Source organism: Pelobates fuscus, chromosome 1 (genome assembly GCF_036172605.1).
Source record: "Pelobates fuscus isolate aPelFus1 chromosome 1, aPelFus1.pri, whole genome shotgun sequence".
In the NCBI taxonomy this organism is placed as follows: Eukaryota; Metazoa; Chordata; class Amphibia; order Anura; family Pelobatidae; genus Pelobates; species Pelobates fuscus.
This window is the reverse complement of record NC_086317.1, coordinates 140,987,087-141,059,175: the sequence shown is the minus strand read 5'-3', so window position 1 is coordinate 141,059,175 and position 72,089 is coordinate 140,987,087.

Here is a 72,089-nt window from a genome sequence, read left to right as displayed (position 1 = left end):
CACCATGTCGGATGGACAACATCAGCTGTATTGCAAAGTAAACCATTGAATGAAACATGTTTGATGAAACTGTTTCCAATAAATATTGTCAAAAAAAAAAAAAAAACACTCAAAGAGCACACTCTGAGTCCGCAAAGGGAGGAGGAGGCGGGGAGGGGTAATGAAGTAAGGAAGTAAGTAAGCTCTCATCTCTACATACCAAAAGAAAAAGTCAAGACAGAACGCATGTGCCTGCAAAGTGAGGGACAATACGATTAGAGCCCTTGACCTGTAGCATGTAGCTAAGACTGATGCTTCCCAGTGTTTGAAAGGGTAGCCTGAGACTTTGTCCCTGACGACACATTTTTTTTTAACACACTTTGTAACACATTAGGTAGCACTGCACTTTTTGTTTTTGAATCTTTCCTTAAGGTCCTTGGTAAAGGTGGGCACTAGCTTAGTACAGTGCTGAGGTATATTAGGGACAGATTCTTATTGGGGGTATGTTGATTTTTTCAAATTGCGGGGTACTCTAGGGGTCCTTTTCTTAGCATTTTGCACCATTTTCTAGCCCCCAGTTTGTATATTGGGTGGGCTGCTCGCTATTAGAGTGCAACTTATATTGTGGTTCCCCCTCATATTCCCATATGATTCTTTACCCTCTACCTGATACTGGTCGTTAAGCAATGGGTTTTTCCCTCAGTGGATATACATTACCCGGTTCCTATACACTATTTGTCCTACACAAGGGTCCTCTGGTGGATATAGTGGCTTAACTTGGGATTTTGTCTTTCAATCCCCTTTTCTAAGCCTGGGACTTAAATGCATGCAACACTGTAGTTTTATGCCTTTAATCTCTATTTCTTGTCTTAGATTGTTGTGTTGTATTCAGCCACCTCAGCCTGCCTCCAGATCAAAAAGGAACTCATAGACCCATTTCTTATAAAAAAAAAAAATGGAACCAGACAGGTGCAACCTTTGCTGCCATTCCTGTTTGCTCTTACCTTCATCGGATCTGCTCAAACACAGAAGCGTGAGGCATCCAGGTAGGAGCATTCCAGCATAAAATCTAAATTCCTTATGCTGATGACCTACTTTACTTTGTCCTCTTCAGCACTCTTCTTTCATGCCCTGATGGGTTAATTCCAGAATAATTAACCCAACTTGTATCATAACATAGTAGTCTAGGCTGAAAAAAAGACTTAACTACATTGATTTAAACCTTTAATACACATGTATTGGTCACTTCTAACTTGATCTGTAAATAATATAACATTTACAGGGTTATTCCTTAAAGTCCAAATGTCCACATACCAAAAGCAAACCATCCATGCTGTATGGAGTCATTCAGGATGCAAAATGTACTCATCTGCAGGAGTTTTATAAGTTATTAACCTTATGGTACTAGACACACCAGTCCCTTCATGCTAACATGCCACATATGTTCAGTCTGTTGTTGGCGGTGCTAACAACAGACTGAAGAAATGTTGCACATATGGTAGAAATGCCTTGAGATTGAGAGTTTTTGAAAGGTGGTTTATAAGGTTATCTGTAGACTTCCAGATCATTCTCCTCTCTTTGCTCATGAGGCACTATTTTTGCATCATAGCACTGTACATGCTAAAACATACAGGGATTCTGTAACATTATATCTGATAAAGGCAGCCAAAGCTTCTAAATATCATTTAAGGAACACTCCACAGCCCAAAAAATAAATGCAAATTACTGCTTAGTGATTAATGATATTCCAGATGAAAGCATGCATACATTTATTTACACGTGTTAATGCCCTGACAGCAAGGGGGTGTAACAAGGTTAATTTATAAAAAAAGAAATATATAAAAAATCAGCACTTTTTGTAAATGATAAAAGCACTTCAGTAATATTAAGGAGCCTGGAGTGTCCTTTTAAATTGGCAAAGTGGGGCTTCCTGAGGGTTATGCTGGAGGATATAAGGCAAATATGAAAAGATATCTGCCATAACACAGCACAATACTACAAGTGCAGACTCTTCTTAAAAATATGTATGTGTACAAGTCTTGTGGGGTGTTCCTGCTATGCAGTGGTACGTACCTACCAAAAGTGGTACAAAGAAGGACAACACGTGAACCGACATCAGTGTCATTGGTACCCAAGACTCATTGATTTACTTGGGGAGTGAAGGCTAGCCCCTCTGGTCCGATCATACAGAAGAGCTACCGTAGCTTAAATTGCTTAAGACCTTCATGGTGCATCATAGTTTGCTGCTTATGCGGCTGCGTAGTCGCAGACCATGATGACCCCTGTTCACCATTAATATCACCTTCAGTGGGAACATGAGCATTGAAACTAGAACATGGAGCAATGGAAGAAGGTTGTACGGTCTGATGAATCATGTTTTATTTTTCATCAGGGCATGGTCATGTGCTTGTGCGTCATTTACCTAAGGAAGAGATGGCAGCAGGATGTACTATGGAAGAAGGCACACCAGTGGAGGCAGTGTTATACTCTAGGCAATGTTCTTCTGGAAAACCTTGCGTCCTCCTGGTTTCCAGGATAGCGCCATCAAAGGGATTGTAGAAAAGCTGGGTTCAATTGCGATCCAGAGTTTTTCGGAGGGAGAGCGGGTCCACTTGATAATCCTCTGCATGTGTATTGCTTGGCTGTATTTGGTGAGGTATGGCTGGCCCAGTCCCCCTCCCTGTTTTGATTGTGTTAAGATCATGTAGCTCAGTCTCGCATGTCATCTGAAGGGTCTGAAAAAGATGCAAAAATCTGGGTAGAGCGTTCATTTTGAGGGCGCTTATTCTTACTAGCCATGTCATGTTAGGAAGTGACCACGACTGTAGATCCCTCGGAGCAAATCAGATAGCTTTGCTAACAACCATATTCCAAGGTATTTTATAGCCTCTCCACACCAGTGGAAGGGAAATACAGTTCGTAATGCCCAGACAATAGTTTGACGGCATCCTCTGTTAAGAATTTCTGATTTTGTGTAGTTTATCTTTAAGTTAGGCAGTAGATAATATGTTTCAAATTATTGCATGATCGCTTGCAGCAATGTTTGTGGGTTTCTTACGGAGAAAATAAGATCACTAACGTATGCCGATATTTTACTCTCTCCCCATGCCACTCGTACGTACCACCCGATGATTTCCCCTTATCGCATTGAGGAATGGTTCCAGGTTGACTATGAAGAGTAGGGGCGACAATGAGCATCCCTGAAAGAATTTCATTAACACCTACTCGTGCTGTAGGTTTATAATAAAGGGTCCAAAACCATGATAGCATATGGGGTTCCGAAACCTACCTGTCGGAGCATGAGAAAGTGAGGGGGATAATTGTGTCTTAGCTGCATGTACCAGATTGATCACCTTTACCATGTTGTCTCGGGTCTCCCGTCCTCTGACAAAATGTTTTGAAAATCTTGGCAGGTAGCATTAAATGTGATAATGGTAGTATGGACTACACAGTGCCTATTTGAAATAATCATGTTTAATTATACCTAATGCTTAACACCTTGAAAAAGCCCCTTTGGGTGAAACGCATTAGTGTTTTTATGTTATTGGTTTTATTATCTTTGTTTTAAATAAAACTAATTTTTTACCTTACTTGGACCTTCCTGATTTTATCCTTGAAGATTTTATCTGGAGGAGCCACACTTTCTACCTCCTTGGTGGGAAGGAAACCTGGGTAAACCTATTTTTTGCTCTCCTTTTGTGAGTATACCTCCTTTTATTTTGCTTTTATAACAACAAAACAGAGAGCCATATTTTCCTGTTTTTATTCTAATTTTATGTATTTGGTGAATATCTGCAACACTGCAATTTGGAGGAACACTCGACACTCTGACGCTTGACCCTGATCTACCATCTACGAGGAACCAAGCTGAGCGACATATCGACAGGTGGGGATCATACCGCCCAGGCGCATATATCTGGAGCTGAACATAAGCTCCAGAAAATTGTAAGTGGCATTTTTCTTATTTTACCTCACCACCTATAAACTATACTACACTATATTCCGATTTCTGTCCATGTGTTTTCCATACTGACTCACCACCAAGCGAGTTTGAAGACAACCATTGTCACTGCTTACCCATACCCTTTCCTGACCTATACCTAGTTACTGCCAGACAGAAAAGACTCTGGTTTGAAAAGTACAAGCTGCCATACCCGGATCTAACACGTGCTAGGAACCTCATCATCGCATGTATATGCTTACAATTATACCCGAGGCTGAAGTTAATTTACTTTTTAATGTGTTATGAGGATAGTAATTCCTTAAAAGTAACAAGACAAAAATGTTAGTCTTTAAGGTTAGGTGTTCTGGCATTTTAATTTTATACAATCTAACATGGTTTTAATGAACAAAAAAAAAAACGCTTTTCATTAACACATATGAGTATCTATATAGCATCTTAGAATGATGCATGCCAGACTTTGGAGTGGGTACGATTAACTCTGAATTATTAAGAATAGTGTGAAAATATGTAATTATCTTATGAATCAGTATATTGCTTCATTTCTAAACATCCATTTCATTCTCTTAATTATGTAATCCATGCATCATTTAGTTTCGGTGTAAATCCACCCTGTAGCACATTCCTAATTTAAAAGTTATTATCGTAAAGAGTAACTAAGAATGATGGGTGATCCCTACAGCCATTACATCACAGTCTGATGAAAAGGTCTTATATTTATCGCATAAAAACATGCAAGAACAAATAGCTACCATCTAAGATTAAAAATACTTTTGTTTTTAAATGTATGCCTTTGCCATTGTTCTAATTTACACACTCATCAGAATTCACAGAAATTATTATAATATATATAGGGTTATTCCCTAAACACTAGATTTTATCCAGATGGACAAAATCTAATAAAATTAACAAATTCTAACCTCAATGGCAAATCTCATACTTAATAAAGTAAAATATGGTTGAAATTCAGTTGGGCCAAGGGGATCTGCAGCAATTGCCTGGACATACCGATGTCTGGATACAAATCAGTGCTTTTGCACCCAAATCCTACACCAGGTAGAGGATTCAGAAGATTCACAAAGTAGCAATATTACTAAAATTGAGAACATAATACAAATTATTGTTCACATGCTTTTTTGCAAGTGAATAATAGTTTGAAGTATTATTTCCCAATTAGCAGCCAGTGGACAAATACTTAAAAAACCCTTGCATTGGCAAGGGTTAAATATGTAGTAGCTGTCCAGCACTTGCTAGCCATATGCCACAATAAAAAAATTATTAATAATATACTGGGGTGACTGAATGACCCTACCTCAATTCCTACCAATAGGCAGAGGGTGGGGCCTCTAATAATATTCCTGGGGTGGGACCTAATGAGCATCTAATGTGCAGTTGGGGTCTCTAATTATAATATTTAATGTGGGGTGGACATGCCATTGTCCATCCCCCCAAATATCAATTGCCATCCACCAGAGTGGCCTACTTATCTCACCCTAATAATCCATCTTCTCCCAGATAGATCCACCCCTATCCATGCAAATGAGGATTCAAAGCTTGAAAAGCCTTTATGCTTTTGATGCTTTCAATGCTTTGAATTCTAATTACATGACAAAGATCTCATCGTGAGACCGTAACGTTGTAACCCAATAAACCCAATAAAGCTTCTTGAATATTAAGCAAATGGATATGATAGGCATGGTGCATTCATCAGTTCAAAAGTACCTGGAGTTAACACAAACTTTAACTGTGAGAGTAGTTCAAAGAACCTTGATTTGGGATTTAAACCAACCCCATTTTTACATGCCTAGATTTAAGAAACACACGTGTTTCCCCAAGTGCTCCCATGGATATGCCTTCAATGATGGATGACCTAGTGGATTTGCTGAGCTTAGCATTTAAATGTGTCTTATTTGAAAACCTTCAGTGAGAAAGTGTCCCTAATAGCTGTCAGTCTGAACGCACCTAGATGTTTATATGTTCATGGGCAAATGCAAACATTGCCTTATCTCTAAAATAGAAAAAAATGCATAGAGTCTTTTTACCAAAACTACTTCATTAAAAAGTGGTTTTGTGGCTTAGAATGGCCCTTTACTATTTGTCATAACAGTATATAAAATATAAAAAAAAATACAAGAATAGATAATACCTATAAACATGGTTAGTCCTTAATTTAAGTGATGTAAAATACATTAAATATTTATACAACTGATAAAAGAGAATGCTGAAAAAGAAAACTAAATATATATGGAAATGATAACACATAAAATGCTATGTTAACTAACACTGAAAACATGAAGTATATATCAGAAATAAAACTTAATATGCCACCATTAGTAAGAATAATCACAATATAGAATATATCCACCATAATAGATCTATAGTTGACAGTGAATTAGCATTTATTTTAAACATGCATTTTAGGTAATGCTATACATTGCTTAATGGGTGTAATATATTTACTTTATGTGTAAGCTATAATTAATAAATACAAATATGTATGTATACAGAGAACGTCATAAATCAAAACCATTATTTAAACCATCAAGAATAATACATCAGTTTATTTACATCCCGTTTTTTTTTTTATATTTTTGCTTTTCTAGATTACCTGTTTATTGCTTTACATATTGCAGCAGCTGTCAAATCACTATAACCACTGTATGATTTTGAAATGGTTATGGTGCTAATGTGCTGCAGATGTTCTGTTTGGTTCTGGTTCAAAGTCTTTTTAGTGTTGTTAGAACAAAACCAGGGGTGTCTGCTTACTGCAATATTTATTTTCTTTTTCTTTTAAATTTGTTTTAAGGTAGCAGCTTTGTATAGTTTTATGTGATATTCATTTTTATTTTTATTTGTGATTTTTCATATTCCTTTAGAAGCACTGCACATCTTTAACTGCATATTGTTTTTTTTAGTTAGTAAATGTTTTTCATAAAAATGTTTCTATGAACGTGCAAATAAGATACAATAGGATTACACTACAACTATAAAACCAAATAAATCATATCATAGGGAAGTAAGCATTGTGTACAACAGAACATGTCCCCGTGCACATAAATGCTGCACTCACTGAAGGAAGTAAATGGTTCCCACCCAGTAGCTAAATCTGGATCTTCTTTACAATGCTTTCCACCATTCAATGATGTGCGGGACACAGGGCCGGTGCAAGGATTTTTGGGTACATAGGCGAAGATGTATTTTTCCGCCCCCCCCCCCCCCCCCCATTCAAAAATAACATCTTCACCTATGTGCCTCTTAACCAGCCCCTCTCCCCGTCCATTATTGGTCCCCTCCCTTCCCTGTCCCTTAGTGTTCTTCTGACAGTCACACACACTCAATGACAAACACAGAGACTCACTGATCTGACACACACACACTGATTGACACTCATTGACAGACACACTGATAGTCACACACAGACTCGATGACAAAGATACTCTCACTGATTTGACAGACACTCACAAACACACACTGACAGACACACACATACACTGACACACTCACATGCAACACTCATACAATCACTCACAGACACACATACACTCACTCACGCACACACTCACAGACACACATACACTCACTCACGCACACACTCAGTCACTCACAGACACACATACACTCACGCACACACTCACAGTCACTCACAGACACACATACACTCACTCACGCACACACTCACAGACACACATACACTCACTCACGCACACACTCAGTCACTCACAGACACATACACTCATGCACACACTCACAGACACACATACACTCACTCACGCACACACTCACAGACACACATACACTCACTCACACACACACTCACTCACAGTAACACATACATTCACTCACGCACACACACAGAGACACATACTCACAGACACTCACTCACACACACTGACACTCACACACAGACACACACTCACAGACACACACTCACAAACATTCACTCACGCAGAGACACATACACACTCAGACACACAGACACTCACTCACACACTCAGAGACACATACACACTCACAGACACACAGACACCCACTCACTCACACACACACACTCACAGACACACAGACACTCACACAGAGACACATACTCACTCACAGACACACACACAGACACTCACTCACACACACTCACACAGACACTCACACACACTCACACAGACACACACACACTCACTCACAGACACTCACACACACACACTAACACAGACACTCACACACACAGACACATCACATACATTCACAAATTATTTTAATAAATAAATAATATCCACCCAGCCTCCCTACCTGGAGAGCTGGTGTGGATCATTCCCTGGGGTCCAGTGGGGCTGCTGGGCGGCGTGCGGCAGGGCTGCGATCAGGCGCTGCGAGGGAGCTCTAACCTCTCTGCTCTGCTCCCTCGCGGGCTGTCTGCTGATGCTGCGGGAACCGGAATATGACGTCATATTCCGGCTCCCGCGGCATCACTAGACATCGCGCGAGGGAGCAGAGCAGAGAGGTTAGAGCTCCCTCGCAGCGCCTGATCGCAGCCCTGCCGCACTGGGGGCGGAGATGGTGGCCGGCAGGAGGGAGAGCTTCCCTCCTGCCGGTCACTGAAATCTTGCGCCCCCGGAGCCGGTGCGCCCTAAGGCGGCCGCCTGTGCCGCCTTATGGACGCGCCGGCCCTGGCGGGACATGCAAATGAGAGATCTGGTAGTTCTACTACATATAAAGGAACAAACAAATAGGAAAGGCTGTGCCACAAATATACACAGACCAAAAAAGATATCTATTGATACGCATAAAAAAGGCAATTAGAAAAAAAAAAAAGTTCTCACATATAGGAGTGCCCCTATGAATAGGGGGTAAGTGCAACTTTGGATTCTTGATAGAGCAGAAAGTTATTGTGCAGAAGAATATATTTCTTTCAGAGTTTTTTAGTGCAGTCCATATATATATATATATATATATATATATATACACAAATACAAGAAGCAGGAAAAACCAATAGTGCAATAAGTCAGCATGTTATTTTATTGATAATTCTAATTTGCTTTTTTATACGTGTCAATAGATATCTTTTTCGGTCTTTGTATATTTGTGGTGCAGCGCTACCCCTTTTTTTGTTTCTTTAGATCTTTTAACGGGTTTGAGAGGGATCCCCTTTTTTTGGTTGCCGTCTTTCCACTATTATACAGTTAATTAGTGCTGATCCATCTGTTTTTTCATCATTTGTATTCTGCCTCTGTTTATTAATTACCTAATCTACTAGTTAGACATTTCTCTCCATATTTTTCAGTTCGATCTGTTACTATATTCAGAACTTTACAGGCTGTAAAATCCCCTTTTCTACATTTTTCTTGTGTCTCTACTAGTGATGTACCGAACTGTTCGCTGGCAAAAAGTTCCCGGCGAACATAGCGTGTTTGCGTTCACCACGGCAGGCGAACACATACGCGGTTCGATCCGCCCCCTATTCGTCATCATTGACTAAACTTTTACCCTGTGCCTCACAGTCAGCAGACACATTCCAGCCAATCAGCAGCAGACCCTCCCTTCCAGACCCTCCCACCTCCTGTACAGCATCCATTTTAGATTCATTCTGAAGCTGCATTCTTAGATAGAGGAGGGAAAGTGTAGCTGCTGCTCATTTGATAGGGAAATGTATAGCTAGGCTAGTGTATTCAGTGTCCACTACAGTCCTGAAGGACTCATCTGATCTCTTCTGTAAGGACAGCACCCCAAAAAGCTTTTTTTAGGGCTAGAACATCAGTCTGCTTTTTTTTGTGTAATCGACGTGGAGGAAGACGTGGAGGAAGACGCGGGCGGCATCAGAGGCTGGAAGGATGCCGCTCGCCGAGCCCAGGAGGAGGAGGGGACAGCGGATGGCTGGAGGGTGAGTACCGCGAGCGGAGTGCAGCCTCCCCTCGCAGCCGCCCGTGGGATCCCGACATGCAAAATATGAAGCCTCCTGTCCTGTGATAAAATTGTAGATTATGCTAACGTAGTGTACCTATAATTTTATATTTTAAAAATGACAGGAGGCGAGTATTTTCCCTCGCTGTTTCACTCCCTCTACTCTGGGAAGTTTTGGTTTTCACAGTTTTTTCAATTTTCACAGTATATTGATAACTCATATCTAATTCCGAATATTTCTGGGAAGCGTTATCTGGTTGATGTACGTTAAATCTTTGTTTAATTGTTACAGGATGTTAGAGGTTTATACGATGCATTTCAGTATGATAATTTGATATAGATAGATATACATATGGTATAATGTGGACAACAGTTTGTTTCCGTCACCTTTCACTTGTTTCTGTTCTTTTATCTTTTTTCTTTTCTGACTATCATTGGTGGATTCGACATTGGAAAAGTTGGAATACATCACATTTCAGATCAAGTTTGTGTTCTACATGTTGTGAAGGACTTTGTTTGAATTCCCTGACATTGTATTAGACTGTTTTTCGCATCAAAGAAAGAGGAAGTCATGTGTCTGTCAGGGCTTTATATATGGATGTGATACCTGTTCCTGATTGGTTTAAAGTTTATTGATTGACTTGTGCTGCTGTAGGCATAAAGTAAAATACTCGCCTCCTGTCATTATTAAAATTAAGATTATCCGACTTCCGGCGAGCACAGTCGCATGGACTGAGAGCTCCGTCGAGCTGCCAACCTAACGAGCGACAATAATAGCGATAACTGCAAAATTTTCGACTACTTACCTTCCCAAAGAGGCAGCCTACACTAATGTCTCCTCCCAAGCAGTTGAAATTGCCCGACATGACGAAAAACAAGAAAAAAGACTGCAGACGAGAAACTCAAGATGGCGGCGATATAGCTAACTTATCTGAGGCTAACTCTGATTGCGAGTCGATCTCATCTAAACACTCCGACACCGCGGTTACAGATCGTAGCCTGCACAGAATGTTGCAAGAACTCCAGTCAACCATACGACAAGACTTTCTGAGAATTGACAGTGAATTAAGGAAAGAAATCTCAGCTCTGGGTGACAGAACTAGCCAACTAGAGAACAGATCCGACGAAATCTGCTTAGCCCACAACGAAATGGTTGAAAAATTACAGAAAATTTAGGAGGAAAACACCACGCTCAAATTCAAATTAGCTGACCTAGAAGATAGGTCGAGAAGACAGAATGTTCGATTCAGGGGTATTCCGAACAATGTGTCCCACGATGCTCTACCAGCCTTCATACTATCTATCTGCAAATCCCTAGTCCCGGAGCTACCCGACTCTGCTTGGACCTTTGACCGCATGCACAGACTACCACACCCGGCCCGCATGGCTGGAGACGTCCCTAAAGATGTCATAGTGAAGTTTCATTACTTCACACACAAAGACGCTCTGCTAAATGCGGCCCGAAAAGCAAATGTACTCCCGGACCCCTACCAGCAAACCTCCCTGTATGCTGATCTATCAGCCACCACCATGGCACGAAGAAAGGAATTCTTAACCATCACAAAGACTTTACGCAACAACAAGGTCTCTTACAAATGGGGCTATCCCACAAAGTTACTGATATGGCGACAAGGTAAAACACACATAATCAACGACCCAGATGAAGGTATGCAACTTCTCATCAAATGGGGCCTATGGACTAACTCCAACGCAATTCCGCTTAACCCTCCGTCCAAAAGCTGCTCTCCAAGACGACTTCAAAAGGAGTGGAAGATGGCGGGATCGCCAGCTCACAACACATGAACTTTCATTCTACTTCCACACTATGAGACGTGATGAGTATAATCATTAGTCTTGTGATACCATAGCACAGTATGAACTGTCGTGTATTATTTTTCTTTCCTTACTTTACTTTCCTTTACTGTTTATGCAATATCCTTCTGTCTGCCTTTTCAAAGCGGTAAACGCAAATGACCCCTATACTCTTCGAAGTTAGGCACATATCTCTGCTATAATTTTACATGTTACCACCAAGCCTAATAACCTAATCTAACAGCAATTACCTAACATCGATCACTTGAGTTATAAACAGCACCGTTCCACATAACATGACTTATCACTGCTTTGTCTACAATGGTTTGCCCATTGGTTAATAATAGAGCACAAACATGTGCTTTTCACTCTTTGCCCATATTGGCTACCGACCATTGCACCATGTTCACACTTAGTAATAAAGCACACATGCAAGGTATTACCTACGCGATTTTCGTGCTCCCTATATACAATGTGTAAAGCATGCTTCGCATGTAATGTAATTATCAGGCGTCATATAAACACCTCACAACACTCGTCACCTATGTGGCCATACTATTTTACGAAGTCCTTCCTAATACTACACATACTGCCCTAACTTTGATTATGTACAGCATCATTACCTTGCTTCAAATTTAGCTGTAATTTCATAATCACGTTGCTGGTCCCAGTGCAAATTCTTTATCAATGACAAACTAAGGTGAACACAGTTGGTAACTGCATATATTGTAAACAATTTAATGTTATGTTTCTAATATTGTTTATTAGTTATTATTTTTGGAACTATGCTTATGCTTATGGATAATGTTGTACGTATGCTACATGGTTATTACATGCGTTATTTTGTACCCATAACTCTAGGTAGAGGGTTACAATGCACCACGCTACATCTAGAGACCCCTTGAGACACTGATTTGCTATGCAATTTATCATGCCCACTAGCCAACGAAACAACCCTCCCTACTTTTCACCTAAACTTCAAATCTACTTTTAAAATTGGGAATCAACTCGCTAAGTTTCTAGTATTCAGGGTCCTTGCTGCACCAATGTTGTCAAGCTCGCACTCAATACGGGACAAACTAACTTATAATCTTGGCAAATCCGCACTCACTCGAGTATCTATGCTAAATACCACACGCAACGATTCTCTCATGCTTTATAAAAGCATTTCAAATTGACTACCCTGCAGTTATTCATAACATGACCAATCTTACCAGGTTGTAGGAGCTCTCTCACCCCCCTGGTCACCACTTGGGACACTGCCAGTGTTCTTAATATGGCCACTTCACATTTTCCATTCAGGGAAAATGATTGTGTATATAGTTACCCCGTTAATGTTGTTACCCCTTCCTTATTTCCCCTTTGCACTCCATCTATGCACCAAAACTTACCTCTTGGGAGCCACAATTTACTCCTCTATATCTACCTCCAAGCCTAAATATTGAAAGCCCTCACTATGATCAGCATAATACGAAGGTTCAGTACATTCCTATTTAATTTAGAGCGACCATATTATTACTCGCACGTCGTAACTACCTATATCGATGACTAACACACTGAAAATCCTTTCCCTCAATGTAAAAGGTTTGAATAGCCCCTATAAAAGAAGTCAGGTGTTAAGGGACATGCATAACTCTGATGCTGCTATAGTCTGCCTCCAAGAAACCCACTTTTGTAAAAATAATCCACCTCACCTAAGATCATCCAAATACCCTATAGCGTGCCATGCATACGCACCAAATAAATCCAAAGGAGTGGCAATTTTATTTCATGCAGACTGGGTGTTCACCCCCATTAGGCAATACGCTGACCCAACTGGCAGACTACTTATTTTAGTTGGTGAACTTAATGGAATCCAAGTTACGATTTCCTCCCTTTACGCTCCTAATGACGCTCAATTCTCATTTCTCAATAAGGCTATAAAAAAGATATCTACTCTAAAACAAGGTCATGTTATAATATGCGGAGACTGCAATTGCACTCTTGACCCCTCATTGGATATCCAGCGTATCAATAATCAAAAACCTAACAAACTTACTATTCATAATAGTAAACTGTTCTCAAATCTTATTTTCTCGCATGATCTCTTTGACACCTGGAGAAACTTATTCCCCACAGCTAAAGATTTTACATATTTCTCTCCGGTTCACTTAACATATACATGGATAGACTTATGTTTACTCGATAAATCAACTCTGCCCCATCTTCTGGACCAAACCATAGGTCAACGGACTTGGTCCGACCATGCCCCGATCACTATCACTATAGCAGTACCCTACCCTGCAAAAGGCCGAGGCACTTGGCGTTTAAATGAATCCATTCTAGACTCACCTGAAAGTTTACGGAAAATTGCCCTTGAAATACAAGACTATTTCACCAACAATACCACCACCGACACCTCTACAGAAACCCAATGGATAGCGCATAAAGTCGTAATTAGAGGAACATTTATAAAACTAGGTTCAACTAAAAAGAAAATAGCTCGTAATCTAAATGGCTCGCTCCACCGACAACTTGTAACATTGGAAAACTCCAACAAACTGTCCCCCTCCCATACCACAATGAAACAAATCACAATACTACGAGAACAAATATTGAACCTTAGAATTGAGGAATTCGCTAATAAGGCAGCAAAACTCCAGCAAAAATACTATAATCTGGGCAACAAGGCCGGCAAGTTTTAGCCAATCAGCTAAAATCCAAATACCTTCAAATGAAAATCCCGTACATTCTCTCCAAATCAAACACAAAATTATTCAACCCCACAGATATAGTCAACGAATTATCATCATTTTATAATGATCTTTACAATTTAGACAAAAACAATAACACATACACTCCGAGTAATCAAGACATACCGACGTTTCTGCAAAACATTTCACTTCCACAGGTTACACCACAACAAAACGATCAACTGACCACTCCATTTACAGAACACGAAGTGGCCACAGCCATTAGGTCCCTACCGAAGCATAAAGCCCCTGGTCCAGATGGACTCTCCAATTATTATTATATTAAGATCGAATCACAACTTACACCGCATATCACAAAACTCTTTAACACAATACAAAAAGTAGGCAGCTTCCCGAGGGAAATGTTGGAAGCATACATTATCACCCTGCCTAAACCAAACAAACCACCCACATCCTGTGGTAATCTACGCCCAATATCTCTGCTAAACGCAGATGTGAAATTATATGCAAAACTTATAGATAATAGATTGAAACATATGTTACCAAATTTGGTCTCTGAAGAACAAGCGGGCTTCGTGCCAGGCAAACAGGTGGGTGATAACACCAGATTCTGCATGGATTTAATAGATTGGGCAACTCGCCATCGTCAATCCGGGGTCCTAATGGCCCTTGACGCAGAAAAGGCCTTTGATCGCCTGAATTGGTCTTACATGAAGGCCACCCTAAAGGCCTTTGGTTTCTTTTTCTCACTAGCATAATGGCCCTTCACTCCATGCCTTCAGCAAAAGTTTTCAATGCAGGTTTCTCATCCACTAGCTTTAATATTTCTAATGGAACAAGACATGGATGTCCCTTATCCCCCTTAATATTTATTCTTTGCCTGGAGCCTCTTATTCGCTTAATCAAAAACGATCCTTTACTTCCGGGCCTTAACACCCCTGCAGGAGAGAAAAAGCTTGCTATATTTGCGGACGATATCATAATCTTTCTGAGACACCGGTCTTCTTCCATACCCCACCTCCTAAGAATTCTTAAATCATATGGCATGGTCTCATTTTACAAAAACAACATCAATAAAACTCAAATACTTCCATTGAATTTAAACCCTCACACCATAGATATTCTAAAATCGCAATTCCCCTTCGATTGGCGCAAAACCTCCATAACCTACTTGGGAATTAAATTAACCCAATCCAAATCACAAACCATAAAAGAAAACCACGAAGCGGTCCTGCATAAAATCTCAACTCAATTGAGATCGTGGGATAATTTGAATACCTCTTGGATAGGCAGAATAAATTCGGTCAAAATGATGGCACTACCTCATATACTCTACCTATTCCGTATGCTTCCCATCACCATCCCGAACTCCATCCTTACCAAATTTCAAACCGTGATAAATGCACACATTTGGAGGAGAAAACCCCCAAGAGTTGCACTCCGTTCCTTATGGCGCCCCATCCATCAAGGAGGTCTAGGTGTCCCCAATGTTAGCAACTATTACAGGGCCTCTTCATTGGCACAAAGCTTGGACATCATGACAAGGAAAACTAATCCAATTTGGCTTAAACTGGAACAAGCTTGTGGTAATATCCTATCCCTGTCTAACGTACTGTGGTCCAAAGGAAATCATGCCTCCTCGTCCCTACTGCCTAGCACAAAGTTTCTCTTACGTTCTTGGAATTCATGGAGCACAACACTATGTCCCAAAGAAGAACTACTCTACCTAGCTCCACTAAGAGCTCTTACTTCGATCTCACCAGACCTATCCATACATCACTGGCCATTACACGGTCTAACTCATGTATAATCTCTATTTGATTCCACAGGCCTTCGAACCTTTCCTGACTTACAGACCTCTCATAATCTACCGCATCGAGATATTTTCCTATATTTAAGAGTAAAACATCTAATAAACACTGCTGCTCTCACACATTTAGATCTGTCGTCACTAAGCATGATAGGCCACAATTGCTACATGTCTACCAGATCTCGTCTCCCACAGAAATTCCTCAAACTATGCTACTTAGCACATTCAGCAGATCATACCTCTGCTAAGCTTCCCTATATGATAAGATGGGAACAAGACTTGGGCAAAGAATTTCACATAAAAGATTGGCTTTCGGCCATATCATTCACCAAAAAATCCACTAAATGCGCCACTCTATGGGAAGCATATTTCAAAGTTTTAATGAGGTGGTACCTAGTTCCTAGTAGATTAAATAAAATCTACCCTAACACCATCTCCACATGTTGGAGATGCAACAAGGGAATAGGCTCAATCTTACACATTTTTGGGGATTGCCCGAAACTTCAAACCTTTTGGTACTATGTGAAAAATGTTATACGCTCAATATATGGCATGCAACTATCTCTAACCAGCAGGTTGTTTACTCCACTTATTACCTGAATTACTATGTACCCCTTTAAAAGTAGCGATTATTAAACCCTTAACGCCCTTACGGCGTTCTATGCCGTCGCGGCTTTAAAGGGCTTTAAAGCCGTTGCGGCGGCATAGAACGCCGTAACGGCTGAAGCCCCCAGGAGGTAAGCTATACTTACCTCCGCTGCGATCCTCTTCTGGGGGGCTGCCTGAGAGCCCAGGCAGCCCCCCTCGGGCAAATGAGGCCCCCGGGGGCCATGTGATTGCTCTCAAAGAGCGATCACATGGCCCCCTATAGCTGGCTATGGATCTGCCAGCAGGGGGACTGTCTAAAATATTAGACAGTCCCCCTGCTGGTAGGAAAGTATAAAAAAAATTAAATACACATGTTAAAATAAAAGTATTTATATATATATAATATATGTATATATATTATATATATAATATATATATATATACATATTCTATATATGTAACGTCATACGTAATGTATTTTAATATTAATATTAGTATATATATTAGTATTAAAATACACTTAGAATGACGTTACATATATATAATATGTATATATATTATATATATAATAGATCTACAAATATATATTATATATATATACGTATAATTACAATAATAACTAAATAAAATAAATAAATAAATAAAATATTGAAACAAAATTTAAAATAAATTATATATTCATATGTAATTTCATTCTAACTGTATTTTGTTATTAATATATATATATTGGAAACAGAATACACTTAGAATGACATTCTATATATATATCTATCTATATATAAAATACAAATAACCGCATATATATATATAGATAAATACATATAATTACATAAAAGATTACATTAGTATACACGTAGAATTTAAATACCTATAAATGCATATATATTAAAATTCTACGTGTATATTTAAGTAATTTTTTAACGTAATTATGTCATTTGATTAAATAAAATTTGATTGACATGCCTGACAACACAGGGAGAAAGTGCAGAGAATTTAATTCGCAAGCACTATATTTGACCCTGTAACTCTCCAAGACACCATAAAACCTGTATATAGGGGGTACTGTTTTACTCGGGAGACTTCGCTGAACTCAAATATTAGTGTTTAAAACTGGTAAATTGTATTACAACGATGATATTTTAAGTAAAAGTGAAGTTTTTTGCATTTTTTACAAACAAACGGCACTTTTATGGACTATATTATTGTTGTAATATGTTTTACTGTTTTAAAACACTAATATTTGTGTTTAGTGAAATCTCCCGAGAATAACAGTACCCCCCATGTACAGGTTTTATGGTGTTTTGGAAAGTTAGAGAGTCACATATAAGGCTTGCATTTCATTTTTTTGACATTGAAATTTGCCAGATTAGTTATGTTGCCTTTGAGACCGTATGGTAGCCCAGGAATAAGAATTACCCCCATGATGGCATACCATTTGCAAAAGTAGACAATCCAAGGTATTGCAAATGGGGTATGTCCAGTCATTTTTAGTAGCCACTTAGTCACAAACTCTGGCCAAATATTTGTTTTTTGCTTTTTTCACACAAAAACAAATATGAACGCTAACTTTGGCCAGTGTTTGTGACTAAGTGGCTACTAAAAAAGACTAAACATACCCCACGTTCAATACCTTGGGTTGTCTACTTTTTCAAATGGTATGCCATTATGGGGGTAATTCTCATTCCTGGGCTACCACACCGTCTCAAAGGTAACATTACTAATCTGGCAAATTTCAATTTGAAAATGGAACATTCTATATTTGACCCTGTAACTTTCCAAAACACCATAAAACCTGTTAATGTGGGATACTGTTGTACTCGTGAGACATCGCTGATTACAAATATGTGCATTTTGTTGCAGTAAAACCTAACAGTATTATGACATTTACAGCTAAAATTTGAGGCGGAACTACAAATTAAAAAAAAATATTAAAATTTCTCACAGTTTTTTTAATTTTATTCATAATAAATTGTTTTATATATAAATATTTTATATGAAATGAAAGCCCTGTTTCTCCTGAACAAAATGATATATAATAAGTGTGGGTGCATTTAATATGAAAGAGGTGAATTACGGTTGAACAGACATATAGCGCAAATTCCAGTTTTTGTTTACGTTTTGTTTTGATCAGAACGTGCACTATTGACTCCGTCCTGAAGGGGTTAATATCTTAATAGCTGCAAAAATCTGTATTGCGACTCATTGGAAAAGCAACAATATTCCCTCTCTGCAAGAATTAATCAACAGAGTTAACACTGTTTACTGTTATGAGAAGGAATGGGCTAAGAGAGGTAACATGTCCAAATTCAATGAACAATGGAAAAACTGGAATTCTACTTATAAACAATTTATTAAACTGATTTGATGCTCTACAATACATAAATTATCTCTTACATCTGAATGTCAAAATATTGGTGGCTTCCTAACCTACTCTTCTCTTCCCTCCAAATAACACCATGTACTCCTTTACCCTTACTACCTTATCTATCCCCCTACCTTCACATAACCGAAGATGCCTGAAGCCCTGCAATTCACTGCGATTGTAATCCGCTAAATATTGGAATCGGCTCACATCCATACCGTAAATGATAAGTCACTTTAACATCCATCAGAGCCTACCCCAAGTTGGCCGCTCCCCTACTAAACTCTTTACAAACTAATGAGTGGCCTATCTATACTAGGGCTACGAGTGTATAGCATATCCACCCGCGTATATCACAAAGGATAACCCACCCATTTAGGACTACCATAACCTCTGGACTTAAGGTCCCACACTATAACTCTGACACATAAGTTGTCAAAGGTGTTGCCACCCACACCTCATTTCCGTTTGGGGTACTGGTACGATTTCTCATAGGACGCACGCACCAAAAGGCCGCACAAGCATGGACACATTATGCTACACACCTTACATTGGTAATTATATATAACAGGTTATTGTAATCTATGATTGTTGTTATGCTACCCACAGAAGACACACATGTATGAAACAACAACAATATATCTTGAATACATTTGTATATAGTCTGTACAACTAAAAAGGATTACAGTCTTATCTATAATGCATTAATGAGCATGGCTTGCCAAGTATCTTATATGAATGATACTCCAATATTTCCAGCTGGCGCTAACACTTGCTTCCATATGTATAGTTAATGTACCTTACTATGTACTATGCATGCTGTTGCAGTGCGACCACAACATGTCTTTAAGTTCATTTGTAATTATTCTGTACAATTGTAAGATGATATTGTCCGATATCCATATATATATACATATTGCATCTTCATCCCAATCCCTTCTTCCTTTCTGTACCCCCAATGTCCGTTATTATGGAAAATGTTCAATAAAAAATCAAACATTGAAAAAAAAAAAAAAAATTACGATTATCGGTACACTATGTTAGCATAATCTACAATTGCAATTGCTACATTTAGTTTCCCATTAATTTATTTGTATTGTTACTTTTGTATAATTCAAGTATTTGTTTTTTCTTGTTAAATTATGTCATGCATTATGGATTTTTTTTTCCAATTTCGATAGTAGATTGCAGATTGAAAAAAAAAAGTTGTTCTTTATTCAAGATATTGATGTTTTTTGTCACAATTTGTATTATTTTTTACTATTGGACTGGTATTCACTTCTGATTAATGTGAGGGAGGTAATTAGGGTCATAATTTGGAAGGTGGCTAGGAACTTGGAGAACTTTATCCACAAATGTTTCACTTATAAATGGACCTATAGGACCTATAAAACAGGGCATCTCCTGGGTCATTGAAGAGACTCATGTACATATTATAAAAGGATCTAGGAAACTGGAAATTACCGGGGCACTTAACATTCCACATATTTATTTTATACAGGGCCTAGGAGACTGGGATCTCCTGAACCCACTGAAACAATTTATTCCAAATAAATATTGGTAATCTATTAATCTATTCATATAATTCTTCACTCTATTTCCCATTTTTGGGGTACTCTTAGGGACCCTACAAATTTATTTTATGAATTATTTGTATTTGTAATTTTTATTAATGAAGAGAATCGATCAACTTTTGAAGCCCTTAAAATAACAATGCGACTTATTGAATACCAGATGCATTGCAATTTATATAGTTTCCTATCAAGCACTAGCACTGGAACCTTTTGCTAACTGGCATCTCAGCACAGTTATGTAAGTTATTAAGTCTCAATTTTGGTTTACCGCTGCTGCAATGTCAATTAAAAGTCCTATGCAAGTTAGTGAATCGAATTGAATGGTCTATAATTTTTCTTTAATTTGTCCACTAACTAAACAGTCTGCATATTAAAACGTTCTCACACAAACACTCATATGAGCATACACAACACGTATATATTCTATTAATGTAAGAAATATCTGTGAACCAAGTCTATGGAAATTTAATATATGCTATATCAGGGGTAGGCAACCTTTGGTACTCCAGATTTTGTGACCTAGTTCTCCCCAAATGTGTTGCCAGATTATGGCAAATGGGACGCCCGAGTGGGCGTTTGGGGGGGCATTTTGCCATTATTAGTTTGCCTTGGTCTAAATACACCCCTGATTGTGATTGTAAGAGCATTATGGGAGATGTAGTCCAAAAAATCTGGAGTGCCAATGGTTGCCTACCATTGTACTAGATATTTACTTTTTGCTTTGAGGGTAATGAGTATATTCTGCTTTAGCTAAAACCTGTAATAAATGCCTGGTTTATACACATTAGAGCAAGTCATGTTATACCCGATAAATTCTGCTTTTGACATGGAAAAATATCTAAATTATTATAGTTATCATTCCTAAACTACAGCATGAAAAATCTGTCTGAACTGTTGATAATTATTTGACCTTTCCATTAATTAGTTGTTCTCAGCTTCACATGATTATGCATGTAGTTATTCTTCTGGGAATATAGTTTTTATTATTTTAATCTTGTGAAAGATGGACTTTTATTACAATTGACATTATGAATATGCAATATAAAATTTAGCATTTTCTATAACTTTGACTGATAATGCCACCACTGTGGAGTTGGACAAGACACAATCATTTGTTAACTAAGTGATTTTATTTAAAAACAATACATTATGTTAAATTATAAACAGTGAAAATAAGGGCATGCTTTCACAAACCACCATATTTTTATTACTCCCCTTTATTCCACAACTTTATTTAAAGTCTACAATACAACGGTGCCACCTCTATTCCAGAATCTATCCAACTGATCAACAGCTAATAATTTCATCAGATGCAAGATCTCTAAGCTAGCAGGTGTGACTTTAAGGTTTAACTAGACTAGAATTTCAAGTACATTATTCTAATAGAATGTAAGCTGATGTATTTTCTGAAATAGCAAAAAGTTGTGATCGCAATTGGAAAACAAGGATTAATTTATATTCTTCAATGCAATAACAAGTAGGTGTACATGCAGTGGCGTACACATGACCCATGGGGCCCCGGTGCGAAAATTGATCCATGGGCCCCCTCCCCCCCGCTTACTCTGCGCAAGCCAGGGGCCCCAACACATGGCGGCAGGCACATGGTCGCAGGGGTTGTAGGGCTGCGACCACTGCGACCGCAGTATGTACGCCAGTGCATGCAAATGCACACACTTAAAGGACCACTACAGGCACCCAGATCACATCAGCTCAATGAAGTTTCACTGAGGGTTAATTCAGCCTCTAGTGGCTGTCTCATTGACAGTCGCTAGAGGAGCTTACGCGATTCTCACTGTGAAAATCACAGTGAGAAGACACTGAACGTCCATAGGAAAGCATTGAGTAATGCTTTCCTATGGGCGGTTTGAATGTGCGTGCGGCTCTTGCCGCGCATGCACGATCGGAGCTGAGAGGTGGAAGGATCCCCAGCGCCAAGGGAGTCCGGCGCTGGAGAAAGGTAAGTGCTGAAGACACACACACACAGTCACGAACAGACGCATACACACTAGCTAACAGACACACACATTTACTGACAGAGACACACTCAGCGACAGACATACATACACACTCACTTACAAAACATACACTCTCACTGACAAACACTCACAAACAGACACACACAAACACACTCAGTAACAGACACACACAGTAACACACTAACTGACACTCATTAGCAGACACGCACTCAATAACAGACACACTCACTGACACTCACTAGCAGACACACACTCTAACACACACACACTAACACTAACACACACACACTCTAACACATACACACACTAACACTAACACACACACACTAACACACACGCACATTAACACACATACACTAACACTAACACACACACTAACACTAACACACACACACTAACACACACACTCTAACACACACACTAACACACACACACACTAACACTAACACACACAATAACACTAACACTAACACACACACACCCATGTTTTTTTTTTAATTTAATCACCCCAGCCTCCTTACCTTTGGGAGAGCTGGGGGATTCCCTGGGGTCCAGTGCTGTCACCGGGCGGCCGGTCCTGCAGGCGCGCATGGGAGCACTCTCCCCTGTGTGCTCCTTCTTCAGCTCACTCGCGCACCGCCCTGATACCGGAGCCAGAAGATTACGTCATCTTCCGGCTCTGGTATCAGTGCGGTGCGCGAGGGAGCTGAAGAGGGAGCACACAGGGGAGAGTGCTCCCTCGCGCGCCCGCAGGACCGGCCGCCCCGTGACAGCAGGGCCAGCCTCAGTTTTCGACAACACTACAGTTCACAGGCATCAATTCTACGATGCTCAACCTTCTTTATAGTCCAGCACTAACGTGCTCCCTGGTTAAACTTATATACATATATGTCTGTTTTCTGTTTGTCTGTCTATCTATCTGTATTTCTGTCTGCCCAGTTAATAGTCACCTTAATCACAGTTAATAGGCCACCTCAGGGCCCCCCCAGGAGAAGAGACTAGCCCAGTGGCATACATACCGGGTCGCAGGGGCAGCCGGGCCCCCGGTCGCAGCCGCAACCCCTGCGACCCTGGTATGTACGCCACTGTGTACATGTATAACTAAAAAAAAGTGACTATTAACTGGGCAGACAGAAATACAGATAGATAGACAGACAAACAGAAAACAGACATATATGTATATAAGTTTATCCAGGGAGCACGTTAGAGCTGGACTATAAAGAAGGCTGAGCATCGTAGAATTGATGCCTGTGAACTGTAATGTTGGCGAAAACTGCTTAGAATCCCTTGAATTGCAAGAAGATCCAATAAGTCCATACTACAGAAAATCAGGACAAACTGTTAACTGGAAGCTATGATCATGAGGCTAAAGCTCAAACATTTGGGCCATATAATGAGAAGGCAGGATTCTCTAGAGAGATGCTGGGAAAGATTGAAGGCACACGAAGAAGAGGACGACAGAGATGGAGATGGATAGATGAGGTCACTGAAGCCACGAACATGAAGTTGTTGGAACTCAGTGACTGACAGATGTACCTGGCATGCTATGGTCCATATGGTCACAGAGAGAGTCAGACACAACTGAACGACTAGACCAAAAACAACAACAATATATTTTCAGGAACCTTTCCTAAAAAGAAAAAAAGATTAAAGACCTAGAGAGTTCCACATGCTGTATCCAGAGGATTAAGGAATGTGTCTATCTATGTAAGTCAAAATTGTGTCAGAAGTGACCTTTAGCTGTAATAAAATATTGCTGCCTTCTAGCGTATGAAACTCAGGGACTAGACTTATGTTATGGTATTTAAATGTATTGTGTCACTTCATAGATACCCATTATGTTCAATAATAATACCCGTTATGCTCAATGATAATAATGGAAAAAAGCCAACAAATGATATTCTATAACCACTATTATTACAAAATTCAGAATGTGTATATCATTATCATTACTCAAAATTTCAAGTTGTACACTACACCTAAAAACATACCTGAGCAGTGTTTTTGATGTATGGTATGGCGTATAAGTGTGTGTCAATACATATATTTGGATTGTTGATGCATATGAGAATGTAGGGATTTATTTTTGGAGTGTTTATTAATTCAATGCCTTAACATGTATTCATGATTGTACATGTGTAGTGTCTGAGTGCGTGTGTGAATAGAGGGGAAGGGTGTATCTACGTGTGTGGAAAATGTGTGCACATGTGTGTTGATGGAGGAGTATACAGGCATTTCTCACTTTATGAACTCCCGCTTGATAATTTGATTAAGGTTTTTCATATGGTATGTATTCCTTTAAAATTCATACAACATACATGTATTTGCTATGCTTTCACTTTGTATTTGTACTTAATAATTTAGGTTTTCAATGGTAAAATTAGTTGGTCAGGAACGGAACCTGTGTTTATTACATTGTGTCTTTGGGAAATTAGTTCTCACTTTATTAACTCTCACTTTATGAACCAGGCTTTGGAACCAATTAGTTCATAAAGTTGGGAACTGCCTGTATATGTACCCCATTCCCATGTCACTTTTACTAGTTCCCATTGCAAAGCCACTTTCCATTTCTTAACCATCTCACTTTTATCACATCCACCTTCCCATTATTCGTCATGCCTCTTCCTTTCTTCGTCAAAACCATTTCCATACCTTAAGCTATGTAAGCCTCCTTTATCCTCCTGCTCTTGTCCTTCCAATTCCCCTAACTGCCCCTTTTCACATGCCCTTTAATGTTGTGTGTCTTATCCATGCCACTTTTCTATTTATTTCCGTTCTTAATTTATTTTAGACATTTTATTTATTTATTTATTTAAAAATAAATAAATAAATAAACCATTTCTAGGTTCTCGCTCAATGTCCAGCAATCAAGATCCAGATAGACAAGCAAGTGCTGGCCAGACAGACAAGCAATTGCTGGCCAACCAACCCGAAATCGTGGTGGTACACAAGGAACGGAAGACTGCAGTTGTGGTGGATGTGGCAATTCCTAGTGACTATAACAACATGAAGAAGGAACATGAGAAATACCAAGGACTGAAAGAAGAATTAGAAAGGAAGTGGAAAGTGAAGACAGTAGTAGACCCAGTTGTGATAGGGCACTCAGTGCTGTGACTCCCAAGTTGGGAGAGTGGCTTCAACAGATTTCAGGTGGGACATCTGAGGTCACTGTCCAGAAGAGTGTAGTTCTAGGAACAGCTAAGAAACTGTGCAGAACCTTCAAACTCCCATTCCTCTGATAGAGGACCAGAGAACGAGGAATAAAAACATACCACCCAGGAGGGGTGAGAAAATCTATTTATTTTTTTAATATATATAATAATATGGCCCACTTAAATTGCAGAGAATTTTGGATTCATGCACTAGGCTGTTAGAATAGGACCTGACAAAATGAGGTACATTGCCATTGTTGTAGGCTTAGACAATGCATGAGCATATACTGTAACTGAATCCCCATTGGTATTAGTGTGTGTGTATAAATATATATATATATATATATATATGGATATGATAGAAACATTTAAATACATAAAGTGAATCAACACAGTAAAGGAGGAGACTATATTTAAAAGAAGAAAAACTGCCACAACAAGAGGACATAGTCTTAAATTAGAGTGGCAAAGGTTTAAAAATAATATCAGGAAGTATTACTTTACTGAGAGGGTAGTGGATGCAGGGAATAGCCTTCTAGCTGAAGTAGTAGAGGTTAACACAGTGAAGGAGTTTAAGTATGCGTGGGATAGGCATAAGGCTTTCCTAGCTCAAAAATAAGGCCAGTGACTAATTAAAGTATGTAGAAAATTAGGCAGACTAGATGGGCCAAAAAAATGTCAAGAGGCATCTGGATTTCTCTTTAGCTATCAGAAACTTGGTTTCACAAAATTCAGACAAAAGTGAAAATAAAACAGGGCTCAACATTTCCACTTGCTAAAAGTGAACATTTAACCTTGTCAAAAATAAATTTACTCCAGGTGAGTGTGATATCACCATTAGTGTTGTCGCGAACCCGAAATTTTCGGTTCGCCAACGGCGAACGCGAACTTCCGCAAATGTTTGCAAACCGGCGAACCGCCATTGACTTCAATGGGCAGGCAAATTTTAAAACCAACAGGGACTCTTTCTGGCCACAAAAGTGATGGAAAAGTTGTTTCAAGGGGACTAACACCTGGACTGTGGCATGCCGGAGGGGGATCCATGGCAAAACTCCCATGGAAAATTACACAGTTGATGCAGAGTCTGCTTTTAATCCATAAAGGGCAGAAATCACCTAACATTGACACCTGTCCTCAAAGCCCCTGATACACACTGACACAGAGCAGAATAGAGACTGTTCCCCCTACATAGGGTCACTTGGCAGGTATGGATTGACATTTGACACCTGTCCTCAAAGCCCCTGATACACACTGACACAGAGCAGAATAGAGACTGTTCCCCCTACATAGGGTCACTTGGCAGGTATGGATTGACACCTGTCCTCAAAACCCCTGATACACACTGACACAGAGCAGAATAGAGACCGGGGGTCTAGTAGCGTGAACACCCAGCACAGGTCGTTCTCCTTCAGCCTTTTTATACGAGGGTCCCTCAACAAGCACGACAGCATGAAAGACCCCATTTGCACAAGGTTGGATGCCGAGCTACTCATTTCCCGTTCCTCCTCCTCACACAGAGCAGAATAGGGACTGTTCCCCCTACATAGGGTCACTTGGCAGATATGGATTGACACCTGTCCTCAAAGCCCCTGATACACACTGACACAGAGCAGAATTGAGACTGTTCACTGTCCACAGAGACCATGATACACACTGACACAGAACAGAATAGAGACTGTTCCCCCTACATAGGGTCACTTGGCAGATATGGATTGACACCTGTCCTCAAAACCCCTGATACACACTGACACAGAGCAGAATAGGGACTGTTCCTCCTACATAGGGTCACTTGGCAGATATGGATTGACACCTGTCCTCAAAACCCCTGATACACACTGACATAGAGCAGAATAGAGACTGTTCCCTGTCCACAGAGACCATGATACACACTGACACAGAGCAGAATAGAGACTGTTCCCCGTCCTCAGAGACCATGATACACACTGACACAGAGCAGAATAGAGACTGTTACCCCTACATAGGGTCACTTGGCAGATATGGCGGGGTAGTGGGAGGGGGAGGATGACTTTCACCTCTTCCCCTGTTAGATTCCCGTTGTGCTGTGACATCACCCTTATACGCTGTGTAAAGCATACTTTTTAATTTGATCAGCATGGCCACTTGAGTTTTTATAGTTTTCACGCTGCTTGTAGTTTATATATGGTTCACAAAAATCAAACAAACGATAAAGTAAACATGTAAGGATTCAGAATATTCTTTCAAACCCTTACACATTGTGTGTACGTATTTTTTGTCTTAAGTTTGTGGCTTTAAAGAGGTTCACGTTGTTTCTATGATGTGCATAACATGTTCTTGTAAATGTTTGTTACATTTTTCCTGGAATTGTAATTTTTGAATCTGAATAAAGATAGTCAAATCCCTGATACACACTGACACAGAGCAGAATAGGGACTGTTCCCCCTACATAGGGTCACTTGGCAGATATGGATTGACACCTATCCTAATGATCCCTGATACACACTGACACAGAGCAGAATAGAGACTGTTCCCCCTACATAGGGTCACTTGGAAGATATGGATTGACACCTGTCCTCAAAACCCCTGATTCACACTGACACAGAGCAGAATAGAGACTGTTCCCTGTCCACAGAGACCATGATACACACTGACACAGAGCAGAATAGAGACTGTTCCCTGTCCACAGAGACCATGATACACACTGACACAGAGCAGAATAGAGACTGTTCCCCCTACATAGGGTCACTTGGCAGATATGGATTGACACCTGTCCTCAAAACCCCTGATACACACTGACACAGAGCAGAATAGAGACTGTTCCCTGTCCACAGAGACCATGATACACACTGACACAGAGCAGAATAGAGACTGTTCCCCCTACATAGGGTCACTTGGCAGGTATGGATTGACACCTGTCCTCAAAGCCCATGATACACACTGGGGGGAGCTACTGTCCTCCCCAACCACTGCGCGGTGGGTGGGGGCCATAAATCACAATGGGGGGACCTACTGTCCTCCCCCCTCGGCCCCCACCCCTGCGCGGTGGGTGGGGGCCATAAATCACAATGGGGGGGCCTACTTTCCTCCTCCCGGCCCCCATCCCTGCGCGGTGGGTGGGGGGCATAAATCACAATGGGACGGACCTACTGATAGGAGTGGAGTATTGTTCATATCAGTTTAATACCTTCCGCGTCTCCTATCAGTGGACGTGTATATGGCAGCCATTTTAGGAACCGCACACCTGGGACCCGAGCAAGGTCACCTTGTTCAAGCTGCTCTGGTTCCTTGATGAGCCAGCTGCCCGTGAGTTAACATGTCCCGTAGAGAGGCACTCTGTCCTGTAAAGCCTCACCACAAAAAAATTAAATAAATAACAGCACTCGGAGTGGTGAGTTTAGTAAATGTTCATATCAGTTTAATACCTTCCGCGTCTCCTATCAGTGGACATGTATATGGCAGCCATTTTAGGAACCGCACACCTGGGACCCGAGCAAGGTCACCTCTTTCAACAGGCGACATGATTTGGCCCTGTAAAACTATCCTGGATATTCTCTACAATTTCTATGGATATGGCATTGATTTATGTAACAGGGAGATGGAAGAAGATGCTTGGTCGGTCCTCTTACTTTAAATTTGGGGCACTGCGCGGGCAAGCTAATGTGCCACCAGATAGGAGTGGTGAGTTTAGTATTGTTCATATCAGTTTAATACCTTCTGCGTCTCCTATCAGTGGACGTGTATATGGCAGCGATTTTTAATTGTGGAATCACCTCCCCTTTTTAGGCCAAGGTGGGAAGATGCTTAGACCACTGGTATATTGGTGCCATCTTGGAGGATTTCAATCAATTGGTTGGAGCCGGGGGTGGGCTGAACTTCACTGGTGGTAAAGTGAAACCATAGTAATTTTTCCCCTTTTAGAAAATGAGGGTGGTGAATTGTATGACTTAATTTACTTTAAAATATAGAGACGGCTACAGTTCTGCGTCTGTTTATTCAGTGTTTTTTGAGTGGTGGTGCTAATGTAACTTGTGAGTTTGCATGTTTCCTCCATCTGCAGTTTTGCCTCGTTGACTTGGGTCAGATTACCATACACACCAGGTTTCTAGAATCGAACAAGGGTTTTTTTTGTTTTTTTTTGGTGGGATCTCCTTCTCTAAAACATGGTTAATACTGAAATCCTTAGCTTTAATTAGCCATTTGTCCCCTGCTTGTGATTTATTTTTTCACTAATTTTTACTAAAGGTATTACAGCATTTTGTCAAATACATCTCTTCTGGAAGGATATCCTGCTGCAAAGCAATCTGATGTTATTATAACATTTAACAGGTTTTTAAATGCAAGCTATTGGGACACCGTTCAAGCTGCTCGTTAAAGCTGCTCTGGTTCCTTGATGAGCCAGCTGCCCGCGAGTTAACATGTCCCGTGGAGAAGCACTCTGTCCTGTAAAGCCTCACCACAAAAAAATTAAATAAATAACAGCACTCGGAGTGGTGAGTTTAGTAAATGTTCATATCAGTTTAATACCTTCCGCGTCTCCTATCAGTGGACGTGTATATGGCAGCCATTTTAGGAACCGCACACCTGGGACCCGAGCAAGGTTACCTCTTTCAACAGGCGACAAGATTTGGCCCTGTAAAACTCTCCTGGATATTATGTACAATTTCTATGAATATGGCATTGATTTATGTAACAGGGAGATGGAAGAAGATGCTTGGTCGGTCCTCTTACTTGAAATTTGGGGCACTGCGCGGGCAAGCTAATGTGCCACCAGATAGGAGTGGTGAGTTTAGTATTGTTCATATAAGTTTAATACCTTCCGCGTCTCCTATCAGTGGACGTGTAAATGGCAGCGATTTTTAATTGTGGAATCACCTCCCCTTTTTAGGCCAAGGTGGGAAGGATTGGAGGATTTTTTTTTGGTTTGGTTTTTGAAGCCACAGTGCTGCACCAGTGGTCCTAAAAATTAGGCATGTACACATGCCTGAAAAATTTGGTATTGTTGCAGCTGCTGCTGTAGCAGCGGCCAGAAAAAATGATGTTTGTTTCACAGGCAGAAAGTGCCCTAAAACATGGCGGCTTGAACCCTAGTTGGTGGCGGATAAGTCACGCAAGTCAAACGTCATTCAGAGCTATATTAGGAAAAGGAAGATGGCTATAGAGCTAGAAAGGTCCAGCTCTAGAGCCAAGGCAAGGACTAAATGGGCAACAACTAACGGGCTTACCCCAACGCAATAAGTATTAGAAAATAGAATAAATCCCAAGAATTGAGGTGTTCGGAGAGGAAAGCAAAATCCATCTACCAGAACACACTCGACTGAGGGTGTGCCCACAATAGGGTATTCACTCCCTTGGTGTGCAGAGTAATAGATGTACAGAGTAAGGAAAATAATAAATCTTTAATAGAAAAACATACAGTGACTAAAAAAAAATCATGGGGTATAGGAGTGGGGGTTGGTCCATATGGCTGTACTGACGATGGGGGGGGGGGGTACTGGACAGATCACTGTACTGTACCACAACCCCTAGAGGCTATTTGCTCATACTAGCATACGGTAAAAGAGTATCTACCTAAATGTATAAAGCACCAGAACACAGATCAACCCTATAGTGTCAGAGTGTCTGCATAAAATGTAGCCCAAATGTATATTCTGGGGGGGATACCCCAGACCCCAGGGTGTCCTTCCCTGGAGTATATGGTAAACCGTGGGGATGCTGACTGCACTGGTGAGATAAATCGGGATCAAAGGCATACAGTGTGGGGGAAAAAACAATGAAGTCATAATAGAATTGGAAAACTTCCCCCTGTATGTAAAGATACCCAAGTAGGTCGATTTAACTGAGTAGTAGTCAGCCCCAAAATACAAAGGTAGTGGATTGCTTATACAAAAATAATGTAGACAAAGTAGCTGGGACGATCTGTTAGTGCTTATTGATAGAACGCTAAGGTCCCAGAGTAGTGCTATTAGGGAAAGATACAAAGTTACAATAGTATGAAGTTGCTAGTTTGTGAGCTTTCCCCAGAGACACAGGAGCTGCCCCTGTCTCTCAGATGCAGGAAATGTCTCCCATCCAGCCAGGACTCAGATGCCCACTTATTCCCAACCCCTTGTATTGTAAAAACAAAACAAAATACGAGCTCAGCCTAAGTCTAGGTATTGGTAGAAAAGTGGATGCCTAACTAGGCTGGAAAACTTCGCGAAATAAAAGTGGAAATCAAAAGTTCTATCCCAGCCTAAGTCTAGCTTCTAAGTAACAAAGTAGCAACCTGACTAAGCTAAGCGTCTTCTCATTCAGAGCTAAAATACAGCAGCGTGTGGACCATTTTTAGCCCAAGGCAGCTCATCTCATCAGGCCTTTTTTAATCGAATGTATCGCCCAGTGTCAGTCCCTTCGGGATCCATCCCTCATTCATCTTAATAAAGGTGAGGTAATCTAGACTTTTTTGACCTAGGCGACTTCTCTTCTCAGTGACAATACCTCCTGCTGCACTGAAGGTCCTTTCTGACAGGACACTTGAAGCGGGGCAGGCCAGAAGTTCTATCGCAAATTGGGATAGCTCAGGCCACAGGTCAATCCTGCACACCCAGTAGTCAAGGGGTTCATCGCTCCTCAGAGTGTCGATATCTGCAGTTAAGGCGAGGTAGTCTGCTACCCCGTCGAGTCGCTCTCTGAGGGTGGATCCCGAAGGGCTGTGGCGATGCGTAGGACTTAAAAAGGTCCGCATGTCCTCCATAACAACACGTCTTTAAAGCGTCCTGTCCTTGCCGGCGTGGTCGTGGGAGGAGGAGGATGACTTCCACCTCTCCCCCTGTTAGATTCCCGTTGTGCTGTGACATCACCCTTATACGCTGTGTAAAGCATACTTTTTAATTTATTTTGCAAATGCTGCATCCTTTCCGACTTGTTGTAATTCGGTAACATTTCCGCCACTTTCTGCTTATACCGGGGGTCTAGTAGCGTGGACACCCAGTACAGGTCGTTCTCCTTCAGCCTTTTTATACGAGGGTCCCTCAACAGGCAGGACAGCATGAAAGACCCCATTTGCACAAGGTTGGATGCCGAGCTACTCATTTCCCGTTCCTCCTCCTCAATGATGTAATTGAAGGTATGTTCTTCCCCCCAGCCACGTACAACACCACGGGTACCAGATAGGTGACAACGAGCACCCTGGGATGCCTGTTGTGTTTGGTCTTGCTCCTCCTCCTCCTCCTCAAAGCTACAATCCTCCTCTGACTCCTCTTCCTCACAATCCTCTTCCAGCGTTGCCGCAGGTCCAGCAAGCGATGCTGATAAGGCTGTTTCTGGTGGTGATGGTGACCACAACTCTTCCTCTTCCTCTTCACGCTCATCTACAGCCTGATCCAGCACTCTTCGCAGGGCACGCTCCAGGAAGAAAACAAATGGTATGATGTCGCTGATGGTGCCTTCGTTGCGACTTACTAGGTTTGTCACCTCCTCAAAAGGACGCATGAGCCTACAGGCATTGCGCATGAGCGTCCAGTAACGTGGCAAAAAAATTCCCAGCTCCCCAGAGGCTGTCCTAGCACCCCGGTCATACAAATATTCATTAACAGCTTTTTCTTGTTGGAGCAGGCGTCGAACATTAGGAGTGTTGAATTCCAACGTGTAGGGCATGTTGTTTCGCCGCTGGATATCGGCAAAGTGAGCCATGGCCGTGTAGGAACGCCTGAAATGGCCACACACCTTCCTTGCCTGCTTCAGGATGTCCTGTAAGGCTGTGTACTTATGCACAAAGCGTTGTACGATCAGATTACACACATGTGCCATGCACGGCACATGTGTCAACTTGCCCACCTTCAATGCCGCTATCAAATTTTTTCCGTTGTCACACACCACTTTGCCGATATCCAGTTGCTGCGGAGTCAGCCACTTTTCCACCTGTGCGTTCAGGGCGGACAGGAGTGCTTGTCCGGTGTGACTCTCTGCTTTCAAGCAAGTCAAACCCAAGACGGCGTGACACTGCCGTATCCGGGATGTGGAATAGTACCTGGGGAGCTGGGGGGGTGCCATTGATGTGGAGCAAGACGCAGCAGCACAAGAGGACTCAGCCGAGGAGGTTATGGAAGAGGATGGAGTAGGAGGAGTAGAGAAGGTGGCAGCAGGACTGCCTGCAATTCGTGGCGGTGTCACCAACTCCTCTGCAATGCCACGCATTCCTTGCTTGTCAGCCGTCAGCAGGTTTACCCAATGCGCAGTGTAGGTGATATACCTGCCCTGACCATGATTTGCAGACCAGGTATCAGTGGTCAGATGGACCCTTGCCCCAACACTGTGTGCCAGACATGCCATGACTTCCTTTTGCACAATCGAGTACAAGTTGGGGATTGCCTTTTGTGAAAAGAAATTCCGGCCGGGTACCTTCCACTGCGGTGTCCCAATAGCTACAAATTTTTTGAACGCCTCAGACTCAACCAGATTGTATGGTAAAAGCTGGCGGGCTAATAGTTCGGACAAGCCAGCTGTCAGACGCTGGGCAAGGGGGTGACTTGGTGACATTGGCTTCTTACGCTCAAACATGTCCTTGACAGACACATGACTGTGGGCAGATGAGCGGGAACTGCTCAAGGCGGGAGACGGAGTGGCGGATGGTTGAGAGGGGGCAAGGAGGACAGCAGTGGTTGACGTGGCTGAAGATGCTGGACCAGGAGGAGGATGGCGGCTTAGAGTAGGCGTGCTGCTTGTACTCATGTGTTGATCCCATAGGCGTTTGTGATGTGAGATCATGTGCCTACGCAAAGCAGTTGTACCTAGGTGGGTGTTGGACCTCCCACGACTCCCACGAGTTTCCTTTGGCACAGGTTGCAAATGGCATCACTGTTGTCAGAGTGTCAGGATCGGGACAGGGATCTAACACGCAGACTACAAACAGTAGCCAGATACGTATACCGGATCTTAGAATGGCCGGACTAACGTAAGTAGTACAGTAGAGAATGGTCAAAGGCAAGCCGAGGTCGAGGGTAACAGAAGACAGGTAAGCGAGAGACAAGCCGAATCAAGGGTAACAGAGATAAGCAGAGTAGAGCAAACAAGCCGGGTCAAAACCAAAAGGGATAACTAGAATACACGAGCACTGAGTGACTAGAACAAGCTAGAACCACGACAGGGCAATGAGCTAATGAAAGAAGCACTGTTAAATGCCCTGTTCAGATAAGTAAACACGCCTCCGAGGCGTCCTGATTGGTCCTGAAGCAATAGAGTGACAGGTCGTTCCGGGTTGGCGTCCTGCGTCGACTTCCGGACGTCATGCTATAAAAGGGAGTCACTCCCTCGCGGCCGGCTTTGCATGACCGGATAGACCGCGAGGAAGGGGGAAATCAGACCGTCCGGATGGATGAACGGCTAAGTCTCTACCTCTTTCGGAGGTAGAGACCTCAGGTACCCTGACAGTACCCCCCCTCTCAGATACGCCCACCCGGCGGAAGGCACCAGGACGAGAAGGGAAGCGAGAGTGAAATGCCCTGCGGAGACGGGGAGCATGAACCTCCTCCTGAGGTACCCAACTTCTCTCCTCAGGACCATATCCTTTCCAATCGACCAGATATTGTACTCTCCCCCGGGAGATTCGAGAATCGACAATGGAATTGACTTCATACTCCTCCTGACCCTCCACCTGAACAGAGCGAGGAGGGGCGATCGTGGAGGAGAATCTGTTACATACTAGTGGTTTTAGCAAGGAAACATGAAATGAGTTAGGAATGCGTAAGGCATTAGGCAAAGCTAGACGATACGCAACAGGGTTAATTTGAGTCAGTACCCTGTAAGGTCCAATATACCGAGGAGCGAACTTCATGGAAGGCACTTTTAACCGAATGTTTCTAGTACTTAACCATACTCTATCGCCTGGAACAAACACCGCTGCTGCCCTTCTACGTTTGTCAGTGTGTTTTTTAACCAGCATAGAATTGTGCAGAAGAATTTGTCGAGTCTGGTCCCATAACTTCCTTAAATTGGCAACATGGACATCCACCGACGGTACCCCTTGGGAAGAGGGCTCCGAAGGAAGAATGAAAGGATGAAAGCCATAATTCATGAAGAAGGGGCTAGAATGCGTAGAATCACAGACGAGATTGTTGTGTGCAAACTCCGCCCAAGGAATCAAACCGACCCAATCGTCCTGGTGTTCAGAAACGAAACAACGTAAATATTGTTCAACCTTTTGGTTGGTGCGTTCAGCAGCTCCATTGGACTGAGGATGGTAGGCAGAAGAGAAATTCAATTTGATGCCTAGTTGAGAGCAGAAGGATTTCCAAAAACGGGAAACAAATTGGGAACCTCTGTCAGATACAATTTGGGAAGGTATCCCATGTAAACGGAAAATCTCCCTAGCGAATATCTCCGCTAATTCGGGCGAAGATGGGAGTTTAGGTAAGGGAATGAAGTGAGCCATCTTAGTAAATCTGTCCACCACAGTGAGGATAACAGTCTGCTTTTTAGAGATAGGCAAATCAACAATGAAGTCCATAGCCAAACAGGACCATGGCTTTTCAGGAACCTCTAAAGGGTGCAGAAATCCGCATGGAAGCGAATGGGGTTGCTTGGTCTTGGTACAAACCTCACATGCCCCGATGAATTCTTTAATATCTTTACGTAACTCAGGCCACCAGAAATCTTTAGAGATCAGAGCATACGTCTTGCGAATGCCAGGATGTCCAGCCACCTTGCTGTTGTGGAAACAGCGTAACACTTCTAGTTGGAGAGTGGCAGGAACGAAGTGTCGATCCCCAGGAGTCTGTTTGGGCGCAAGATGCTGAAATTTCATGATCTCGGCAAGCAACGGAGAGTGAATCCTGAGATTCGTGTTAGCGATGATATTACCCTTAGGAACTATGGAGGAAAGGACTGGCTCAGTTATAGTGAACGGTTCATATTGACGAGACAAAGCATCGGTTTTAGAGTTCTTAGAACCAGGTCTATAAGTAAGTACATAATTAAAGTGAGTGAGGAACAAGGACCAACGAGCCTGCCTGGCGGATAAGCGCTTAGCCTCCCCAATATAAGACAAGTTCTTATGATCCGTTAAAATAGTAACAGGGTGTAATGTCCCTTCTAGTAAATGTCTCCACTCCTTTAAAGCCTTAATGACCGCTAACAGTTCCCTGTCGCCGATGTCATATCTGCTTTCAGGCCCAGATAATTTCTTAGAGAAGAACCCACAAGGGTGTAACGCTTTGTCCACCCCTAACCTTTGAGACAGAACAGCCCCAACTCCCGTCTCAGAAGCATCGACCTCGAGTAAGAACGGCAGAGTCGTATCAGGGTGGACTAGAATGGGGGCAGAAGCAAAAAGTTCTTTGAGAGTCTTGAAAGCAACAAGAGCCTCCGTAGACCAGGTCTTAGTATCAGCCCCTTGTTTGGTCATATTGGTAATAGGCTCAATGATAGAAGAGTATCCCTTAATGAAGCGCCTATAGTAGTTGGAAAAACCAATAAACCTCTGAATAGCCTTGAGTCCTTTGGGCAAAGGCCAATCTAAAATAGATTGGAGTTTGTCAGGATCCATTTTAAAACCTTCCCCAGAAATCACGTAACCAAGAAAGTCTATCTGAGACTGGTCAAAGCTGTATTTCTCCAATTTACAGTATAGGCCATGTTGCAGAAGTTTGTGTAATACCTTTCTGACTTGTCTATGGTGAGTCTCAATCTCCCTAGAGTGTATCAGTATGTCGTCCAGGTAGACAATAACACAATCATGTTGAAACTCCCTAAGTACTTCATTAATCAAATCTTGAAATACTGCAGGAGCATTGCAAAGTCCAAACGGCATAACTGTGTATTCATAGTGGCCATACCGGGTATTGAACGCCGTCATCCACTCGTGTCCATGCTGGATTCTCACCAAATTATATGCCCCTCTGAGATCTAACTTGGTGAAGATTTTGGAGCCCTTAAGACGATCAAACAACTCGGTAATCAATGGGATAGGATAAGCATTTCTGATAGTTATTTTATTCAAGCCTCGGTAATCAATACAAGGTCTCAGCGTGCCATCCTTTTTCTTAACGAAAAAGAACCCAGCCCCGGCAGGAGAAGAAGACCTCCTAATGAATCCTTTCTCTAAATTCTCACGAATATATTCCTCTAGAACAGAGTTCTCCTGAACAGATAAAGGATATACATTACCCCTCGGGGGCATAGTCCCAGGTAGAAGCTTAATTTTACAAACAAATGACCTGTGTGGAGGTAAAGAATCGGCATTCTTCTTGTCGAATACTGCCTTTAAGTCTTGGTACAGGAACGGTATCTGTTTTTCTGTGGACTGAGTAGGACTACTAGGTGTGTTAATATTAGCCAATGGAGAAACCTTGCGTAAACACCTCTCCTGGCAGCTCTGACCCCACGAGAGTATCTCCCCTAATTCCCAATCGATAATAGGGTTATGTCTCTTCAACCATGGATACCCCAGAACTATGGGAACAGAAGGGGACGAAATGAGCATAAGAGATAAATTCTCCACATGTAGGATACCAACATTTAAGTTAATGGGTATGGTCTCACGAAAGATAACAGGGTCCAGTAGTGGTCTACCATCTATGGCCTCAACGGCCAAGGGTGTCTCCCTTAACTGGGATGGGAAATTGTGTTTAGTGGCAAAGGCTTGGTCGATAAAATTCTCAGCAGCTCCGGAATCTATCAACGCCATAGCCTTTACTACTTCCTTCTCCCAAGTTAAGGAAACTGGTAGCAGAAGCCTGTGATCTTTATAATTAGGAGTAGAGGACAAAATAGAAACACCCAAGGCCTGTCGTCTAGAGAAACTTAGGTGCGAGCGTTTCCCGGGCGGTTAGAACAGTTCGAGAGTAAATGACCTCTGGCTCCACAATACATACATAACCCCTCCCTTCTCCTGTGCTGTCTCTCCTCCTCAGAGAGGCGGGTATAGCCTATCTGCATAGGTTCAGGAAGCAGAGAGACCGTGGAGTCAGGGCTTGGAAATGCGGGGGCTAACCTAAAGGAAGGTCTCCGGTTCCTCTCTCGAGTGTTCTGTCTCTCTCTTAAACGTTCATCTATACGAGAAATGAATGAAATTAAATCCTCTAAATTTTCAGGAAGTTCTCTAGTAGCAACCTCGTCAAGGATTACATCTGATAGCCCATTCAAAAATACTTCCATATACGCCTGCTCATTCCACTTGACTTCTGACGCCAGAGACCTGAACTCTAGTGCATAATCCACAAGTGTTCGGTTCTCCTGTCTCAGGCGCAACAGTGATCTGGCTGCATTAACCTTTCTACCTGGAGGGTCAAACGTTCTTCTAAAAGCAGCTACAAATGCGTTATAGTTATATACTAACGGGTTATCGTTCTCCCATAGTGGGTTGGCCCATCTCAGAGCCTTCTCAATGAGTAAGGTGATAATAAATCCTACCTTTGCCCTATCTGTAGGATAGGAGCGAGGTTGCAATTCAAAGTGGATACTAATTTGGTTTAAAAAACCACGACATTTCTCAGGAGCCCCACCATAACGTACTGGTGGGGTAATGCGAGAAGAAGCACCTACTGTGGCTACCTCTAGGCCTGAACTTACAGGAGAGATAGGAGTAGTACGTATCTCCTCTGGTGGGTTATTGGCACGAGATAATAACGCCTGTAGCGCTAGCGCCATCTGATCCATTCTGTGATCCATGGCTTCAAACCTAGGGTCAGGAGAAGCAAGCTGACTGTTTGTACTTGCAGGATCCATTGGCCCTGTCGTAATGTCAGGATCGGGACAGGGATCAAACACGCAGAGTACAAACAGTAGCCAGATACGTATACCGGACCTTAGAATGGCCGGACTAACGTAAGTAGTACAGTAGAGAATGGTCAAAGACAAGCCGAGGTCGAGGGTAACAGAAGACAGGTAAGCGAGAGACAAGCCGAATCAAGGGTAACAGAGATAAGCAGAGTAGAGCAAACAAGCCGGGTCAAAACCAAAAGGGATAACTAGAATACACGAGCACTGAGTGACTAGAACAAGCTAGAACCACGACAGGGCAATGAGCTAATGAAAGAAGCACTGTTAAATGCCCTGTTCAGATAAGTAAACACGCCTCCGAGGCGTCCTGATTGGTCCTGAAGCAATAAAGTGACAGGTCGTTCCGGGTTGGCATCCTGACGTCGACTTCCGGACGTCATGCTATAAAAGGGAGTCACTCCCTCGCGGCCGGCTTTGCATGACCGGATAGACCGCGAGGAAGGGGGAAATCAGACCGTCCGGATGGATGAACGGCTAAGTCTCTACCTCTTTCGGAGGTAGAGACCTCAGGTACCCTGACACAGAGGCAGACACACAAAAAAAATGCCACACTGCTGAGCTCTGCAATGACGGCATTCTGGTGGTGGACACAGCATGCGTTTATTGGCGTGCTGTCGGGCTGACCCCGGGTGCCGATGCATGCTGTCTGACTGTGCCACTAGCTCCTTGCGACGACACCCCCTGCTTCCAACTCGTCTCCTCCTCCTCTCTGTCTCCCCATCTGAACTTTCGCCCTGTTCTTCTTCTTGCCGAGCGGGCACCCACGTGACATCCATGGACGCATCGTCATCATCAACCGCTTCGCTTGTATCTGACAACTCAGAAAAGGAAGCAGCAGCGGGTACAACATCATCATCATCACACCGTACCTCCATGTGTTTAATGCTGCCTGCCTGAGACATATCCCTGTTATCTACATCCTCTAGCAATAATGGTTGCGCATCACTCATTTCTTCAAACGGGTGTGTGAATAACTCCTCTGACATACCAAGTAAAGCGGCTGTGGTGCTAGTTTTGGTGGTGGCGGCAGGCGGGTGAGTGGTATCTTGAGAGGTGCCCGAAGCTAAGCTGGAGGAGGATGGTGCGTCAAGGTTCCGAGCGGAGGCTGTACAAGATTGGGTGTCCTGTGTTAGCCAGTAAACTATGTCCTCGGAACTTTTCAAGTTCAGGGTACGTGGCTTCTGAAAACTGGGCATTATTCTAGGGCAAAAGGGAATCACAGCACCACGACCACGACGGCCCCTGCGGGGTGGCCTGCCTCTGCCTGTCATTTTTTTGGGGATTAGTGGTACTATGCGTGCAAGCTACTGTGAGACCAGATATGATTGGCAATGTGAACTGTAACAGTTCTGCAGAGCACACACTGTAGGCCTGACACACCCGCTTGAAGACAAGTAACTGCTATTCAATCTATAACAGTGAAAAAAAAATGTTGGTTTTAAAAGCACGCTATAGAGACACCAGATATGATTGGCAATGTGCACTGCAACAGTTCTGGAGAGCACACGCTGAAGGAAGGACTGACAGAGCCGCTTGAAGGACACTGACTGGCTGCTATTAGCTTACACTAGAAACCTTTTTTCTTTGTAAAAGCACACTATAGAGACACCAGATATGATTGGCAATGTGCACTTGAACAGTTCTGCAGAGCACACACTGTAGGCCTGACACACCTGCTTGAAGACAAGTAACTGCTATTCAATCTATAACAGTGAAAAACAAATTTTGGTTTTAAAAGCACGCTATAGAGACACCAGATATGATTGGCAATGTGCACTGGAACAGTTCTGGAGAGCACACGCTGAAGGAAGGACTGACAGAGCCGCTTGAAGGACACTGACTGGCTGCTATTAGCTTACACTAGAAACCTTTTTTCTTTGTAAAAGCACGCTATAGAGACACCAGATATGATTGGCAATGTGCACTTGAACAGTTCTGGAGAGCACACGCTGAAGGAAGAACTGACAGAGCCGCTTGAAGGACACTGACTGGCTGCTATTAGCTTACACTAGAAACCTTTTTTCTTTGTAAAAGCACGCTAAAGAGACACCAGATATGATTGGCAATGTGCACTTGAACAGTTCTGCAGAGCACACACTGCAGGACTGACAAACCCGCTTGAAGACAAGTAACTGCTATTCAATCTATAACAGTGAAAAACAAATTTTGGTTTTAAAAGCACGCTATAGAGACACCAGATATAATTGGCAATGTGCACTGGAACAGTTCCGGAGAGCACACGCTGAAGGAAGGACTGACAGAGCCGCTTGAAGGACACTGACTGGCTGCTATTAGCTCACAATGGAAACCTTTTTTCTTTGTAAAAGCACGCTAAAGAGACACCAGATATGATTGGCAACTGTCAAAGCACGCTGGCACAGGTTTGCAGAGCACACGCTGAAGGAGGCCTGACACCCAGACGCTTGCAGACAACTAACTGCTCTTCTATTACAGTGAAAAAAAAATATTTATTTTAAATCTAAAGCTTAAGCTATTGTAAAAACAGATACGAGTGGTGGCACTGGGCAAGACGGCACAGTATCCACTGTGAACCTCACACAGAAGCTGGCAGGCAGGCAACTGCTCTTCTATTACAGTGGAAACAAAATTTTGGTTTTAAAAACACGCTATAGAGACACCATATATGATTGGCAAAGTGCACTTGAACAGTTCTGGAGAGCACACACTGTAGGCCTGACAGAGCCACTTGAAGGACACTGACTGGCTGCTATTAGCTTACACTGGAAACCTTTTTTCTTTGTAAAAGCACGTTATAGAGACACCAGATATGAGTGGCAACTGTCAAAGTACACTGGCAGGGTTGTGCAGGGCACACGCTGAAGGAAGGCCTGACAAAGCCGCTTGAAGGACACTGACTGGCTGCTATTAGCTTACACTGGAAACCTTTTTTCTTTGTAAAAGCACGCTATAGAGACACCAGATATGAGTGGCAACTGTCAAAGTACGCTGGCAGGGTTGTGCAGGGCACACGCTGAAGGAAGGCCTGACAGAGCCGCTTGAAGGACACTGACTGGCTGCTATTAGCTTACACTGGAAACCTTTTTTCTTTGTAAAAGCACGCTATAGAGACACCAGATATGATTGGCAACTGTCAAAGCACGCTGGCACAGGTCTGCAGAGCACACGCTGAAGGAGGCCTGACACCCAGACGCTTGCAGACAACTAACTGCTCTTCTATTACAGTGAAAAAAAAATATTTATTTTAAATCTAAAGCTTAAGCTATTGTAAAAACAGATACGAGTGGTGGCACTGGGCAAGAGGGCACAGTATCCACTGTGAAACTCACACAGAAGCTGGCAGGCAGGCAACTGCTCTTCTATTACAGTGAAGAAAAATTATTTCTTTTAAATCTAAAGCTTAACCTATTGTAAAAACGGATATGAGTGGTGGCACTGGGCAAGTGGGCACAGTATCCACTGTGAACCTCACACAGAAGCTGGCAGGCAGGCAACTGCTCTTCTATTACAGTTAAAAAAAATATTTCTTTTAAATCTAAAGCTTAACCTATTGTAAAAAACAGGTATGAGTGGTGGCACTGGGCAAGAGGGCACAGTATCCACTGTGAACCTCACACAGAAGCTGGCAGGCAGGCAACTGCTCTTCTATTACAGTGGAAACAAAATTTTGGTTTTAAAAACACGCTATAGAGACACCAGATATGATTGGCAATGTGCACTTGAACAGTTCTGGAGAGCACACACTGTAGGCCTGACAGAGCCACTTGAAGGACACTGACTGGCTGCTATTAGCTTACACTGGAAACCTTTTTTCTTTGTAAAAGCACGTTATAGAGACACCAGATATGAGTGGCAACTGTCAAAGTACGCTGGCAGGGTTGTGCAGGGCACACGCTGAAGGAAGGCCTGACAGAGCCGTTTGAAGGACACTGACTGGCTGCTATTAGCTTACACTGGAAACCTTTTTTCTTTGTAAAAGCACGCTATAGAGACACCAGATATGAGTGGCAACTGTCAAAGTACGCTGGCAGGGTTGTGCAGGGCACACGCTGAAGGAAGGCCTGACAGAGCCGCTTGAAGGACACTGACTGGCTGCTATTAGCTTACACTGGAAACCTTTTTTCTTTGTAAAAGCACGCTATAGAGACACCAGATATGATTGGCAACTGTCAAAGCACGCTGGCACAGGTCTGCAGAGCACACGCTGAAGGAGGCCTGACACCCAGACGCTTGCAGACAACTAACTGCTCTTCTATTACAGTGAAAAAATAAAATTTATTTTAAATCTAAAGCTTAAGCTATTGTAAAAACAGATACAAGTGGTGGCACTGGGCAAGAGGGCACAGTATCCACTGTGAACCTCACACAGAAGCTGGCAGGCAGGCAACTGCTCTTCTATTACAGTGGAAACAAAATTTTGGTTTTAAAATAACGCTATAGAGACACCAGATATGATTGGCAATGTGCATTTGAACAGTTCTGGAGAGCACACACTGTAGGCCTGACAGAGCCACTTGAAGGACACTGACTGGCTGCTATTAGCTTACACTGGAAACCTTTTTTCTTTGTAAAAGCACGTTATAGAGACACCAGATATGATTGGCAACTGTCAAAGCACGCTGGCACAGTCTGCAGAGCACACGCTGAAGGAGGCCTGACACCCAGACGCTTGCAGACAACTAACTGCTCTACTATTACAGTGAAAAAAAATTATTTCTTTTAAATCTAAAGCTTAAGCTATTGTAAAAACAGATACGAGTTGTGGCACTGGACAAGAGGGCACAGTATCCACTGTGAAACTCACACAGAAGCTGGCAGGCAGGCAACTGCTCTTCTATTACAGTGAAAAAAAATTATTTATTTTAAATCTAAAGCTTAACCTATTGTAAAAACAGATATGAGTGGTGGCACTGGGCAAGTGGGCACAGTATCCAATGTGAACCTCACACAGAAGCTGGCAGGCAGGCAACTGCTCTTCTATTACAGTGAAAAAAAATATTTCTTTTAAATCTAAAGCTTAACCTATTGTAAAAACAGATATGAGTGGTGGCACTGGGCAAGTGGGCACAGTATCCAATGTGAAGCTCACACAGAAGCTGGCAGGCAGGCAACTGCTCTTCTATTACAGTGAAAAAAAAAATATTTTTTTTTAATCTAAAGCTTAAGCTATTGTAAAAACAGATATGAGTGGTGGCACTGACTGTGCAAATGGGCAAGGCATCCAGCCTGACACAGAAGCTGGCAGGCAGGCAACTGCTCTTCTATTACAGTGAAAAAAAATATTTATTTTAAATCTAAAGCTTAACCTATTGTAAAAACAGATATGAGTGGTGGCACTGGGCAAGTAGGCACAGTATCCAATGTGAACCTCACACAGAAGCTGGCAGGCAGGCACCTGCAATTACATTACACAGGAAAAAAAAAAGCAGCCTGATGTTATAGCCCTAAAAAGGGCTTTTTGGGGTGCTGTCCTTACAGCAGAGATCAGATGAGTCCTTCAGGATTGTAGTGGACACTGAATAACCTAGCCTAGCTATCAATTTCCCTATCTAATCAGCAGCAGCTAAACTTTCCCTCCTCTCACTAAGCATGCAGCTTCAGAATGAATCGAAAATGGATGCTGGGAGGGAGGTTGGAGGGTGTGGAAGGGAGGGAGTGCTGCTGATTGGCTGGAATATGTCTGCTGACCGAGAGGCACAGGGTCAAAGTTTGCCCAATGATGACGAATAGGGGGCGGATCGAACTGCGCATGTGTCCGCCCGCCGCGGCGAACGCGAACACGAACACGCTAAGTTCGCCGGGAACTGTTCGCCGGCGGACAGTTCGGTACATCACTAATCACCATGATGTAGTCTCACTTCTCAATTCTCTGTTAGCTGTTAAATCACTTTTGTTTCTGACCATGCAGCCCTAGTGACTGCTCCCCTGGCTGTGACTGACACAGCCTGCATGAAGAAAATGGTTTCATTTTCAATCACATCTTAGCTTACTTTCCAATTATTTCAGTAAATGAAACTGTAATCACGGAAGTCTCTGCCTGCTCTAGCAGGCCATTAACAGAGAAGAAGATAAGAAATTCTTAATTAAACACACTGTGTAATAAAGGAAGTGTAAACAGTCTCTTTACAGAAGGTGCTTAGGAATGCTGTGTTAGTCACATGCAAGGAGGTGTGACTAGGCTGCATAAACAAAGTGATTTAACTATATGGCAGAGAATTGAGCAGTGAGACTGCAGGGGCGTGATCTATATACATTACTATAGTATCCATTTAAAGCAAGCAGGATGCCCATTCATTGGGATGATTTAAAAATAGCACATTTAACGAAACACTTGCAAGAAAGACTAAAGACATATAAGAGGATTGTATAAAGTTGAATAACGATTAAACAAAAGTTAGCCCTCATGCTGAATAAACTTATGTTTTAAATTTTAAATAGCAGCAAATGTTTAAGAAAGACAATAAATCACGTAAACATCAGTATTACAGAGCAACATGCAAAATACTCTACTGTATTTTGTCTTGAGACTTGAATTTGCTCATGTTTACTCATGGTTAGAAAACAGAACACATGGGGGAAACAGGATGTAAGATGTAATTTCAGGAAAATAGCTTTTTCTTTTCCAGCTGTATTGGTTATTTTTTATTTAAAATTTTTTTTTAGCTTGTTCCTTATATAAAGAAATCTCTCATAAATGAGAAACAATAAAAAATAAAAATAAATGAGAATTTCTCTATTACTCAACCTGCAACATTAAGGGTCACCTGTTGTTTTAGGAACTCGATGCTTCTTTGGTAGTGGTGGAAGTCATCTATATTCTTCTCATATCCTTTCTGAGTATGAAAACAATCTCTACATACATAGAGGATAAAATGAGGTCAAATAGGCAGTTCTCGGAGGCAGCTTCAGTAGCAAGAATACACAGTCTGTGATTACTGCATAAAGCTTCAATCGAAGAAGCACAGAGAAGAATATTTGAATGGTGTGCAAAATTCACAGTTTGCAAAGATGCATTGAAACTGAAATATGGTATTATAATATCACAAAGCCATTTGTGAATATTGCTTTATCATTACAGAAAACTATAATTCACAATGTATAATTGGGAGGTATAATTGACATTGGAATCAGGTTTACGAAAAAATGTGCCATCCGTATCCAAACAGTAAATATTTTTATTAATATGTCTGGCAATTCTGGCATAATTAAAGAATGCACTTAGGCTAGTGTTTGAGTATATTATTAAGATTAATAATAGTCAAGAATTACTCTTGCAATTCCACTGATGTGTTTGTAATCATATTCTTCAGTTACGTTTTATCTGTGAACCTATATTGGGCTGTACCATATACCCAACTTGTAGGTGGCTTACAATTCATTTTTTATAGAACATTAACTAGCTCCCAGGACTCTCAGCTACCAAGGCAAGCTATAGCCTTATGCAGAGTCTGGGTCCCAAACAGAACATTAACTAACTCCTAGGACTCTCAGCTACCAAGACAAGCTACAGCCTTATGCAGAAGTAGCTCTTTTTGATGGTCTACCTAAGAATACCTGCACCACTTATTTTATTTAATTCTTCTATTTCTTAGTTTCTCTTTTTACTTCTCTCCCCTACATTATTACTGCTTAATTGTTAACTTTGTACCTTATATGCTCAACCCTTGTTTTGATAATTGTTTTGTTTTGCTAGTATTGTGCTAATAGTCTTGTTAATTTATGTCCACTATTTATGACCTACCCCTATTTTTGTAAGTTTAGAGCTATTGTGCTGATAGTCATGTTAATTTATGTTAACCATTAATGACCTACCCTTATATCTTTAAATCTCAAATACTTGTTCCTCTGTTCTTTATTTTATTTTCCTCATTAACTGCCATTTCTTACCTCAATATCTGTATCTTCCCCACCCTTATTTGTTATTTGATCTAACCCAGATCCTTTCTTGCAGCCTGGGTCCCAAGCAGAACATTAACTAGCTCCCATAACTCTCAGCTACCAAGACAAGCTACAGCCTTATGCAGAGGTAGCTCTTTTGGATGGTTTCCCACCACAAGAAACTCACTACATTTATAGTTAGCACAAATTACCCGACTTTCCAAACACACTAAGTATGTCTCTCAAACCCTCATCACCTGCTCAACTATCACACTCCCTACCTGCAACCCCTGACCACGCTCATCTCTCATGTGACTTTAAGATCCCACCTCATCTAATTTTGCATAAAGAAAAATCAGAATTTTCCTTCTTTTTTATGTAAACTCCTTTTATTCTCCTTAGAGAATGCACTCCCTTATATTTTACTTCCACTCTCACCTCTTTAGCTAAATCTCTTTATCCCTCTGCTCACCTGTCCCTGCTGACACCATTTTCATTGCTCTCACTTTACTTCCCTCCCCTCTCTTTTCATCCCATGCACTCTACTTATACATCTCCACCAACCCTTTCTAAAACCTCTAAGTACAAACCTTCTCACAAAACTTTTAAATCCTACTCCCACCTTTGCTTACTCTCTATCCTTCTGTTCCTAGCAGCTGGTGATATATCTCCAAATCCCGGTCCCACCTCTGCAAGCTCACCATTTGCTAAATCCAGGAATCACAATAATCTCGTACCCATCTCATGTCACTCCTCCTTCCACACTGGCCTCTGGAATTCACGCTCTGCTTGCAGTGTTACTAAATCCACTGCTGTGCATGAACTTTTCATCTCTCATTCCCTAGAGGCCTAGACTTACTAGCCTTAAGAGAAACATGGCTCTCTCCCTATGACACCGCTACCTCTGCCTCTCTATCCTTTGGTGGTCTTCAATATTCCCACAACCCAAGACACTCTGAAAGCAAAGGTGGTGGTGTAGGGTTTATGATCTCGCCTCACTGCTTCTTCAAACCTCTACCCACCCCTTCTTCCCTTTCTTTCTCCTCATTTGAATTTCATTCAATTCGCCTTTTCAAACCCATCTCTGCTTACATTGCCGTTATCTATCCTCCCCCTGGTTCCCCTCTCCTCTTCCTTGACCACTTTGCTGCTTGGCTTACCTACTTCCTCTCCTCTAATATCCCATCCCTAATTCTTGGGGACTTCAACATTCCCATTAACCTATACTTGTCCTCAGTAGCCTCAAAACTGCTTTCAATAACCTCCTCCCTTGGCTATCACAGTGGGCTAAGTACCATGTAACTGGCAATACCCTTGATCTTATTTTCTCTCATGAATGTACAATCTCTAATCTGTGCAACACTGAACTCCCTCTGTCAGATCACCACCTCTTATCATTTGCTCTCAATAGCCCCATTCCCATCATCCTCAACATAACCCCTTACAACTAAGAAGACATCTGAATTATATTGACCTCCAGCAGCTATCAGTTTATATTAATTCCCAACTTCTATCCATCCCTACTTTCTCCTGTCTCTCACTGGCTATCTCCTCATATAACACTACCTTCACCTGGACGCTGCATCCCCACTCCAAACATGCACCTTGAGGAGAACACGTCCCCAACTGTGGCACACTAAATCAACACGCTACCTACAGAGATGCTCCCATTCTGCTGGACTTCCTCTAATACAAATTCATGTTGCGTTCATACAGCACAGCCCTTGCCAAACAGTCATACTTTTCCTACCTCATTAGCTCATGCTCCCGCAATCCAAAGCATCGTTTTAATGCATTTAACTCCCTTCTTTGCCCTGCTATGGCCACCCTCCAAACTAACCTTACAGCTGATAGCATTACATGCTACTTTACTGACAAGATTGAACAGAATTCTCACCACCTTGCCCCTCTCTTACTCAACCACACCTAGGTCATGCCTTTCCTACCCTTCAGACTTTCTCCCAGGGAACTGAACAAGAGGTGGCTGCGCTTCTACTTTCCTCTCGACCCACCACTTGCCTGCTTGATCTTGACCCGTCTCACCTTATCAGATCTCTCTCCTCTTGTCTTGAGCCTTCCTTAACACACATCTTCAAATGCTCTCTCTCTTCTGGTTTTGTCCCTGCTGCTCTTAAACATGCTACTGTAGTACCCATCTTAAAAAAAAATATTTCTTGACCCGTTAGTCAGGTATAGTGCCCTTTGGATTTAGAGGCGATTAGGTCATTAGTGACTTTAATAAGAGCAGTCTTAGTAGAGTGGAGGGGGCGGAAGCCAGACTGAAGAGGGTCAAGGAGAGAGTTGAAATTGAGGAAGCAAGTCAGACAGGTACAGACAAGTCTTTCCAGAAGCTTTGAGGAAAAAAACGAGCAGGGATATGGGACGGTAGTTAGAACACTGCATTAATATATCCCCTCCTCACAGTGCAAATTAAAAGTTACAAATGTTAAATATGTTAGACCTATTCTTGCTTCTTTTTGCAAAATAGCATTTGTCTTTAGTACATACCATAATGAAATACGGTTGGTCACCTAACGAACTAATATCACACTTTATTGTTGTGTTCTTCAGATGATAAAAGAGAACATTTGTATGTTAGTTCTTATAGATGCATGCACAGTGAAGCTATAACATATACTACTACTACTACTACTACTACTACTACTACTAATAATAATAATAATAATAATAATAATATATCACACTTAATTTGTAGAGAATTTTGAATTAGTGCAGTAGGTTGTTAGAATAGGACCTGACAAAATGAGGTACATTGCCATTGTTGTAGGCTCAGACAATGCATGAGCATATACTGTAACTGAATCCCCATTGGTATTTGTTTTAACCTGTTTTTTTTTTTTTTTAACAAATTAGTGGTCCTTAAAATTAGACTGAAATTGAGAGTGCTTTATTTTTAGCACAATTATAAAATGTACGATGGTTAGTTTATATTTTTAAGTAAATGCAAAGTTTCACTTTACATATTATAATGTTTGACCAAACTCTGATTTACATCCTTACTGTCCCATGAGTCCCTTGCAATGCAGAGACACCTGTGTGGGTAGATATCCCATGTAGATATCCCATCTTATAATCGCATGTTTTAGGTTGTTAGGAGAGGATCTGCCAAAAATTAAGCGCTCAATAGTTTGCATTAGTCAGATATTTTGTTTATTAATTTGTAGTCCTTAACCCCTTAAGGAAACATGACATGTGTGACATGTCATGATTCCATTTTATTCCAGAAGTTTGTTCCTTAAGGGGTTAAATTTAGTCTGAGGTTATGTGTGCAGCACACACACACACACACACACGCACACACACACACACACACACACACACACAATCCAGCGTACTCGATTATTAACTAAACAATGATTTCAAATCTTAGAGATTGTAATAGTTTTATTTAAAAACACGTCATGTTCAGGTGAGTGCAGCCCTCTTGGTTTCTTTTATATATATATATATATATATATATATTTACAGTGCTACAGAATTTGCTGTCACTATATGAATAATAAAATAATAATATATATATTTTTTTTTCCTAAACATGAATAGGATTTCTAAATGCGTTTATTTTGTAACAAATCAGCTCTATTTAAGGTCCACTAGCTCCGCATCGCAGTGTTTTAAATAAACTCTGAAGTATGTCTAGTCCCATAAGTATGAAATAACCAAGTCGTGCAAATAATAGATTATTATCAAATCACCATCCTTAAGAGGATTTTAAAGTAACAATGCATTTAATTGAATGACATACCAGTGGAATAAAGCACTTTTCCAAAACCTGTCTGCAAAAGGTAAAAGAGACCAATTTTAGTAATGCAGTATCTAAAAAGATTATGATTTAAAAAGCTTTCTGTGGGATAATGAAATCCACATGACAAGAAGAAAAAACCTTTGTTAGGAAACATGGGGGGGGTCATTCCTACTGTTCTCTTTCTAGAGCATATCTGCTATTTGCAAACCTTAGAGGTTTACCTTCCTTGCTGTAAAAACCTCTATTAGACACGTACCACAGAGGCGATTCTTTGTCAGTTCTTGAGATTTAGCAACCTTAGTCCCAAGACACAGCAAAGTTCAGCCAGCCTGTGTGATAATCTCTGTGCTGTAAACCCATTTTTTCTGATGCTTTTATATTTTAAACTAACAATATGTTCTGATGTTCTGTAGTAACGGAAAAACTCTTACATATAAGGTCATTTTTTGTATTATTATTATTATTATTATTATTATTATTATTATTAAGAAATAGCCATTAGTTTTTCTTTATATTTGGTGAAGGGAAAAACATGATTAAATTTAATATATTAATATATTAAAATATGCAATTAAAAAATAGAACCTAAATTAAAAAAAAACTATATATTATGTAAAGATGTAAAGCCTTTTCTTGACTTTAATGCTAAGTCCACGCAGAGTCCTCCAGTCAGTTGAAATGTAGGATGAGTGGGTGAAGATATAATTATTTATTTTTTAGTAGCATAGCTTTTATTATTCTGATGGGTTTAGTTTTTGAGACTAGTGGTTTATTGTTTTCATGCAGTCACGTCAGGATATTATGGTATTTTTCAGACCATTTTGAAGAAGATAGAAACTCTTTCAATAGATAAATATTGTTACAGAGAAATATTGCTGTTTGCAGCTATAATTTACAGACTTACATCTGTAATTTTACCAGCACTGGGAATATAGATCCACTGGCTCAAAAGCCAGCCTGCAAGCTAGGATAGTGAATATCATGGACCATTGAATCTGATTTCCGAGCATCATTGATTTCAGCAGCTTAAAGCTGCTTAGTAAACGGATGTGTTTGAGTCCAACACTACATAAAATATTATTGCTTTTACAGCTACCTATTGGAAAACCATTTTATTTATTTAATATATTTATGCATGTCATATATAATTCAGTATAATTCTACAGAACTATGCTAGTTTCAAAGGAGCTACATTGTTAAGACTTACATTTGAATCTTAATGTCTTGCAGCATTCCTCAAGGGCCGGATCCACCTATTCAGGGGCTAAAGTATTCAAAAAATGGCTGAGTGCTTTCAACCAATCCTCTTTGGTCGACATGGTGTCTTTATCGCTCCTTATATGGCCCTGGCTGGTGATAAGAAGCTTACAAGACATTATGCTTTTAGAAAGAGCATCAACTCTTTTTTTTTCTTCATTATTACACAGATCCAGTTTTGAGGTTGTTTGAGCTCAGGGGTAATCAGTGGCATATTGACTTCTGTCTTATTTATCTACAATGTTTTGAATATTGTGTGGTTTTAAACATGTCATATGTTTTTTCTTGGTAAAGGAATTGGTTTCTGGGTTATCAGCAGCTGGGTGACCATCACTGTGCAAACCAATCATCAGAGTGCATTTGTTACAGTTAATAGAACTGCCACTGAAATGTTACTCTACGTGGGCAGTTTTGGTGATTGGGGTTGTATTTCTTAGTATATTTTGCTGCCTTGTGGTTGAGTAAGTTATTGGAACCATTGAGAAAAACAGTTGGTGCTTGCTTGTGTAGCTAATATGGCTAATGGAGTGCCATAGTCTCTGTGGCTTTGTGTCGATTCTGGACAGTGTTGGCCCTGGCAATATAGAGACTGCTTTGGGAACCCTCAGTAGTATGCCAAGACTTCTTTCATATTTGGGCGGTGATGGAAGTTGCAACTGATAGAGTGATCATGGATACAGACAGATACGCCTGAACTCATCATAAAAGTTTTCCTTTATTGATTTTTCCAAATCAAACATAAACATCTCCAAGTGAAGTCAACATTTTAGTTCTATATCAAAACTTAAATTAAGGACAAGGTTGACTTAATTTTGAGATTTTTATGTATTAATTGGAAAATCAATAAAGGAAAGCTTTTATGATGAGCCTTGGAGTGCTGGTCTTTACCGTATATGTATGTTTTGATGGAACGCAAACTCTAAGCTGGAAATATATTTATATTCCCAGTTTAGGATTTTCGTTCCACCATCGGTGAATAAGAATCCGTTTGTGAGTAAAGATCCTGACCCGTGGTCAATCTCTTCTGGTTCTCTTATTTTTGATATTGTACATTCGACCTAGGTTCGATCACGCTACATATTTACTGTGGCTCAGTACATTTTGCCTACATTAGGCATGCTACATAGTCACTATGGTTCAGTAGATTCGGCCTATGTTCTGTCATGCTACATATTCAGTTTTGGTCAGTACATTTAGCCTACATTCAGCCATGCTCAATTTTTATTTTGGTTTTCCATTTTTGTTTTGTTCAGCCATGCTACATTTTCACTTTGGTTCAGTACAGTCAGCTTACATTCCACAACACTACTTAGTCAATGTGGTTCAGTACATTCAGCATAAGTTCAGCCTCACTACATTTTACATTTGGGTAAGTACATTCCGCCTACGTTTGGCCGTGCCACGTTTTAAACTATGTTTCTCAGGCTAGCATATTTGGTTTACTATTTGACTTCACAGTTGAGTGAACTTCATTTTCAAACATGTAGCAGGAGGTTGGGATCCAGTTGACACAGTTAATTATTAATATTTTAAGTAGCTCTTTATGACACCTCTACTAAATTGGGTATTATGTGTGACTATTGATAACTGCTGACTAAGTTACGCCTCAGGTTCATTAATAACTCATATTCTTTAGGACTGCAGTTTAAGCTTCTACTGTATGTTTTCAGGCCATAAAGTGGCATGATACTATAATGCATACAGCACATTTTATCAGCTGCTTTATTGTGCATGATTTTAAGTTTTGTGACTATGGAGCTCTATGGCTTGCTGGAGCTTACTGCAAACTACTGGGATGTTTTGCTACTGTAGAGCAGGCTTCCCCAAACTCTGGCCCTCCAGATGTTGCTGAACTACAACTCCCATGATTCTATGAAGGAAATAGAAAGGCTGAGAATCATGGGAGTTGTAGTTCAGCAACATCTGGAGGGCCGGAGTTTGGGGAAGCCTGCTGTAGAGCTTTGCAGAACAGGCAGTTTCACTTCTGGTTGCTTGGGGGCGGTGTTGAAGGAAGCACTGTCATACTCAGGGTCACTGCTTAATTCTGGGGTTTTGCCACTGAACTCTGTGGTGCACACATGTAGTGTGCATTGTTCATAGCTTTTCTGTGAGGAAAAAAAAAATGCAAACCAGTATAAATGAATCTCAGGCAAAGATCACTTGTATCATATGGTTTTAGTAGCATGCTGTAATCATTCCTTGCTTCTTAGCATATGATTTTTCTTTTCATGCAGTATCCAGCTCAGAAGTGTACTTACTTTATATTTATCTCCAGAGTCGGACAGCATATTTGGCCAGCATGATTTATATATGTTTTTTTTTTATTGGTATTAATAGTATATAGTTGTATGATAATATGGTTATTTGTCACATAATTGGTACACAGTATGTAGCGGAGGCCTGGTATTCCACAGGTTAACTCCACTATAGATCCCAGTGAAGCTCAGGAACAAGTAGTAAAAACACCATGAAGCAATAATTCCAGCAAACAAGTAATCCACGAATATCCACATACAGATCCCAATGACTGGACGACACACAGCATCAGGAGCAGAACTGACTTTTAATCCACACAGTCTCCTTATAAAGCATTCCCCCATGCAAGGGAGGGATTCACATTAATCAGTACAGTATCCAATAGTGTAACCGTTACCTCCCACACATCTCCTCCCCAGTATGACACTTAATCCCATTCTACATACTGCAGTTTTCCCCGAGTTCTGAATGTACCCCAAAACAGGCAGTTACAATAATACTGTGGGTACCCACTGGTAGCCCTGATCTGGGTGACTAACATATCCAAAAATCACCCAGATCGGACCAGGGGTTTGGGAGTTAGGTGGAGGGTGTAATTTGACCGACTGCACACGAGGTGGTATCCGAAAAGAGTTCCATGGGTTTTGGCCCTGCGGTCAGTCTTCATTCAGGAGGTAAAACACACATCAAATACTGCCATCCACGATTAATCTTGTATTCGTATGAATTCCCTTGTTCGGTACTTTGAACCTACCGAACGGGAGGCTGATTAGCCTTCCCGTTCGGGAGTTACGGAGCCATGGAGGTCTCAGCGGTGTTCGGGTAATTGAGTGTCCGATTTGAGTTCCAGACACTTGATGACCAAACACCGCTGAGGTTTTCGTGCATAAGATGGCCGCCGCCACGTGTTCGTGTACGGAACGGTGGCCACCCAGATACATCACTAAAGTACCGACTAACCGGCGGTTAGATTTTATCAATCTTCCAGGTGTATATCTATTTAGTAAAATTAGATTTTCATTGTTTTCACATTCACATTTTTCAGGCTACCATGCAAGACTTTTCCTAAACTACCTCCTTCCTTACAAAAACAACTCTACAGAATGCTATTTTAGCTTGGTCAGGCTGTTGGGGTACATTAGTTGGCCATAGGTAGTATTTTGGCTTCTCATGCAATTAACTAGCTGCCCCATGAAACCAACTCCCATCCTCACCTAAGGAGGTATTTTGCTCCTCGGCCCAAATCCTAGTTAGTACCTCACATCTTACACTCATAGATAGAGTCTATAATCACCATTTGGCACTAGATAAGTCTCCCATGTAACCCATCTTAGCTTAATTGCTTTGTCGCATTGGATAAGATGACATAAGATACAGTGCTTTGCAAAAGTATTCACCCCCTTGACTTTTTACCTATTTTGTTACATTACAACCTTAAGTTCAATGTTTTATTAATCTGAATTTTATGTGATGGATCAGAACACAATACTCTAAGTTGGTAAAGTGAAATGAGAAAAATATATACATAGAACTATTTTTTAGAAATAAAAAACAGAAAATTGGCATGTGCGTATGTATTCACCCCTTTGTTATAAAGCCCATAAAAAGCTCTGGTACAACCAATTACCTTCAGAAGTCATATAATTAGTGAAATTATGTCCACCTGTGTGCAATCTAAGTGTCACATGATCTGTCATTACATATACACACCTTTTTTGAAAGGCCCCCAGAGGCTGCAACACCTAAGCAAGAGACACCACTAACCAAACATTGCCATGAAGACCAAGGTACTCTCCAAACAAGTAAAGGACAATGTTGTTGAGAATTACAAGTCAGGGTTAGGTTATAAAAAAATATCCAAATCGTTGATGATCCCCAGGAGCACCATCAAATCTATCATAACCAAATGTAAAGAACATGGCACAACAGCAAACCTGCCAAGAGACGGACGCACACCAAAACTCATGGACCTGGCAAGGAGGGCATTAATCAGAGAGGCAGCACAGAGACCTAAGGTAACCCTGGAGGAGCTGCAGAGTTCAACAGCAGAGACTGGAGTATTTGTACATAGGACGACAATAAGCCATACACTCAATAGAGTTGGGCTTTATGGCAGAGTGGCCAAAAGAAAGCAATTACTTTCAGCAAAAAACAAAATGGCATGTTTTGAGTTTGCGAAAAGGCATGTGGGAGACTCCCAAAATGTATGGAGGAAGGTGCTCTGGTCTGATGAAACGAAAATTAAACTTTTCAGCCATCAAAGAAAATGCTATGTCTGGCGCACACCCAACACATCACATCACCCAAAGAACACCATCCCCAGCAGCCATGACTGGGAAACTGGTCAGAGTTGAGGGAAAGATGGATGGTGCTAAATACAGGGATATTCTTGAGCAAAACCTGTACTACTCTGTGCGTGATTTGAGGCTAGGACGGAGGTTCACCTTCCAGTAGGACACACTGCTAAAGCAACACTTGAGTGGTTTAAGGGGAAACATGTAAATGTGTTGGAATGGCCTTGTCAGAGCCCAGACCTCAATCCAATAGAAAATCTGTGGTCAGACTTAAAGATTGCTGTTCACAGGCATAAACCATCCAACTTGAAGGAGCTGGAGCAGTTTTACAAGGAGGAATGATCAAAATCCAGTGGTAAGATGTGGCAAGCTCATAGAGACTTATCCAAAGCGACTTGGAGCTGTGATGGCTGCAAAAGGTGGCTCTACAAAGTATTGACTTTAAGGGGGTGAATAGTTATGCACATTGACTTTTTCTGTTAAATTGTCCTATTTGTTGTTTGCTTCACAATAATAATAAAAAAGAACATCTTCAAAGTTGTGGGCATGTTTTGTTTATGCAAATCCTCAAACAATCCATGTTAATTCCAGGTTGTGAGGCAACAAAACACGAAAAAGGCCAAGGGGGATGAATAATTTTGCAAGGCACTGTAGGTCAGTCAGTTCTTGGGTGTTACACAATTTCTCCCTTTAACCATAGCAGGGTTCAATAAAATCTTTCAGTATAACAATTTTCTTCTGATTCAGGTATAGTTATAACTGTTGCTACAATTGTAGGATGACAGAGTGGAAGAGACAAAGAAGAGGGGGTTAGGGGCTAATAAGCATTGTAACAATTTGCTTTCAGGTTCAGTTTTGGATTTTGCACCAAGAAAGAGCAGTTGGGAAGAGACAGTATTTCTTTATAGCAGCTAGTTAGGACATTATCTTTCAACCAGTGGGTTGTGATTTCATTTTTGCCCATACGTATTCATTAATTAGATCACTAGATCCTTCATGCATATCTTCCAAGCAACCTGGTAAGTTTTCAGCGATATGTAACAGATGGTATGGTAGGGATTGGGATGGTAGGGAACACTTTGTTAATTATTTCTGTTCTGAGATTAGGTGGTATTCATATTTTTTGCCCTCTTATTCAGGACTACCCATTCATCAGTTTTGGCACTCTACAACCTACTTGCTCTAACTGGTTTACCTCAAACCCTCGTCCTTTGACCCCGACCACATTTGTAAAGATTTACTGAATTATACATAATATAAATTGTGAATATATGCATATTTTACTCAAAGTGATTATCTAGTATAAGAATACTGACAGAAAAAAAATTAAAATCTGTTAAGTTTGTAAATATAATGTAAATATTTTGCCATTTATTTGAGTTTGATTTGGTTTGTACAGATTATCTCACTTTTTGTCAAACAGGAAAAAAATAAATTATGCTTTCCTTATTGAGTTAGTTTCAGAGTAAAAAATAAAATGTCAATCACTTCATTCTCCCCCTAACTAAACACCATTATCGTCATCCAAATGAAGCAGAAATAATTTCTTTTCTAGAGATATCTTAATCAGGATTTCAGAGCAGAAAGAGGACAAAGACCTGCAGGCCTAAGGTAGTGAATGATAATATAGGACAATTAAACGCCAGAATAATCAACATTATATACTATTCTAAGAATGGGAAAGATGTGAATAAAGATAATGTAGCCTCAAGATTGAAATCCCCCCCTCAGGAGTTCACTCTGGGACCTGGAATTTTGATTTTCAAAGAATGATTATACATTTTTTTGTAGATAGAAAAAAAATTCAATTTTCAAGACTATCAATCTCTTCATCTGTATGAAAGAAATAATTTTAAAATAACAGAACTGAATTGAGAATAGAAGTAGCTGCATTTATTAAATGGTTCAGTCAGTCCAAGCTCCTTGGTGATCTAGATTTATGCTGTTAAAGTCATCCTAATAATAACATACTATATAGAGGTTTTCCCTTAGCTGGACTCAAAGTAGTTCAGAATTATATATCACAGCACAAGTTCAAAATAGAGAAGAAACTGACTGATGGGTGTTATGGAAATGCTTGAATAAGGATGTGGGTCTTTTAGATGATTAAAGAATGGCTATGACTGTAGAGTACTAAGGACACTTTCAAGTACCTGTGGCCCTTGGTGTGTTGAGGACACTTCATAAACTATACACAAAATGACCTAGAAACTGATATTTGAGAAAATTCAATAAAGTTATTCTTGATTTAAAAACAAACAAATTGCCTATTGTGGGAGTCAAATGGTATTTTGACATGTAATTCCATGCTTGAACAAGCAATTAGCAATCAAGAATGGAAGCATCTAAATCAATGGTGGCCACAGGCTGACCCTTAGTTATTGAAGAACTATACAGCACATGATACATTCCAAGGGAGTTGTCTGACCTGGGCTGACCTGGGCTAGAGCCCTGAGTTGGGACCTGCAGTGGCCCAAGGATGATTTTGGCACTCTTCCATTGTTAGCCCTGAGTCATCTGCAATATTGAGAGAGAAATAACGCCTCCAAATACATAGCTTTGTAAATGAACCACTTTAGTGGACCATATTTGGTGTTAAACAAATGTTAGAAAAGGATAAAATAAATATATAACTTAAATACTTGTATAAAAATAGAACTAAAGCTTAAATAGAAAGTTTAACCTTAGGAAGATGGAGAATAACCCCATATAACTTATTTTCTACTCAAAAGTCATCTTGGTACACAGAAATTGAAGTTTTGAATGTGAATATTGTAAAGCTTGCTCCTTTATATATCCATCCAAGTCTTTTTGACAACACAAACTGGTATTGTTTATACCATAGACTTCTTCATGAATTGCACATCTAAGAATATTGTCCTTAACATAGAAGAAACCATAACTCTCTAGACATTCAGCAACTGTCCTACAAGCAAACATAGGTTAGACGCTTGCTATAATCGATAAAAGCAGACAGCAGTGACCAAGGCAAGGATTCTCAAAACATTGCTAAAGAATAAAAAAAGAACAACAGGTAAGGTAACCGCGCCTCATATAAGTGGTGGATAGAAATTGCTTAACAACCTTTTAGTGCAGTATATAGAGTTTAAGTACATATATATGTATAATAAGACTTCTTGTAATTTACATCAGCAGTGCAGTGATATAGCTAAATATAAAAGTGCAAATAAAGTGCATAGGAGAATACACTCACACTTCCAAGAGCTACCAATAGCGTTGCTGAGGTCAACATGGACAGTGCAATCCCTGTCTAAGGATACATGTTGGTCAGAAGTCCCCCCTCCCCCCACCCAGCAATAATGGAAATATGTAAAAAAAAAAAAAACAGAGGATCCAATATCAGAATAGATAAATATAACAGTAGTAGTGGAATTCTACTTACATGAGCAAAAAAGCTGCTCTGGTGATAATGAGCAATGGTGGTATAATCCCCAACTAGGATATGTAGAACTGGCATATAAAAGATGGGTTCCTCCAAAATTAAGTATAGAAATTAACTTTATTAAATAAAAACAACTAGGAAACACAATTAATAAAACAACTAGGAAACAAAATTGTCCCAAATTGGAACAGTAAACACTTAACACATTGTACTCATGGCTTCTTCAGAAGTGTATAGGGTCCATCGAGAAGTCCAAGGGACTAAATTAGTAGCCCATTTTACATGCCCATTATGACAAGATACTGGTCCTGTCACATAACAAAAAGATTGAGGCCCCTGTCAAGAGCCCTGGGCAACATTTTCACAAACTAATTATGAAAGAAAACTGGAGGCAATAATAGCTGATATGGAAAAATTCTCAAACTCTGCTATGGTCATCATTTTTGCCTCAGTTTTGTAACTTGGTTTTATTTTGCAATAATTTAGAGTATTGTGAATTATTGTGAATTGTGAATTAGGTGTGTGCTTGCTGTGTGTCATCTGTGTGTTGTGTGTCGTGAAAAGTAGTTGGCTGCGGCTTCTACTCCTACCTTTCTGTGAGCCACCAATGAGCTTGTCCTGTTAAGGTGTTTACAGATGAGTCAGTCCAGCTCTCCTCTTGCTGGACATGCACTCTCTGCCCAGCACTAACCATCCCCACAGGGCATCCCAGCCAATTGCCCAGGGTAGAGCTAAAAGCATAAACAAATCTTCCTTCCCAGCACCTGAAACTATAGGCAATATAAATAACATATCCCTGTTGGTGAAAATAGCAAAGTCAGATAACAAGGTATACAAGAGCAACATGCCAAGCAGAGTCAAGGGATCAGGATAATCAAACATGCCAAGTCAGTAAACCAGAGTAACATACTGAACAATGGATGCTTTATTGGGAATTACAGAGTAACCTCAACAAGGCAAAGATATTGATCAGTGCAGAACCTTTTAAAGGTATGGGACCTGTAGTCAGCTCCACATCACATTTATGCACCCAAAATGTGTGTGTGCATCAGTGTCGTGATAGCATAGGGTTGTCAGCATCAAAATTGACACAAGTTTAATGCGCTTCTGGATTTGGTTCTGCTTGGTGTCAACAATGAAATGGTTATGGCAAGGATTTGGTCAGTGGCAATCTTGTTGCAACTATGACATGAATCGAGACTTAATTTAAAAACTATTTTTTTTAAGTATATTGCAGATCAGGATATGAACATATATCGGCACCAGCAATGATGAGACTATGCCATTACTGAGGACTTAGATCATTAAAAGTGATGTGATTATGATGCTTGGAGGAACGGACCTTGCACTTTAATTCTATCCTAAATGGTCTCTCCAGAAACCATAATGTTTCTCTGCAGTCCATAATGAATGTTGCTGTCAAGCTGACTTTTCCCTCCCATGCATCTCCTCTCTGGCTTGTTTAAAGAACACTGTAGCTACTATGACCATTTCATCTCTTTTAATTGATTATAGTGCATGGAGTCCCCTGGCACTGTCCCTACATTCAGTGTTTAACCGCTTTAGAGCAGGTTAACACTAAATTAGTATGTGTAGCATTACAAAAAAAAAAGAAAAAGAAAGAGCATACCAAATTCAAATATTAATAACATAGGTGCCTAAAAGAATCACCAATTTACTTGAATTTCCATCCGTCTATGTCTGTCTTAAGTAACAAATCAATTTTTCTCTTTATCAGTGACTGTGCCATCAAAGCATTGTATATGAACAAATCATTGGTCATAAAGCTAAAACAAATAGTGTGTGTAGGTGTGGCTAATAGAGATGTCCCAAATAGTTCACTGGCGAATAGTTCCTGGTGAACATAGCTTGTTTGCTTTCGCCACGGCGGGCGAACCTATGCGATGTTCGGTCCGCCCCCTATTCGTCATCATTGAGTAAACTTTGACCCTGTACCTCACAGTCAGCAGACACATTCCAGCCAATCAGCAGCAGACCCTCCCTCCCAGACTCTCCCACCTCCTGAACAGCATCCATTTTAGATTCATTCGGAAGCTGCAATCTTAGTGAGAGGAGGGACAGTGTAGCTGCTGCTGATTTAATAGGGAAATCGACAGCTAGGCTAGTGTATTCAGTGTCCACTACAGTCCTGAAGGACTCATCTGATCTCTGCTGTAAGGACAGCACCCCAAAAAGCCCTTTTTAGGGCTAGAACATCAGTCTGCTTTTTTTTTTTCCTGTGTAATCTAATTGCAGTTGCCTGCCTGCCAGCATGTGTGTCAGGCTCACAGCGTATACTGTGCCCACTTGCCCAGTGCCACCACTCATATCTGGTGTTACAATAGCTTGCATTTAAAAAAAAAAAGAAAAACTTTTTTGACTGTAATATAATAGCAGTCAGTTTCCTTCACACGTGTGCGTTTCAGGGCCTGCCAGGGCATAGTGTCACACCAGTGCAACTCATATCTGGTGTAACAGTAGTGTACATTAAAAAAAAAAACTAGAAATTTGACTGTGAAATAATAGCAGTCAGTTTCCTTCACACGTGTGCGTTTCAGGGCCTGCCAGGGCACAGTGTCACAGCAGTGCAACTCATTTCTGGTGTAACAGTAGTGTACATTAAAAAAAAGAAAACTAGAAATTTGACTGTAATATAATAGCAGTCAGTTTCCTTCACACGTGTGCGTTTCAGGGCCTGCCAGGGCATAGTGTCACACCAGTGCAACTCATATCTGGTGTAACAGTAGTGTACATTAAAAAAAACCCTAGATATTTGACTGTGAAATAATAGCAGTAAGTTTCCTTCACACGTGTGCGTTTCAGGGCCTGCCAGGGCACAGTGTCACACCAGTGCAACTCATATCTGATGTAACAGTAGTGTACATTTAAAAAAAAAAAAAAATTTGACTGTAATAGATTGAATAGCAGTTAGTTGTCTGCAAGCGTGTGTGTCAGGTCTACAGCGTCTACTCTTCCAACTTCTGCCAGTGCACAGTGCCACTCATATCTGTTGTCACAGTAGCTTGCACGCATAGTACCACTAATCGAAAAAAAAAATGACAGGCAGAGGCAGGCAACCCGCAGGGGCCGTCGTGGTCATGGTGCTGTGATTCCCTTTGGCCCTAGAATAATGCCCAGTGTTCAGAGGCCACATACCCTGAACTCGAAAAGTTCTGAGGACATAGTTGACTGGCTAACACAGGACACCCAATCTTCTACAGCTTCCGCTCGGAATCTTGACGCACCATCCTCCTCCAGCTTAGCTTCAGGCACCTCTCAAGTTACCACTCGCCCGCCTGCCACCACCACCAACACTAGCACCACAGCCGCTTCACTTGATCTGTCAGAGGAGTTATTTACACATCAGTTGGAAGAAATGAGTGATGCGCAACCATTATTGCCAGAGGATGTAGATAACAGGGATATGTCTCGGTCAGGCAGCATTACACACATGGACGTACGGTGTGATGATGATGATGTTGTACCCACTGCTGCTTCCTTTGCTGAGTTGTCAGATACAAGTGAAGCGGTTGATGATGGTGATGCGTCCGTGGATGTCACGTGGGTGCCCGCTAGAAGAGAAGAAGAACAGGGGGAAAGTTCAGATGGGGAGACAGAGTTGGAAGCACAGGGAGGTCGTCGCAAGGAGCTAGTGGCACAGTCAGACAGCATGCATCGGCACCTGGGGTCAGGCAGACAGCACGCCAATCAACGCATGCTGTTGCCACCACCAGAATGCCGTCATTGCAGAGCTCAGCAGTGAGGCATTTTTTTGGTGTGTCTGCCTCTGACAACAGCGATGCCATTTGCAACCTGTGCCAAAAGAAACTGATTTGTGGGAAGTCCAACACTCACCTAGGTACAACTGCTTTGCGAAGGCACATGATTGAACATAACAAACACCTATGGGATCAACACATGAGTACAAGCAGCACACAAACTCAAAGCCGCCATCCTCCTCCTGGTCCAGCATCTTCAGCCACGTCAAACACTGCTGTCCTCCTTGCCCCCTCTCAATAATCCGCCACTCTGTCTCTCGCCTTGAGCAGTTCCTGCTCATCTGCCCACAGTCAGGTGTCTGTCAAGGACATGTTTGAGCGTAAGAAGCCAATGTCACCAAGTCACCCCCTTCCCCGGCATCTGACAGCTGGCTTTTCTGAACTCTTAGCCCGCCAGCTTTTACCATACAAGCTGGTGGCGTCTGAGGCGTTCAAAAAATTTGTAGCTATTGGGACACCGCAGTGGAAGGTACCCGGCTGAAATTCATTTGCACAAAAGGCAATCCCCAACCTGTATTCGATTGTGCAAAAGGAAATAATGGCATGTCTGGCACACAGTGTTGGAGCAAGGGTCCATCTGACCACTGATACCTGATCTGCAAAGCATGGTCAGGACAGGTATATCACCTACACTGCACATTGGGTAAACCTGCTGACGGCTGCCAAGCATGGAATGCGTGGCTCTGCAGAGGAGTTGGTGACACCGCCATGACTTGCAGGCAGGCCTGCTGCCACCTCCTCTACTCCTCCTACTCCATCTTCTTCCATAACCTCCTCGGCTGAGTCCTCTTCTGCTGCTGTGTCTTGATCCACATCAATGGCACCCCCCCCAGCTCCCAAGGTACTATTCCACATCCCGGATACGGCAGTGTCACACCGTCTTGGGGTTGACTTGCCTGAAAGCAGAGAATCACACCAGACCAGCACTCCTGTCCGCCCTGAACGCACAGGTGGATCAGTGGCTGACTCTGCACCAATTGGAGATCGGCAAAGTGGTTTGTGACAACGGAAGAAATTTGTTGGTGGCATTGAATTTGGGCAAGTTGACACATGTGCCGTGCATGGCACATGTGTGTAATCTGATCTTACAACGCTTTGTGCATAAGTACCCATGCTTACAGGACGTCCTGAAGCAGGCCAGGAAGGTGTGTGGCCATTTCAGGCGTTCCTACACTGCCATGGCGTACTTTTTAGATATCCAGTGGCGAAACAACATGCCAGTGAGGCGCTTGATTTGCGACAGCCCGACACGTTGGAATTCAATACTCCTAATGTTCGACCACCTGCTCCAACAAGAAAAAGCAGTTAACGACTATTTGTATGACCAGGGTGCTAGGACAGCCTCTGCAGAGCTGGGATTTTTTTTGCCACGTTACTGGACGCTCATGCGCAATGCCTAGTCAGTCGCACCAAAGGCACCATCAGCGACATCATACCATTTGTTTTCTTCCTGGAGCATGCCCTGCGAAGAGTGCTTGGTCAGGCCATAGATGAGCGTGAAGAGGAAGAGGAAGAGTTGTGGTCACCATCACCACCAAAAAAAGCCTTATCAGCATCGCCTGCTGGACCTGCGGCAACGCTGGAAGAGGATTGTGAGGAAGAGGAGTCAGAGGAGGAATGTGGCTTTGAGGAGGAGGAGGAAGACTAACCACAATATGCATCCCAGGGTGCTCATTGTCACCTATTTGGTACCCGTGGTGTTGTACGTGGCTGGGGGGGAAGAACATACCTTCAGTGAGATCACTGAGAACGAGGAACGGGACATGAGTAGCTCGGCATCCAACCTTGTGCAAATGGGGTATTTCATGCTGTCATGCCTGTTGAGGGACCCTCGTATAAAAAGGCTGAAGGAGAACGACCTGTACTGGGTGTCCACGCTACTAGACCCCCGGTATAAGCAGAAAGTGCCTGAAATGTTACCAAATTACCGCAAGTCGGAAAGGATGCAGCAGTTCCAAAATAAATTAAAAAGTATGCTTTACACAACGTATAAGGGTGATGTCACAGCACAACGGGAATCTAACAGGGGAAGAGGTGAAAGTAATCCTCCTCCTTCCACGACCACGCTGGCAAGGACAGGACGCTTTAAAGACGTGTTGTTGATGGAGGACAAGCGGAGCTTTTTAAGTCCTACGCATCGCCACAGCTCTCGGGGTCCACCCTCAGAGAACGACTCGACCGACAGGTAGCAGACTACCTCGCCTTAACTGCAGATATCGACACTCTGAGGAGCGATGAACCCCTTGACTACTGGGTGTGCAGGCTTGACCTGTGGCCTGAGCTATCCCAATTTGCGATAGAACTTCAGGCCTGCCCCGCTTCAAGTGTCCTGTCAGAAAGGACCTTCAGTGCAGCAGGAGGTATTGTCACTGAGTAGAGAAGTTGCCTAGGTCAAAAAAGTCTAGATTACCTCACCTTTATTAAGATGAATGAGTGATGGATTCCGAAGGGACTGACAGTGGGCGATAGGCCTGATGAGGGGGACGTAACAGGGATTTAACTGATAAGAATAGTACTACTTAACACACCTTATAATAATGCAGAGAGAGGCAACGCAGAGAGAGGAGTCTGAAGAAGAAGAGTCCGAGGAGGAAGGTGGCTTTGAGGAGGTGGAAGACCAAACACAGCAGGCGTCCCAGGGGGCTTGTTGTCACCTTTCGGGGACCCTTGGTGTTGTACGTGGCTGGGTGGAGGAAGAGACCTTCAATGACATCAGTGAGGACAAGGAACGGGACATGGCTAGCTTGGTATCCAACCTTGTGCAAATGGGGAGTTTGCGTTTGTGCAAATGGACTGTTTGCGGTGCGTTAAACGGGGAGTTTGGTCTGTCACTGTGAAGCGGACATAACCCTTACACTACCTGATCGATACAACATCATAACTGATGTTTTAAAGCACGTTATTCCAAACAATTTAGGAATGTTAGGTGATTTATGCCCTTTATGGATTAAAACCAGACTCTGCATCAACTATGTAATTTTCCATGGGAGTTTTGCCATGGATCCCCCTCTGGCATGCCACAGTCCAGGTGTTAGTCCCCTTGAAACAACTTTTCCATCCCTATTGTGGCCAGAAAGAGTCCCTGTGGGTTTTAAAATTCGCCTGCCTATTGAAGTCTATGGCGATTCGCCCGGTTCGCCCATTCGAAAGATTTGCGGAAGTTCACGTTCGCTGTTCGCGAACGGAAAATTTTATGTTCGCGATATCTCTAGTGGCTAAGGCAGAGATCACACACTTCCTTGTAGTCATAGCCATTCATACCATTAGTTGGAGTGCTGATAGGCTAAAAACAGTCAGCTACTACTCCCAGCCAATCAAAACTGCCCATTGCTGCAAAGGCCAATACTTCCTCATTAGTCAAAGCAGCACAGCTTGGGACTCTCATTTAACATTAAAAAATAAAACCCTGCTCTAGCCTTATAACTCTACTTTCCAATTCTGTCACTTAAATGAGCACTATATGGTCACGAACACAAACATGTATTCCTGACCCTATAGGGTTAAAACCACCATCTAGCCACTCTGGTCCCCTCAAGCTCCCTAAATATAGTAAAATCTTACTTGTATTCAAGTCTGAAGCTGATTAATTTGTCCCTGTTTCCTTTAGACCTGCCCACTGCCTGCTGACATCATCAGAAGTGGTAGCCTGATCTAATCACAATGCTTCCCCATAGGATTGGCTGAGACTGACAAAGAGGCAGATAAGGGGCAGAGCCAGCACAATTCAAACATAGCCCTGACCAATCAGCATCTCCTTAAAGAGATGCATTGAATCAATGCATCTCTATGAGGAAAGGTCAGTGTCTGCATGCAGAGGGAGGAGACACTGAATGTTTGGTGGCATTTTAAGCAGCAATGACCCATGAAGGTTCTCTAACAGCCATCTGAGGAGTGGCCAGTGAAGTTATCACTAGGATATAAAGTAAACACTGCATTTTCTCTGAAACAAGCAGTGTTTACAGCAAAAAGCCTGAAGGTAATGATTCTACTAACCAGATCAAAGTCAATAATCTGTAGTTGTCCTGGTGACTATAGTGTCCCTTTAAACCCTTACCAAAACTTCTGGAATAAAAGGGAATCATGACATGTCACAATAACTATCCCTAATACTGCTCTTGCTATTGTGTTCATGTTAACATTTGTAATAGTTAATCTCATTTGCTGTTAAATCCCCCCTTTCTAACATTGTAATGTTCTGTAGACTTAATAGCACTATATACATGTCAATAATAATAATAACACATAGTTTGGGCTTTTACTGTTTTGTGGAGACCTATCAATTAAAAATGAGAATGCTCCAAAATGTGAATTTGGTTTTAAAAAAAAAAAATGCTAAAACATAAATTGATAGACACATAAAATCAAATCACTATGGGACCCCTTAAACATCTCAGATTCCATGTCTTGGTAAATTTCACCCAGAAAAGGGGACTAACTAATAATAAGTCTTTAAGAAAACATGAATCTACATCGATCTACAACATGGTAACATTGAGGGTAAAGACCGACATCCTGCGCAAGCTACCACCCGATATTGGTCCTGGATGTGGATGTCAAGCTCCTGGCAAGCGTGCTGGCCAACCGCTTGGCACCACTACTCCCGGACCTGGTCAACCCAGACCAGACGGGGTTCATTCCAGGAAGAGAGGTCTGAGACAACACCATATGGGCACTGAACCTGATCTCCGTAGCTGTGCAGTCCAACCAACAGACTCTGATCCTCTCCACTGAATCCAAAAAGGCTTTTGATAGGGTAAACTGGGAATTCCTCTTCGAAACCCTCCGGAGCCTGGGCATCGGCCCCAAAAACATACAATGGGTTGAGGCGCTCTACAGTGAACTGACGGCTAGACTCAGCATCAACGGGGCCCTCACGGACCCGTTCCACATACGCAACAGAACACGCCAGGGATGCCCAATATCCCCCCTGCTCTTTGCACTAACCCTAGAGCCATTCCCTTAATAACATCAGAGGCAATGAGGCAATCTGCAGACTCAGTATAGGCTGATCACAACACAAAGTCCTGGCATATGCAGATGACCTTCTCTTCATTGTACAACACCCGGCCACGACACTGCACATGATCATGACGGAATTCAAGACAAACGGCAACGTCTCCAACTTACGCATCAACTACACCAAATCAGAAATTTTAAATCTCATGTCAGACACACCCAAACCCAGACGCTCAGACGCTGCTTTCCCTTCTGCTGGTGCACCACCAAGATGCGGTACCTAGGGGTATGGCTCATATCGAACCCGGCAGACCTATACAATCACAACTTCCTACCACTTCTCAAGACTGAGCAGGCAGAACTTCAAGCCTGGAACACCTATTACATATCATGGCTAGGCCGCATCAACGCGGTGAAGGTGACCCTACTCCCTAAATTCTTATTCATTTTCTAAACAATACCCGTCGCTGTGTCGAAGAGCTTTTTTACATCCATCCAAGCGGCTGTCCATCACTTTATATGGAATGGGCAAATCGCCCCGAATAGCCCACTCCCAACTGACACTCCCTAAACTCAAAGGAGTACTGGCTCTTACCGACTTCAGGACTACATTGCAACCCACCTCACCCGAATCATCGGCTGGTCGACAACACCACGAGACAAACTATGGGTTCAACTAGAAGTGGATAGCTCTGATTGTGACCTTAGAGCCCTGCCATGGCTCACACAAGAAGCGAGCCGACGCACCCAACACGCAAATCCATTTGTGAAAGCCACCCTCCGTATCTGGCATCAAACCAGCCCCAAATACTATCTTACTACCAACCCGAGCTCTCTACTCCCCCTCAGGGGAAACCCGGATTTCCCGGCAGGAGACATGGGCCCCACCCAGAGATTGAGGACCAACACCACAATACCCTGAATGGTGGACATACTCAGACCCACATGCACAATAAAGCCAATAAAGCAGACCTGTTTCCAGACCAAAGGCACACCTTCCTACACACTATAGCAAGGGAACAACTACAGTGATATGCACGTTCGATCCCCCAATGACTGAGCCTTACACGGGATTGTACAGAGTTTGAGTCCCTGTGCCTGTCAGATGTTCCCCCCGAGAGCGATATCCCAGATATACACCTCATTGACAACTGGACGATACGTTCTGGCACCACCAGGCGCTGGGAAGAAGACCTGGACGAAACACTCACGGACGTAGACTGGCATAAAATCATTACACTCACCCGGAAGACCCCAGGATCAGCGAGGCTCCAAGAAAATTCATATAAAGTATTTATGAGATGGTACATCACCCCAGTGAACCTACATGCTAGGGACAGCTTGAAATCAAATACGTGCTGGCGATGCAGAAGGGAGACTGGGTCATTTCGCCACCTATGGTGGGACTGCTCCCTCATCCGGCCGTTTTGGGAAACAGTAGGTCGAGTGACCAATGAAATTACAGACGAAAACATCCCGATGACACCAGCACCTTTTCTACTACACCATACAACAATACCCGTGCCAGCATATAAACGATCAGTGATACCGAGGCTCCTCAATGCAGCGAAAGCAACAGTCCAAATCTTCTGGAGGCAACCACGCACCCCCTCACTCAGACGTTGGGTGGAGGAGGTGGAAGACACCCAGAAATTCAAGGACCTGAAGGCAACGACAGCGTACGCAAAAGAGAAACATATAAAGAGATGGTTCTACTGGCTAAGACACATCGCCTCGGATGACTTTGTGACACTCTTGAGTGCACCTGAACACCGGGAGGAGCACACGGGAGGCGTGTGAAAGGCGACCACTTGGCGCACCGGCGGAGCGGGGTTACCCGGAACGGGGACGGGAAATAAAGAATGACCGGATGGCAAAAATATCCACCTGGATACTGGGAGCAAAATACTATTGCAATGGTCGCACCCGATGGCTAAACATGTATAAGTTCATACCAGATGTACAATACGCAGTGCCTCTGCGCAGGCACCATAATGACTAAACGTGATATATATGCTATGATTACACATGTGAAATAAAAACATATATAAAACAAAATGGTAACATTTGCACCAAGAGGGTTGAATAAAAATTTTAATCATACTCATTTTATGGACAACTGATTACACTTTGATTATCACTTTGGATAGACTTTTAGATACTTATTTTTATTAATATTAATATATGTAATTAATAGGAGATCATCTTTAGATTGATAATATCCTACCTTTAGTACATAGATAGCAATAGTTTATATATATATATATTAGGTTCCAGAAATAAGCTATATATATATTGACTTATTTTACCATTAATACAAATAACCATGCCATAGATGTCTGGTCCATAACAGCGAGGCATAATTTATTATTTAAAAAAAAAAAAAACATTTGCAGTGTTTACAATAATTTTCCATTGATATTTTATCTCAGACATCAACAAGTATGATCAATTAAAAAAAAATCTTACTTTATTTCATATTGGTGATCAACAAAATGGATGTGTTATCTTTACTTTAAGAAATGAGTGATATAATGCAATAACATCCTTCATCACTATATTAGCCCAATGATTCAAGATTATATGGAAAACTACCTAGTATTTAGATTCTAAGAATGTTTTAACTGGTGCTCCTCCCTTTATTGTGCTGATTATAGGCACTTACCTAACTGAGGGAGTTTCTAACTTTTCAGGAGTGGATACATCACAGCATTTTTTTTTACAAAACAGACAAAACTTATCTTATTTAAGTCTATGATTAGACCGCAGTTTCCCTCATCATATCGACTGATCCTTTATCCAGCATTTACATAACTAAACACCTCACTCATTGGCTCTTCCTGGCTACTTTTTGATTGGCCAGTATTGGATTAACACACTCCTTCATGACATCACTTTTATGATATATTGGGTCTTTAACTATCTCTAATTCCTCTCTTGGGGATGTACCTCAAGGATGTACCATATATACTTGTGTATAATTTGAGTCGA